General features: G+C 41.5%; 1 protein-coding gene across 1 annotated transcript; it reads left to right on the plus strand.

Moving 5' to 3' along the window:
* The first annotated feature begins 45,069 nt into the window (after nt 1–45,069).
* On the plus strand, nt 45,070–59,903 carry FABP12 (fatty acid binding protein 12). Its single transcript, XM_075550627.1, has 4 exons — nt 45,070–45,142; nt 51,757–51,929; nt 52,564–52,665; nt 59,853–59,903. The coding sequence occupies exons 1-4, from the start codon at nt 45,070–45,072 to the stop codon at nt 59,901–59,903; spliced, it is 399 nt and encodes a 132-aa protein (XP_075406742.1).
* Nucleotides 59,904–72,089: the final 12,186 nt, after the last annotated feature.

Raw genomic sequence — 72,089 nt, forward strand, 5'->3', positions numbered from 1 at the left:
ATCAACTTTATGACAATAGTTTTGGGATTTGATACTGGTTGAATGAGGACTGGGAAAAGAAGTAGAAGATACATTTAAATATATTAAATCCATTTCGGATCAGTCAATTCTTAACTCTTTAAGTAAAATCCTACTTGTTGGGGCAGAATATTTAATAATCATGATTCCTATTTAATAAGCCCTCCTGGTTCTTACCACCACTTGGTCTAAGCCAGAATGATCCATCAGGTCGCGTTGAGTTGGAAACAACCCTAATGTTGAAAGATATCCAGGTGGACCCTGGTTTTCATTCAGTTCAAATAACTGGATCTGCTCGTACTGCGAAACTCCTGCAAGAGCAGAGTCAAGCTTGAATTGTCTCTGGGCTGGTCAAAAACTGGCCATTGCCACCGACTCCACTTTCTGAAGTTGGCAGGAAGCTCACTTGAGCCTCTGCTCATTAATGTCTGTGCTAGCGGGCAGTTCCAGTTTGATCCTCCTGCTTGTTGAGCTAAGAGCAGATTTGTAAACCAGAGCACAATTCTTCATCAAGCATTCCCCCCTCCTCTCCCATTTGTGTGAATGGGAACATGGGAACACCCCTGACTACTTTTCAAACACGATCAAAGCGCCCACTGTAGAGAATTCTCAGGGATAATCAGACCAGGATCACCTGATATTTTAGAAATGTCATGCAAAGCATATGCAAGTTTAATATATTGTCTAATAGGAAATACTAGCAACACACAAATAGAAGTTGGTTGGTCCAACTGGTTCTAGTTGGTGCAAATGGTTAATGTGTCCATTTGCTAAGTGAAGACTGGACATTTGAGACCACCCAGAGGGAGAAAGGCTGGACATTTCTGAGTCCACTCCCAAAGCATCAATCCCTGGAAACCTATAGAGAACAGTTCAACTCTGGAACACACAAGATAGCTGTTAGCGGCAATGAACTTGACAGCAATTGATGCTGGCTGTTAGCAGTTTTATATTCCAGAGCAGGAGACAGTGAGTGCACAGGTAATTTGTAGACTTTAAAGACAGAGCTGGAGTTCTTCGGAACTTTTATTGCCTTCAATGAGCAGATATTTTGGAAATATATCCTGACAGGTTGCTAGAGGAAAAGAGAAACAAATATTTTAATTAGGAATATCCTGTAAAATCTGAAATGATTGCTTTTTGACATTAACTTGTTTTTTACATTAACCTATTGCCCTATTTTGGTTAGTTGTTTCCCTGCATACAAAACAATGGGTTTCCGTATATGTATATATGTTAGGTGCCATCGAGTTAGCTACATCCTATATCAAATCCACGCACAACAGAATGAAACCCTGCCCAGTCCTGCACCATCCTCACACTTGTTCCTGTGCCTGAGCCCACTGTTGCAGCCACAGCGTCAATCCATATCACTGAGGGCCTTCCTCTCCTTCACTGCCCCTCCACCTTCCCGGGCATGACTTACAGGCCCGGTAAAGCGGATTTACATGAGCACAGCATTCTGCTGATGAGGTCTAAGAAGACTGCAGTGCGGTGGCACTGGGTCCTGTCATTTCGCTGGGGCTTCATATACTTTATTTCAATCTTGTGATTCTGCTAGAATTCCTGAAAAATTAACGAATCCTTATTGTTTCCCTTTAAAAGTGAGAAATTAACCCACCTGTCTCTGAAGGATGAAACTCACCAATAATACCCGACGTTGAATGTGGACAAGCCCTTCCAAGCAGAGAGAGCAATCTGAGAATTAGACAGTTTGTCTCAAGCCCAGCCACATAAGGTTGTTGACTGCTCTAGAAAATTCCCTCTATCAGGATTATCGGCCTTTTCATGAACTGTGATTCTTACCTGAAACACACCCCCGCATTTCCCTTGCCTCTATACACACCCCTTAGCCTGTTGCTGTGAGATGCAGGTCTTGTCTGACAAGACCCATTCTGTCTCCTTGCATATTAGTAATATGCAAATACCTGTGCTCTCCCGTCCGCCCCTGTCTCATGAATTGGCTTGCTCATCACAGGCTGCCAGAATCACCTGTGTGGTGTGAACAAGAGGATAGAAAAAAGTGTATGATATTTTGAGGCAGATGGATTGGGTTCAAATGTAGCCTCGGTCAGTTACTAGCTACGTGACTGAGTGTCGCTAACATTTGGTTTATTCATGCATTGTAAGTATTTTGTCACCGTAAAGAAAATGCTGGTTTTACCCAGGAAATTTTTTCTGTGATTAATACATAGCTGCTGTCCTTTCTTAGAACACAAGACTCTGAACCTGCCTTGTGAGGCACAGGACACTGAGTGACTGTCCAGGCTGCCACCTCGGCTGTGGGGTTAGCACCTCCTTGTGTCGGGAGCCCCTCCAGCTTGGTTTCCTTACTCTTGTGGGATTTTTCAGGATAAAGAACTCTGCCTCCGGTTTCTTTTAATGCTAAATTATTATCAAAAGGAAATAAAGGCAGAAATTAAATCCTCCAGAAAATTGCTCAAAGATGTTTTATTTTCTCATTCAAATTCCAGCTCATTCAAATGGCCACACCCCTAAACCACACAATAAAAACCAAAATGTCAAAAAGCTGTTTGACAATCACCTTAGTTTCTACCAACAATCTCTTGGTAAGCCAATATCGCAGAGACCAATAATCTGTAGCGTCTTAATCAAAATACCAGCAAAAAACCACCAGACAAGCACCATGAATTTATACAATTTTATTGTTTGCCAATGGGAAGGGTGGGGGAATCATAACCAATACACTTATCCAACTTTTAAAATTTAAGCTTCTGTTGGATTACCGAGAAGCCCTGGCTAAGTGTTTAATTACTAGCTGAAAGGTGAGTAGTCTGGGCTCACCCATTTCTCCATAGGAGCAGTAATTGGCAGTCTGCTTCCATAAGGATGTGCCACTTTAAAAACCCTACGGAGCTGTTCTGCTCCATCCTTCAGTGTGTGACTGGGCATCAGAGCCAGCTTGATGGTAATGGATTTTGTTTCTGTGTTTCTCAACCACTAAATCCCCCGATCAGCAACGCATCCAATACATTGCATGCTGCAGTTGGCCACAGATGTCTTCCACACCACCTGTTCCTTTTGTGCACCTCGGGAGTTCTTAAGGGTGGCACAAGCAGTTTGTTTATCACAAGTGACCTGAGAATGTCAGGGAGCCTGCCATATTGCTTGCTGCTATTGGATCCACTTCCTCTACCATCACCAGCAAGTGGTCTTCTAGCCTCCTGCCCCCTGGTTTGTCTCTTGGCCTGGCCCCAGCAGCAGCCACATGAGACCCGGGGGGATTCCATCTTAGAATGTGGCCCAGGGATTTAAGCTGAACTGGACTTGCCCCTTTGGCTATGTGGCCCACTTTCTTGACATACATTTCTTTATTATACATGTATGAATGCCACTAGTTTTTGCATGTATACACACGCACAGCAGTCTAATCAGTCTCTGTGTGTACTTGATAGTCTGTGGGAGTGTGGGGGTGAATCTATGATCACAGTCATGCAGAGCAGGTGAGGGCAGGCTGGGTGGATGTGGCCCACTTTCTGTGAATGATCCAGAGGAGCAGGAGCTCACCTGGAAGGTGATGCCACAGGTGTGGTGATATGGCTGTGTGAGGTCACCATCTCCCAAAAGCTGGGGAGAGATAAAAATGGAAGTCATGGGACAGGGAAGCAAAAAGAAAGAGTAAAAAAGAGAGGAGATAGAGGAAAGAAAACTGTTGAAAAAGTAAAGAAGGGAAGGAAGAGATAAAAAGAAGACAGGATGGAAGGAAGGAGGAAAGGGAGACAAAGGAAAAAGAAAGAAAGAAAGAAAGAAAGAAAGAAAGAAAGAAAGAAAGAAAGAAAGAAAGAAAGAAAGAAAGAAAGAAATGCACCCTAGAGGCAGCAGTGCAAGCCATCTCCTCTAGTGGCGAAGGAAATTCAGCGCTCACGTCTTGTGACCATGAAACCTGTTGGATCAGGGACCGGGGCTGCAGAACATGCATGTGGTGGTGGGGGGGGAGGCCCAAGCTTCTCTCCTGCAGGATCAAAAAGTAGGCATAGAAAGGATAAAAGCAAGAGAGTGAAGAGGGAAGAAGAGAGAAGTAAGGAAAAAAGAAAAAGGAAGAAAGTGGGAAATAATGGGCCCAAGCATTAGCCAGCCAACATGAAGGCAGCAGAAATATGGGGTCCATTCCAGGCCACCCGTGCCGGCCTCCATGGGCAGGCCTGGGTGGGTGCGGCAGGCCACGGGGGTGGGAGAAGAATGGACACCAATGCCACAGGGTTAAAAACAAAGGTGGGGAACAGTAGAAATGGAAGAGGAAGAAAAAGAGTAAAACCAGGGGAGGGGATAGGGCACAGGGTAGAAGTGCGGGAAACTGCAGCAGAGCAGTGGAGAAGGGGGCAGCTGCCACCTGAACACCCGTGTGGTGGAACACTACTTGCTCACAACCCGGACACACTTTCCACTGGGGAGACATGGACGCCAGCGGTGCTGCTATCAGTGGGGCCATGAGGCCGGGATGCTGCGCCACAGTATCAAAACAAAATAAAAGACCAGGAAAAAATGGCGACCCAATATGACTCACCCGTCAGAGCACCAGCTGCCAGAAACGAAAATTGGGAGTAATCCTACATGGCACGTGTGGAACCCTACAGCAAAAGGGTACACCACCCTACTACCTTGAGGAAGAGTTGGAACTCCTCCAGCCGCACAGACAGGTGATCATCTCCCTTATCTCCTTACCTACTACTCGATTTCTTCTCCCTTTATCCACTGTCCCTTCTATCTTTCCCACCACGGTCAGTGTCAGTGAGCTCAGGTTTGTGTTGGAGTTTCTTTTCTCTTTCTTCTTTTTCCCTCTTTCTCCTCTTCTCTCCCACTCTCTCCTATCATATGCCACTACTGGCTTCCAGGTCACTACCCTCCGCTTAGGGCTAATTGACCCAAATGGCAGGAGGAACTCCAGCCTGCCCTCTGTGGGAGTGCTGTACACCACACAAGGCAGCTAGGGCAAACATTTACATTGCACTGCGCTGTTGAGGAAACCTCCGTCAGACCTCTAAGGAGATCTCATCAACTAGGGAAATTTCTGCCCAGCACCACTGGGTCCTTGCATTAAGAGGGCACACCAACCTGCCATTGTGGGGCAGGGCTAAACCCCTCTGGCCCCACATTCAAGCAATCAAGGATCAGCTATCTCTTTATTTCCTCCTTCTCTCTTTCCTCCCTCTTTACCATCACAGCCAATCTTAGTGAACATAGTGGGGTTTTCCCCTCCTTTCCCTTTCTTCTTCTTTTTCTTTCTTTCCGCTCTCTTTCTTTGTTCCCTTAGATCCTCTCTTGGCTTGTATGATTCTCACGTATCCCTCTCATTCCTTTTACATGCCACTGTTGGTTCCCAGACCACTACGCTCTGCCTAGGGCAACTCTGCCCACCCAATGGGCAGCCTGACCCTTAGACAGTGCCGCACTCAGGACGAGTCAGTGTTACACATAGCACAGCACAGGGTCAGCTATTTCTTTACCCATTAAAAAAAATTATCTCTCCTCCTTCTTTTTCTTTGTGTTCTCCTTTCACATTTTCTTCTTTTCTCCTCTTCTTCCTGCTCTTCTCTATTTCCTACCACAGCATCAGAAGATTCCGTTCTCCATTTTTGTTTTTTTTTTCTGTGTTCACTTTTGTTTACTCTGTGCGTTTTATTTTTTTGTGTGTGAGGGGTATCAGTTTACTTGGCATTGTTGCTCTTGTCTGTGTCTTCCTGTTTCTCTCTTTTCTTCTCCTTTCACTCTCTTTCCTGTCACAAGTCACTAGCAGCCCCCAGACCACTCCCCTCTGCCTAGGGCAACTCTGAAAGCCCAACTGGAGGAGCTCCCCCTACATTTATTGGCTTGGCAAGCAGCTGGGCAATTCATTCTGGTTCTCTTCCACACACTAAACATCATGGAGGACAAAAAGTGGGGACATCCACAGCCTAAATCCTGAAGCCCTACAAGTAACAGGAGAAAACTCCTGTCACCACTGGTGGGGCTCCACACTACTGTGAGAATATCCACCCACCTCCAAGGCGATCTCCCTGTTTACAATAACTTCTCTGCCAGCTACAGAGCTCTACACCAAGCTGGGTATACCCACACTCCCTCCTCAGCACTCCAGTTGCAGAGGAAAACAGCATAGGCCAGCCGAGGTGCTCCAAGTAACGATAAGCCAAATTTGAATAGTCCAGGGAAGAGACACCCTTGTGGGCCCACAACCCTACCAGTGGCACATGAGAGGAATATCCAACATACGTTCCAAGTAACGGAATACTGGATGGCTAGGATAAGAGTGAAACCACAGGATGATATAGCAATAGCCTGACCTCTCAGTACAGCTACCAAGAGGTACTTCATGGAAGTATTCATATGAATCCCCCGAGAGAGAGTCCAGGGCTCTTCGACTCAGGAAGATGGCTCTAGGCTCCTCTAAAACAGCACTTAAACAGTAACAAATTCTAACCGCTTCAATGAAAAAGCTGGAGAAACAGAAGACAATGCCGGAAGAAGTCATGAACCTAGCGATGGGCATGGCGGAAGCAGATATTGACCTGCCACAAAAGAAATTTTCACCATGCCGCTTGAGATCATAAAGGATATGAGGGAAGCAATGCAGAAAAAAGATGAAATGATAGAGGAGATAAAGGCAACGTGAGGGAAATACAAGAGCTAAGGGATGAAATAACAAAATCCAGTGACAAATTGACAGACCTTGAGGAGGCAGAGAATTGTACCAGTGACCTAGAGGATAACCAAGCAGACCTCAGCAAACGGGTTAAGCAGTCAAATAAGACAATCAAATTAGCTGAAGAAAGCTTGAGAGCCATGTCAGATGCTATGAAAAGAAACAATATTAGAATAATTGGACTACCGGAACAAGACAAAACAAAGAAGTCAACAGTGAAAATAGCAAGGGCATTCTTAGAGGAAACCTTCCCCAGCTTAATAAATAAAAATCAGGCAACCATTCCAGAGGCTGAAAAACACCAGCCAGACTGAATCCCAAGAAGAACTCACCAAGACACATAATTGTCAAAATATCCAACTATGATGGAAAGGAGAAGATCATAAAAGCAGCTGGGTAAAAGCCAATAGTCACGTATAAGAGTACCCAAATAAGAGTATATTCAGACATACCAGAAACTATGAAGAGGAAGGAATGGAGTAACATATTCCAAAAATTGAAGAAAAGCAACATAAACCCAAGAATACTTTACCCAGCCAAATTATCGATTGAGATAGATGGAGAAGTAAGAGTCTTCCCAGACAAGGCCAACTTCAAATAATACATAAAAATAAACCCAGCCTTATAAAAGATCCTTGCAGATCCAGTATGGGCAGAAGATCAACACCTGCAGAGGGAAAACAAAAGACCATCACATAGAACAACTCCACCCATAGGGCGACAAAGAGGAAGCAGCCCCCAGGATAGCATCAGCTCAACAGGGGAAGGAAGGCAAACATAAACCACACACACAACACAAGCGGATAAGATAGGTAGAAAATCTCCAACACGAAAGGTACAAGACAATATCACAAAGTCCGCAGATGGATAAAAAAGCACTCAAAATCAATAGCCTGAACTCAAGCATTAAAAGACAGAGGCTAACAGATTGGCTCAGGAAACATTACCCATAGATCTGCTACCTCCAGGAGACTCATCTCAAGCTTACAGACAAAAGCAGGTTGAGAATTGAAGGCTGGAGAAAAATATACGAAGTAAATGGTAATGCAAACAAAGCGGGGTTAGAGATCTTAATATCTGACTAAATTGATCTCAAGACACAAGCCATAACAAGAGACAAGGAGGGGCACTATATAATTCTCAAATGAACAATAGACCAAGAACCAGTTAGCATAATAAACATATATGCACCTAATGAGAGACCTGTTAAATTCTTAAATCAAACACTCCAAAAGATGAAAAAAGAGATCACAGGGTCAAAAATTATAGTTAGTGACTTTAATACACTACTCTCTGGAAAAGAAGGATCATTGGGAAAGAAACTCAACAAGGAGGCTACAGATCTAAACAGCACAATTTGATGACTCGACTTGATAGATATTTTCAGAGCTTTCCACCCACATGTAAACAAATAATTCACATTCTTTAAAAGCCCGCATGGCACATATTCGAAAATAGATCACATGCTGGGACACAAGTCGAATTTGAGTAAATTCAAGCACATGGAGGGTATACACACATCTCCCTCCAATCATTGAACCATAAAGCTGGAAATGAACAGAAGGATGGTGAGAAAATCTAGGGAAAACACTTGGAGGATGAACAATTTCCTATTACAAAAGGATGGGGTACTGACCTAGATCAGAGATGAAATCGGGAACTTTCTAGGAACCAATGAGAATGAAAATACGACATTCAAAAACCTGTGGGACACAGCAAACGCATTTATCAAAGGAAGGCTGATAACAATACATGCCCACATTAAAAAAGAAGAGAGACTCGTGGATGATATCCTGGCACAAAACTTACACCAATTAGAGCAGAGTTAACAGAACAACCCTACTAATAGCAAGAGAATAGATATAATAAATATCAGAGCAGAGATACAGGAGAGGGAAAACAAGAAAACTATGAAAAAAATAATGCCGCTAAAAGTTGGTTCTTTGAAAGAATTAACCGAATTGATAGACCATTGGCAAACCTAACCAAAGAAAGGAAGGAGCAAACGACATTTTCAAAGATGAGGGATGAAACAGGGGGCATTAAAACGGACCCCAGTGAAAACAAAAGGATAATTACACAGTGCTATGAAGGTCTATACCCTAACGAATTCAACAATTTGGAAGACATGGACCAATATTTGAAAACACAATCCCTCCCTAGACTATCCCAGATAGATGTCAACAACCTCAACAGACCCATAGCAATGGAAGGAACAGACAAGGTAGTCAAGGGATTACCAACAAAAAATCCTTCGGGCCAGATGGCTTCATAGGAGAATTCTACCAAGCATTCGGGGAAGAACTGACACCAATTCTATACAAACTCATCCAGAACATAGAAAAAGACAGAAAACTCCCAAACTCTTACTATGAAGCTAGTATAACTCTGATACCTAAAGCGGGCAATGATGCCCAAGAATCGAGAACTTCAGACCAATATCCCTAATGAACATTGATTCAAAAATCCTTAACAAACTACTGGCCCATAGAATACAAAAGCATATTAAAAAATAATTCACAATGACCAAGGGGGATTCATACCAGGGATGCAGGAAGGTTCAACATACAAAAGACCATTAGCATTATTTGCCACATTGGCAGGAAAAATGATAAGAACCAAATGATAAGATTGATAAATGGGGAAAAGCATTCGACAACATCCAATACGCATTCCTGTTTAAGACACTCAAGAAGATAGGAATAGAAGGAAAATTCCTCAATATTATACAAGCCATATATGAAAAACCGATAGCCAATGTGGTAGTTAACAGAGAAAAGAGGAAAACAATTCCACAGAAATGGGGGACCAGACAAGGATTCCCCTTGTCCCTACTCCTATTTAACATCGTACTGGAGCTCTTAGCTAACAACATAATACAAAGGAGATATTAAAGGTATTCAGCTGGGGAAGGAAGAGGCAAAATTATCATTATTCGCAGATGATATGATTCTATATATTGAAGAGCCCTTAAACTCCACAAACTGGGTGTTGGAAGCAATAGAGGAATATGGCAGAGTGGCAGGATACAAAATCAACAAACAGAAATCTATTGGACTGCTCTACACATCAGACAAGACCACAGAAGAGACGATTAAAAAGTTAGTACCCTTTACAATTGCCAAGCACAGGGATATACCTGACTAAAAACACAAAAGATTTGTATGAGGAAAATTATAAAACACTACTTCAAGAAATCAAGCGTGACCTCAACAAATGGAAGAATATCCCATGCTCGTGGATTGGCAGACTGATTATAGTAAAGATGTTAGTTCTGCCCAAGGCACTATATAAGTTCAATGCTATCCCGATACAAATACCACCATCCTTCTTCAAAGAATTGGGAAAAAACAGATTACCAACTTCATATGGAGAGGGAAGAAGTCCAGAATTAGCAGAGAACTCCTCAAGAAGAAGGACAAAGTTGGAGAGCTTGCTCTACCTGATTTCAGCACGTACTATACGGCCACAGTAGTCAAAACAGTGTGGTACTGGCATAATGACAGATATTCAGACCAATGGAAAAGAGTTGAAGACCCAGAAATAAAACTTCACAGACCGTGAGATAAAACCCCAAACAATTAGGGCCATCAATGAGGGAATAGGGACAAACCTGAGAACCTTGGCACAGGGATTACATAGGCTATCAGAAATAGGGAAGGATGCAAATACAGAGGAGACACAAATAGACAAGTGGGATATACTGAAGATAAGACACCTGTGTACATCGAAAGAATTCACCAAGAGAGTAATAAGAGAGTCCGCCGACTGGGAAAACATCATTAGCAATGACACATCAGACAAAGGTCTCATTACTAAAATCTACAATACTTTGCAAGCTTTCAATAAGAGAGAAACTAATTGTCCACTGAGGAGGTGGGCAAAGGACCTGACAGAAGTTTCACAGGGGCAGAAAACCGAATGGCCGATAAACATATGAGAAAATGTTCCCGTTCATTGGCCCTAAGAGAAATGCAAATCAAAACAACTATGAGATCCGACCTAACACCCTCAAATATAGCCCAATTCAAAAAATCAGAAAACAACAAGTGTTGGAGGGACTGTGGGACAAGGAACTCTTGTCCACTGCTGGTGGACCTGTAGGTATGTACAGTCACTATGGAAATTGATTTGGCAATTTAGCAAATAGATGGAAATTGAGTTACCATATGACCCAGCAATCCCCCTACTGGGCATATACCCAGAAGAGTCAAGAAACAAACCAAGGCCAGACATCTGTGCTCCAATATTCATTGTGGCACAGTTCACAATTGCAAGGAGTTGGAAACAATCCAAATTTCCAGCAATAGACGAATGGATTAAAAAAAACTATGGTACATACATACAATGGAGTACTATGCATCATTAAAAAGCAGTGATGAACACATGAAGCATATCAACTCATGGGAAGAACTGAAGGAAATCATGCTAAGTGAAGTAACCCAAGCACAAAAGGAGAAGAATAACATAAGTCCGCTGAGGTAAGATATATGTATATATATATGAAAGAACAGCAAGATAAATGCAAAGGGGGCACAGGGTAAAAGCTACTGTATACAAACATTCCAGGGGTGAGGTCCAGGTAGGATGGCAGGGGCCAGACCAAATCCAGGGGTACATATGGTAGCCAAATAAAAAGGGGGTCGAGGGATGAAAGGGGAAAGAAAAAAAAGATGTGTGATGGGGGAATAGGGCACTGATCCACCCAAGGGGAGGGTATTTTTTGTGGGACCAGATATAAAGCCAGTGCCAGATGAATGCAGTGTGCCGCCAAGGAGTGGGGAGCCAGTGGAGGAGCCCGAGGGCTCAGCCCCCATACCAGCTACGTGGACAATTGCTCCTCCCACCAGAAGAATTTACTTGAGAGGACAGCACTGAAGCTGCAGCTAGGGGAGAGGGGCATGTCTGATCAGAGAAAATGGGAGCATATAAATGGGGAGGAAGAGAGAGTGGAGCACATCTTGACCCACCAGGCCTGGAGGACAATATCCCCAGCTCTGAACAGCCAATTGACAGAGCGGACAGTATGGCTGATCCCACTTGCAGACACGCCATCCTTTGATGGCCCAGGGCCCTAAGGGGGACAACACTGGAGACTCAGTGCCGGAACTGGCCCAGACTGACCCTGTGACAATGAGGCAAACCACTAAAAGCGAGCTGCAGAGCAACCGTGGGAGCAGAGCAGGGAGCCCCTGAGGGAGTACAAAGGACAGACTCTGGGGCCAGAGCATGGTACCCCATCAGACCTGACTGAAGGACATGCCTAGTGATCAAAAATCAGACTTTGATCTATTTATAGGGTTTTCTTTCTTTTTAAAATATTTTTCTTTTAATTAATTTATTCTTCTATGAGTAATTGATTTCCTTTTTTGTTGTCATTGCTGTGTTCTCACTTACCACCTATCTTGCTATGGCTTGATTTTTGGTGCATATTATTATCTCTACAGATCTATCTAGATAAGATAGACTGGATGAATAGTCTTGAGGAGAAAACAACTGTACCAATGGTTCCGGGGGAACACGGGAGGCGGAGGCAGGGGGAAGGAGGTGGTGCTGACCAACCCAGGGACAGGGAGCAACAAGTGATCCAAAATCAGTGGCAAGGAGGGCGTGAGAGGCCTGGTAGGGTTTCAGCAAGGGCAATGTTACTGAGATAAATTACTGAAACCCAAATGAAGGCTGAGCATGATAGTGGGACAAGAGGAAAGTTAAAGGAAATAGAGGAAAGAACTAGGTGACAAAGGATATTTATTATAGAAGTCTAAAGACTGGAATGTACACATGTAAATATATTAATATATTTAGATAAGAGTGTGGGGAAACAGATCTATGTGAATATATTTATAGGTTTAGTATTAAGGCAGCAAATAGACACTGGGCCTCCACTCAATGTAAGAACACGTTGTTCTTTTAAATTGGCATTCCAGGATTCACACCTTTCCGACACAAATGATGAAGAAAAATATGTGCATAAGCAAATGGTGATGGTGCCTGGCTATCAAAAGATATAGTGTCTAGGGTCTTAAAGGCTTGGAGATAAATAAGCGGCCATCTAGCTGAGAAGCATCAAAGCCCACATGGAAGAAGCACACCAGCCTGTCTGACCACGAGATATAGAAAGGGCCAGTATTAAGACATCAAAGAACTAAAAATCATATCAGTGGGTGCCCAACTTCCTGATACGATCATTAAAGACAAACGTGTGCATAAGCAAATATGGTGAAGATAGTTGATGGTGCCTGACTATCAAACGATATAGCATCTGGGGTCCTAAAGGCTTGAAGATAAACAAGTGGCCATCTAATCCAGAAGCAACAAAGCCCACATGGAAGAAGCACACCAGCCTGTGTGACCACGAGCTGCTGAAGGGATTAGGTATCAAGCATCAAAGAACAAAAAAATCATATCCTTGTAAATGTGAGTGAGTGAAGAGTGGAGATTCAAAGCCCTTCGGTAGTCAACTGGACACCCCCTTACTGAAGGGTTCTGGGGAGGAGATGAACCAGACAGGGTTCAGGGTAGCAGCAATGAAACATATAACTTTCCTCTAGTTCTTAAATGCTTCCTCCCCTCACTATCATGATCCCAATTCTACCTTACAAATCTGGATAGACCAGAGGATGTACATTGGTACGGATAGCAACTGGAAACAGGGAATCCAGGACAGATGACTCCTTCAGGACCAGTGGTGAGAGTGGCAATGCCTGGAGGGTGGAGGGAAGGTGGGGTAGAAAGGGGGAACCAATTACAAGAATCTATGTATAGTCTCCTCCCTGGGGATGGACAGCAGAGAAGAGGGTGGGGGAGATGTCGGACATTGTAACATATGACAAAATAATAATAATTTATAAATTATGAAGGGTTCATGAGGTAGGGGGAGTGGGGAGGGAGGAGGAAATTGAGCAGCCTGTATTAAGGGCTCAAGTAGAAGGCAAATGTTTTGAGAATGATGATGACAACAAATGTACATATGTGCTCGACACAAGGGATGTATGTATGGATTGTGATAAGAAGTGTACGAGCCCCCAATAAAGTGATTTTTAAAAATGACCAAGACAGAAGCAAAAAGCAAGAACACAAATAAGAGGAACAAAAAGAGGAGCTAGAGAAGGACTAGGAAGAACGATAAACACAAAGAAAAACAGAAAGAAAGAAGCCATATAGTTTAGCGTGTGTGCGTGCGTGCATGCATGTGTGTGTTTGTGCATTGACTGGCTTTCAGGTGGGTGTTTTTCAGGAGGCTGCACCACCAGTCACTGCGAGATTAAGCAGGTGAGGACCCCGTGTCTCTGGTTAACAGTACCCAATTCGGGTGCTGACGTAGCTGTGGTTAGCAAATCAGGTGATCTAGCTCCTGCTCTAATCCGAACACTTTGCCATAAATCAGAATGGCCTTGCTGGGCTGGTTGGCAGTTCCCCCCTCCAAATGCCTCCTTGTTTCCAATTTCATCCGGTGGCTGCTTCTGACTGGCATTGGATCTACTTCCTTCTCCTTTCCTTAAAGCTCAGGGGTTCTAGATTATCCTCCAGATCAATTTCCCTTGGCTTCCGGAATCTTTGTTGTAAAGGGTACGCATGCCCTGCGTGCCCGCTTAGTTCACTCTGTCAGATCAGCCCTCGCTGCTTTAATTTACATAAGCTGAGGAAACCCCAGTGTTTCTGAGCAGGAACACTTTTTATGTACAGGAACAGGTTGGTGGATGCAAACTGGGAGAGGAAGATTCTAGGAAGGAGATTAAAGGAAGGTTTTGCAAGAACGTATCGGTACAGCCTTGGGAAGCTATTTCCCAGATGACTGTACAAAGGAAACAATGGGGTGCACGCGAGAGGCATTTAGAGCTCGGATCAGCAAGCTTGGTCGTTGGCTCTATGTCGGTGGTAAACAGAAAAGATGAGTCAAAAATTGTTCTCAGGTTTAAGCGCGAGGGACTTGGAGAACCTGAAACCTTGCAAAGTTTTTGGAGTTACGAGAATCCTTGGACCCATGTCACAACATGAACAGAATAACTGGTTTTGGCAATTGTCTTTGGGGCGAAAATGTACACACACTCAGTGTATTACATCTGTCTCAGAGAGAGGCTTTCTATGCTTACTTAGAATTAACCTTATAAATCTTTCTTCAGCCAAAATAAGAGTGGAAGAGTGGGAGGACAAGAGTGGAAGGATGCTCTCACCACACCATTCAATTAGGAGAATGCAAATCCATGGGACATAGTTTTCCTCATTTAAATTAAGAGCTCGTGGTTCTCTCTTGGGGTTCCCCAATATTTAGGAAACTGTCAGTTATACTGAAGACCTTTGAGAGGTGCATCCCAAACTATGGGAAATTCTGTCATCTTTCAAAAAAGAAGATCAATCATTTATTGTTTAAGTCACAGGGGTTACCTAAAATGAAAATGTACTGGGCAACTGAATTATTCTTTTCCCTTCTTATTATTCTAATACCTTTCAGGTAAAAAGGGGGAGAATTCCATTCCAACCAGTCCTTTCTCACTATAACTGTCCAGTTTTCTACTTGCTACCTTCGTCGTCATGGTCTCAGATGTTATCTGTGTAGCTACCATTCTAAATGCCATATATTCACTTAACACCTATTTAAGTATCTAATATGGATCCTGCATTATACTAGGTACTAAACACAGTTGAGAACAAAGCAAGCCTGGGCCCTTCAGTAACCAGTAGCACCAAACAAAAAAATCCAAACCCACGGCCAACTGAATCAACTCCAACTCAGTGCAACCCTATTTGGACTTTCCTAAACTGGAAATCTTTACAGAAGCAGACAGCCTCAATCTTTCGCCCTCAAGCAGTTGGTAAGTTTGAACCTTGTGGTTAGGAGACCAGCCCTCCGACCCCAGTGGCATCAGGGCTCCTTAATCAATAACCAATGTCTGTCCTGTCAACTGTGACTCGGGACAGCTCCATGAGAGTTAGCGTAGTACTGCGCTTCGCATGGTTTTCAGTGGCTGATTTTCCCTAAGATTGTCAGGCCTTTTTTTCAGAGGTACCTCTGAATGGTCTTGAACCTCTATTCTTTTGGTTAGCAGCCAAGCATGGTAACCCCTTGTGCCACAGTATGGAGCACAGACAAGCAGATAAGCACAAGCAGTCATCTGTGAAGAGCAGCAAGGATAGACCTGATGTGGGGCGTTAATGGAGCTCAACACAGGCACACTCAGCCAGTATATGTGGATTAGAAAGAAGTTCCCCTGAGAAAATGACATTTAAGCAGAACCCTGAAATTCATCCAGCATAAAGAAGTGTAGGGAATTAGTTTGCAGGCGGGGAGAATAAGGAGTGCAAGCACTGCATAGCTGGAGGAAGAGAGCAAGGTCCTTTGAGGCATCTAGAAGTTCAGGTTGAGAGGAATAAGCAGTGCCAAAGTGGGAAGTGTCACAATAAGAGTAAAGAAAAGACAGAAAGGGCAGGTCCCAGATTTGTTTTAAATGAGATTAAGTAATATCCCAGGGCAATTGGAAGTTATTTAGAAGATTTCGACAGAGTATGATTTGATCATAGGTGGATCTTAGTAAATTCACTCAGGTTACTGTGTGGAGAGTGGATTAGAGGCTACATGAAAGGGGACATATTGGAAGGTTGTTGAAAGAATCAAGAAAGGATAATTCCTGGAACTAAGATGCTGAAACTGAGGCTAAAACAAACAAATAAAAACGTAGCTGGTTGGATAAGGAAGAAAGTTGAAAGGATCGGTTGCTGCTTGATTTAAGCTCCACAGAGAACAGTGGCTTTGTCGTTGTCTTGTTTGTGGGTGCACGACAGACACCCATCATGAATAGTTGTAGATTAATCGATTGCATCGAGTACGTGAATCAGAAGAATGGTATAAAAATATCAGTTGCCCTCACTTGAAATGCTTAATGACTTCACGAGTTTCAGAGTATAACTGGTATTGTTTGGAGATCTCAATGTGCCTTGTCATCAAACATCTGAGTCTATGAGGTTCTCCGCACGGGGACACAAGGTTCAAAGGACACACTCCACTCTCAGTTCTTTCTTCACAGTGCTAAGGTTCATCCATGTCAGCTAGGACATAAAAGGATTACATCACAAAATAATCACTTAATCTTTTTTTTTAATCTTAGAAGAGATTTTCTCAAGATACAACCTCATCTGTTTATCCTCTTTGCTCATTTTTAGATTGCATTGTCTTTTTCTTGTTGGGGTGTTGCAGTTTTTTTGTAAATAATAGAAATTAGTCTCTGCTCCAATTTGACATTGCCAACTTTTTTCCCCAGTCTGTGTGTTTTCTTCATATTCTTTTGGTGAAATATAGATGCACATAAGTGTCTAATTCTTAGGAGATTCCGACCATCTAGTTTGATGGAACCAACTCAAAGCTATTCTGTGTGGAAAGCCCTGTACTGGGTGACTTGCATGCTTAATCTCATTTTCATCTTCACAAAAAGCTGAGAGGTAGAGGAACCAAGAAATATGAATCCATGGAATCTTTCCTAAGGGGACACAGTACGTAAATGACAGAGTCAATATTTGAACCCCTCTTTGTCTCTCTCCATTATGATACACTGCTGAACAAGACCTATTTATTTCTCAGAACATTTATCAGTTTTCTTAATTTATTTATTATTACAGTTTTATTGGCATTTCTTCCACATATCATGCAATTCCATAGTTCAATCATATCAAGAAGAGTTGTACAGTCATTACCATAATTAATTTTATTATATTTTCTTCTTAGTTGTACTCATTATTAGTGTAATTATTTTTTTCAGTGGTAGCAAAAATACACACAACAAAACATTCTCTCACTCAACACTTTCTACATGTATTTTTCAGGGCTATTGATTTTATGTACTTTGAAAACTCCTCCCAGTGGAGCTTTACCCCCCATTTTGGGGTTATACCCTCATACTCTAGTATGCAACCATTGTTGATATCTTTCTTCCCCAAATTATTCCAGCGTCATTAACATAAATGTGACCCCCCCCCCACCTTAGCAAAAACTTTCCCTCCTTCACCCATGGTAGCCATTGGTCAACTTTGGGTTTTCTTGATAGAAAAATCCACTTCCATTATTAAGTAACTTTTTAAAGCAGTTGTATATACTCATCTTAATCAGATTTAGCACTCCCTCCCCCCTCCTACATTCATTGTTTTCTCCCTGTACCCCTCATCCTCCCCAACCCCTCTCCGATAAAATACCGCTTCCATTATTGCTTCTATTTATCCATTCCTTCTGTGTTTCATAAAGTGGGAAACCTAACATGCATAATAAAAAACAAAATGAAGCAGAAAGTAATAATAATAATATAAAGATAATAATAAAAACAAAAAGAACAAAAGAAAACACCACCAGAAATATTTTAAAAACCAGAGAAGAAATTTATGTCATGGAAGAAATGAGACATATTTAAGTCTTGAGCAAATTTAGGTTGGGTCAAGAGGGAGGTCGACTGGCCAAGTATTATATCATAGTTTAATCCACCATAATCAAGTTTACAGTCATCTCTGCTGATAGTAAAGCTCCCCTGTGGACAGAAGGCATCTGGGAGAGGTTTAAGCTCACTAGATACTCTGCAGAAGGATTTGCCCTCGACAGACTTCAACAAATTGGGTGTTCACAATTCAAGCTCTGATACTTTGCCCTATTGTCACACAGACTGGTGTGCTTCTTCTGTGTGGACTTACTGAATATACTCGTGCATAAGCCAAGTTTTTCAGCACAAAAAATGTGCTGAAAAACTGGGGTTCGGCTTATACACGGGTGAGTGTTTCCCAGTGAGGTGTAACATCTCACGGGTGATTGCCTTTCCTCTGCTGTTCATTCAAAGCCCCGCTGACACTGCAGGGCTTTGAATGTTTGTTTACTCACTTCTAACCAATCAGAGCCATCCTATGACGTGGACGGCTCCAATTCGCAGAAGCACTTGTAGTGATTCACTTACGCCAGCAGCTGAACTGGTAAGGACGTGTCTGTGGCTGCGCTCAGTCTCTCCCCTCTGGTGTTAATTCACATCCTGCATTTCCCACCCTAGGCTTATACTCAAGTCCATCCGTTTTTCTGGTTTCCCAGGTAATAATTAGGTACCTCGGCTTATACTCGGGTCGGCTTATATTCTAGTATATACGGTAGTTGATGCCTCACTTAGATGGCTGCTTGTTTGAATACAAACCCTCAAGATCCCAGACACTGCTCCACTGCATAGCCAGGCACCATCTTTCTTCACCACACTTTTCTGTAGCATCCCTATCTGCTTTGATCTCTTCCTTAAGGCGAGTGCCGAGGAGGGTCATGTTTTAAGAACTAACTGTTCTTGTATTGGGCCTAGAATTAAGTGGGATCCCAGAATCCATCGGTTATCCAAAAGATATAAACAACTCTGGTTTACTTTGGTGGTCATATTATAGCATAAAATAAAAATAAATAAAAGCAAAACCCAACAAGAACAAGATCAACAACCAAAGAAAACCAAAACAAACAAAAGAAAAGGGAGAAAAAGAGAAATAAAAAAAACCCAACAACTCCCAAACAAATAAAGACAAAAACCAAAACACACAAAGGACAAAAACATTGCCAATCTTCCCCCGGGGGTATAAGGCGATTAAACCGGTAGCATCAATAATGTATCCAATGTCATACAGTTTAGATACTGTGATATGAAGAGATTATTTGAGTATAGTCCAACTGTTAGCTGCACACGATGTGACATTGCTTTGTACAGAATGATTTCTTAATTGATTAAGCCCTGTTTACATTGAACATGGAGGTTGCTGCTAGGAGAAACATTCCTGTTAAATTTCTTACAACGGAAAGTCCTGGTCTATCAGATTATGCAGGAGATCTCTTTAATGTGTTGAAAATTAAGGGTGTTACTTTAAAGACTACGGTGTACCAGACCCAAGCCATGGCATTTTCAATTGCCTTATGTGCATGTGAAAATAGGACATTAGATAAGGAAGGCTGGAGAAGAATAGATGCTTTTAAATTATGGTGTGGGTGAAGGATATTGAAAATACCATTGTGAGAGCCAGGTTTTTTGGGGGCCAACATGGCTCCCGTAGGAACATGTGGGCAGAGTTTAGGCTGTCAATCAGGTTTCAGCTTGATTGGCGGGTGATGGAGATAAATGGCTCTCTGAGGCCACACTCTTCCTCTTTTTCTCCCTGGGGATGGGCCAGACTCTCTCTGCTTCGCTTACTCTTGAAAAGGCACGTGGATCCACACTGAGACCTGCAAGAGCCTTGGAGATGCTTCTACCACCACTGGATCCACTTTGCACCCACTGGCTTGTGATCATCCTGCACTTTGCATCATTTCATGTGCTGTGTGAATCTGAAGAGAGACTTATGGACCAGTATCACTTATGGGTTAATATTGGATTTATGGACTTGATCTGGACCTGGCTGGGATGTTTTCTTAATGTACAATTACTCTGTGATATAAAGCTCTTCATTATACATATGAGTGTCTCTGGATTTGTTTCTCTAGTCAGCCCAGTCTAACCCAACCATGCACTGCCAAAAGCACAAATAAATCGATCTTAGAAGAATTATATCCAGGATGCTCTTTAGAGACAAGGATTGTGAGACTTCACCTCACATACTTCGGACATGTTGTCATGAGACCAGTCGCTGGAAAAGGACATCATGCTTGGTAAAGTGGAGAGGCAGTGAAAAAGAGGAAGGTCCTTGACAAGATGGATTGACTCACTGGCTGCAACTATGATTTCACACCTAAGAGGCGTGAGGATGGCATGGGACCCAGCAGTGTTTCTTTCTGGTGTGCACAGGGTCACCATGAGTAAGAAACAACCAGGCTGCACTAACCACCAGAGGGTCGTGATACACTGGGGGGAGATTTTATGTTTATCTTTCAGGAGTAGGATGGCACGTCACTTTTCCACACGGCCACTTCCTGTCATACAAGGTTGGTAAAGTAGCCCATTTGCCCTGCCTTGCTGACCATTTGCCATCTTCAAGCACTCTTGCCAGCAAATCTTCTGAGCCTCAGAGGAAAAGCCCATTTTGAGTTACCATTTCAGAAAAGTACTCCCAACCCAGCTCCCTGCCCAGAGCTACAATCCAATCATCTTGGAATGAGACCAGGGCAAACATATTCTTGCTTTCTTGTTATGAATTGCTTAGAGGACATATTCTCTTTCAAAATATTTTTTAAAAAGTAATGAAGCAAATTACTACCTTGGGCTTAATTCTAATAAAAGAAAATTGGTGCCCCAAGAAGTCATGTGCTCCTTGGGAAAGAATATCACGTGGTCTTATTTTTTTTAAATACTTTTATTGGGGGCTCTTACATTTTTTATCACAATCCATACATTCCTCCAATGTGTGAAGTACATTTGCACATAGGCCACCATCATCATTTTCAAAGCATTCTCTTTCCACTTGAGCCCCTGATATCAGCTCCCCATTTCTTCTCCCTCCTTCCCTCGCTCGCCTTCCCTCATGAACCCTTGATAAGTTATAGATTATTTTTTCCATAGCTTTCATCATCCTCCATTGCCCCTCACCCACTTTTCTGTTGTTATCGATCCCTCTGGGAGGGGGTTCTAGATTGATCCGTGTTAAAAATTCCTCCTTTCTCCCCTCACCCTCCTTTAATCCTCCTGGTATCCCTACTCTCCTTGTTGGCCCTGAGGGGTTTGTCTATCCTGGATTCCCTGTGTTGGGAGCTCTTATCTGTAGCAGTGTGCATATTGTGGTCTAATTCAATTTGTAAGGTAGAATTGAGATTGTGATAGTGGGGGTGAAGGAAGCACCAAAGAGCTAGAGGAAAGGTTGTCAGAGATTATAATCATGAATCAGTTAGTCCACGTGTGTGCATTTATTCCCTAAGGCACCTATAGTCTCAGATGTCCCCTCAAAAAGCTAACATCCTAATACATGAGGGAGTAGAATAGTAAAGGGATTCGAATGCCTGTGGATGTGGGACAGTAAAGGGATTCAAATGCCTGTGGGTGTAGGACAGTAAAGGGATTCGAATGCATGTGGGTGTGGGACAGTAAAGAGATTCTAATGCATGTGGGTGTAGGACAGTAAAGAGATTCTAATGCCTGCGGGTGTAGGACAGTACAGGGATTCGAGTGCCTGTGGGTGTAGGACAGTAAAGGGATTCGAGTGCCTGTGGGTGTAGGACAGTAAAGGGATTCGAATGCCTGTGGGTGTAGGACAGTAAAGGGAGTCGAATGCCTATGGGTGTAGGACAGTAAAGGGATTCGAATGCCTGTGGGTGTAGGACAGGAAAGGGATTCGAATGCCTGTGGGTGTAGGACAGGAAAGGGATTCGAATGCCTGTGGGTGTAGGAAAGTAAAGGGATTCGAATGCCTGTGGGTGTGGGACAGTAAAGGGATTCGAGTGCCTGTGGGTGTGGGACAGTAAAGGGATTCGAGTGCCTGTGGGTATAGGACAGTAAAGGGATTCGAGTGCCTGTGGGTGTAGGACAGTCGATAAATATATTCCAATGGGTGGCGGAGTAGTGCAGAAACCCACATGTTGTGGCATTGACTCTAACTTCCCACGAGGCCCGTGTGTCAGCACAGAACTGTGCCTACTGGATTTTCAATAGCTGGTTTTTTTTAAGGTAGATCTCTAAGATTTTCTTTCAAAATGCCCTTGAGTGAACTTGAACTACCAACCTTTCACTTACATTTGCAAATTTAGCAAGTTAACCAACTGTACCATGCAAAGACAATAAGCATAAGACTTGGAAATACCCTAGAATGTCCTTAGCGGAAAGAATGGCGATATTCCTTCTCACATTCTTTGGACATGTTCTCAGGAGAGACCAGTGCCTGGAAAAGGACATCATGCTTGAGAAAGTGGAGGGGCAGCGGGAAAAGGGAGAGCCCTTGGAGAGATATAGTGACACGGTGGCTTCAATAATGGGTTCAAATTTAAGGACAAATGTGGATATCACAAGACCAGGCTGTGTTTTGTTCTATTTTACAAATAATTGCTGTAAGTTCGAACTCATTGGATGGCAGGTAACTACAAAAACAACATATCTATGAATTATATTTATATAATTTCTTGAAATTTTGAATGTTTTTCAAATATCTTAATATTATTAAATGGTTCAGATGTTATATAAATATTGCATTTTCATCTTTGTTTTTTAAGATTAGCACTCACCGATCCACTGCTATCAAGTTGATTCCAACTTACAGTAACTCTGTAGGGCAGCGTTTGATCTGTTTGTTTGTGGTTAATGAGGCTTCTCTTTCTCCTGTGGAGCAGCTGCTGGTCTGACCTACTAATTTTGCAGTTAGCAGTCCCACGTATAACTAACTACATCATCAGGGATCCTTAAAAAGTAGCAATATAATACTTTGAAAATGAAAACCTGGTAGTACAGTGGTTACCTGTTGGGCTGCTCACCACAAGGTCAGCAGTTCAAAGCTACCACCTGCTCGAATGGAGAAAGATAAAGCTTTCTCCTTCCATAAAGAGTGACAGGTTCAGAAACCCACAGGGGGCAGTTCTACCCTGTCCTACAGGATTGTTATGAGTTGACATTGACTTGGTGACAGTGAGCAAGAGATTTAAAATGAAATACTTATTTGGCGACCACTAGAACATCCATGGGAACAAGGGAAAGAATAGTGACGTAAAATAACTTCCCAATTTGAAATTACATTTTTTCAGAGTGTATGTTTAGGGAGTTGATCACAATTGTAATTTTTTATATTCCTCACTACTTAGTGTCAATTCAATTGCAACAATATCATATGCTCTAGTTAAAACATAGATATTTTATAAATTCTAGTTTGGAATACATTTTAAAGTGTATTCTTAATAACATTTTTTTAAGGAAAGACCATGGAACAAAGTTAAAAAATTTTTGGAAAAAATTACTGGCAACATCAGAGGAGAAAGGTAGCCCTAAAATGACCCAAAACCCTAGGGTTGTAAGTTCAGAGGTGGAGGGCGGGGGTGGGGGGGGAAAGAATGATAGTTACAAATGGATGGGAAGAAGTTTTAGGTGTTGAAATGTATAAAGGACATTTTCAAGACAATCAAAAAGTATGGACAGAAAGACTAAGCTTGCAATTAGTTAAAGCTTCCAAGAAAATATACTAGAATAAAGTGGGTAATGATGAATGGTTTAAGGTTGATTGGGGAAGAAAGGATGAATATATTTATAACATGTTTTCAATTTTTCTTTCAAGAACAAATGGTCTTCCCCAAGGGTCAACCATTATTCTAAGTCAAAGAGGAGAATATAGGTCGCAGGAAAACTCGAATGCTCAAAGCTACAGCCAGAACACACTTAAAGAGAATTCTGACACACTGTGAAAAATGTATGAATGTCACTGGACAATTTGTATAGAAATTGTCAAATGGGAGTCTAATTTACTGTGTAAATGTTCACCCAAAATTTAATAGCGTAGTAAATTCACTGAGGAAGAACCCTTAAAATAAAAAAAGTAAAATATACTTCCAACTGGAGAAGACTGGAGAAATATGGTTTTTTTTCACCCAAAACACAAAAATATTCATTGCCATTGAGTCTATACTGACTCACAGAAATGCAGTAATACAGCCGTCCTCTTCAAGTGCAAGGATCTTCAGTAACATCCGAACAAATAGCCATCGGGTCTTTTGGCTTTGCTGCATTATTTTACTTGTTGTGTCAACCTCAATGCTGATACCAGTGCCTGGCACTCAGTGGTCATCTAAAAAAAATTTGTTGATTCATGAATGGCTTTCATGGGGAGACACACCTTTCTAGGGAGTCTACTTCAGTTTCTGAGGATACCAGTTGTTGGAATGATCTACTTTACATTCAGTCAAATCGGTTTTTCTGTAACTCATTAAATATAATTATACTCTCTCTTTTAAAAAATTCAGTGTTTTTAAAGTGATTGTTAATAGGGAGTTCGTACATACGTCATTTCATTCCAGAGTTCAATCAGGTCAAGCAGAACTGTACAATTGCCACACAATTTCCAGATATTCTTTCCTGGACTCTGACATTGCCTCCCTCTTACCAATGCACTCTGGTAATCACTCTCCCCCATCCCTCAATTATAAATAGAAAGAGTTCACGGAAGAGTATTTCCATGAAGTTCCTCCAAAAGTCGCCCATCACCTTCTGCAAACTGGATTCTCACAATTTAGGCTCTGATACTAATCACTCCTTCGACTTTGGGTTATGCGACCTACAAGTCTACTCTCTTGATTTAAGCAAAATAAATCGAGTTACCATCTAATTATTTTAATACAATTATCTTCTCCAGATAGAATGTAGCTAATTTATTGTGCTTTCTTCATATATCATAGTTTCTTGCCCCTGAATTATTCTCAGCCCTGTGCTCTGAATATGCCTCTGGCTTCCAAAGATTTCTTTAAAATGGCACACCCTGAATTAAATCTCCAGACAGAACTAGATCTGAAAACCATACCACATTGCTGTGAGATATTAGCTTTCTAAAAGACAGTGATACAGAAAACAATGAACTCAGTTGAGCTTAAAATCAATTAAAATCTTTGTTTTCCTAAGCACTAGCAAGTCCTGTTGACATCTGGGTGAAACATCTAAAAATAGTTGTCCCCTCCAAATAAGGTTATATTTCACATTGTGTATATTACAACAGGTCTTTTATATTAGTAGGCAAACAATAAAAGAGGGTGTTTATTTCAGAGAACTGGATATGTTCTAAAATCATTTAAGTTTGGTTTTATAGTCTCCTACAGGTTTTTTGTGCCTAGTCCTGCACACTGAAAGCTGCACCCTGTTACTCATGGCCTAGCACCTCCCTGGGCAGGAAGCCGGCGGGGCTCTAGGTAACCCTGGGAGTGGGGTGTGGGGGAGCTCTGTGAGAAAAGCCTGAGAAGCCAGCTGTGTGAGAAGCCACTGGAGCACACTAGAACATGATTGCTCAAGTTCCTCTAGGGCAACTGGATGTCGGGATGGCATGACATTTCTACCGGCAAATACAGGGAAGCGTGCCTGTGACATGACTCTGGCTATTCTACTCCATGCTCTGGAATAAGGAAGCATGCTATATTCTTCCCCAGAAGGAAAAGAAGAAGAAGAAATGTCCAAAAGGCACATTAGAAAATGCCCCTCTCAGCCCTCCTCACACTCAGTAGTTGGATTAGAATTTAAGACAGAGGGGACTCTTTCCCACATAAGTTCTTCCTCCACTCCTTGGACTCGAGCTACTTACAGCTCTAGGGAGGGTCACAGTAGACACTGGGAAGACCCACTCCACATTTCCACGAATCCTGTCCTCTCCCTGCCCACGCAAACTGACAGGCTGGCCCTTTCCATTAGCCTGCTCAGATGAAGGTAGCCATGACAACCAAGACTCATCTGTCCTCTGAAACCACATGCCCACAGTCGTCTTGGCATTTTTGTGGACAGGTTTGTTAAGTACTTCTGGGGGACTGCAGAGAGGAAATACCACAGTTGACACCCATTCTACAAAGACTCTAAACTTGCACAGCCCACTCAGCAAAACAAATGCATTGAACCCTTCCTCCTCAGAAGGCAGGTTAGCCACAATATCTACCGTATATACTCGAATATAAGCTGACCCGAGTATAAGCCGATGCACCTAATTATTACCTGGGAAACCAGAAAAACTGATTGACTCGAGTATAAGCCTAGGGTGGAAAATGCAGAAGCTATTGGTGAGTTTCAATAATCAAAACAAATGAAAATAAAATTACTAAACATTGAGACATCAGTGGGGTAATGTATTTAAATATTTGTTTTAAATAAAAAACATAAATAAAAGGACAAGTCATTTAACATTAGTAACCCAGCACAGCAAGTGGAAAATAGGTTCAACAAAAACAATAAGGTTTCAACAATGATACCTTAAGAGTACTATACCCTGAGCTCAATCAGCAACCAAGCTAAAATGTAAAGAGTTAAAATCCTTCAAAACTGGATTCCTTATCATCATCCGTATCCCAATGCAGAGCTTCAGCTGGTGTGAAGTCATCATAGATGCTGTCCTCAGTGAGATTGCCATCATCACCATCACTGCTGTCATTTTCATACAAAGCACAGTCTTCACTGCCATCCATAGCATTACTAATACTACATTTCTGGAAGGCACGTCACACCATGTCTTCTGGAATGTCTTCCCATGCATCTCGAACCCACTTTGCTATTCACTCTATGTCAGGCTTCATGAGACTTCCTCCTTTTGTTAGTCAGCCTTGACCAGATGACATCCATTCATACCACATCCTTCGTACATGGTCTTTAAAAGGCTTAATCAAAGATATATCCAGAGGTTGCAGTACAGATATAAGCCCACCTGGAATAATGGCTAAAGTACCTTTACTAAATTTTGCCAATTTTTTTTATATCATCCGATAGGTGGGCTCTGAACACATCCCAAACAAGTAATGATGGCTTTTTCTTTAAGGCTGCTCCTGGTCGTCGGTTTCAAATTTCTTCCAGCCATTTTTTTGTACTACCTTCGTCCATCCAGTCTTTAACATGTGCATGTACAGTAATTCTTGGTGGGAAATTGATTTTTTTAGGCAAGGTCTTTCTTTTAAAAATAATGACAGGATGCAGCTTAGTTCCATTGTCCAAACATGATAGAACAACTGTAAAGTGTTTTTTTTTCATTTCCCGTGGTTTTGACAAAAATGTTTTTTTCTCCTAAACTTGCCACAGTTCTGTTGCTTAGAAGATGAAAAGTCATGGCAGTTTCATCTAAATTCCCATTGTCTGCAAGGTCATAATTATAAATCATTCTTTGTTTTATAATAAATACTCAAATAACATAATTTTTTCTTCAAGGTCTTGTGGCAATTTCTGGGAAATCTTTGTTCTTTGTCTCAAACATGGTAGGCCAAACCTACTCATGAAGCGGGTACACCATCCTGCTGATGCAGCAAATTTTTCAATGCCTGGTGCTTTATGTTTGTCATCTTTAGCCATTTGTAGAGCATGTATGCGGATCCCCATGCGTGTTGCACAGTAATCATCTTGACGACGCTCCATAACCCATTTATGCAATTCACTCTCTAGAGCCCCATAAAAAGACACTAAACCACGATGAGCTTTTTGAATCTGTTGCAAGTCAGCCTTCATTTTCCACCACTCCCTCACTTTCTTTTCATCAACATAGGATTCCCTACTTGTAATACTGTTATTGCTCTCTTCTGCTCTTGACACAACCTTCATTATGAAACCAGCCTCATATGACCGATGTTTTTGTTTGGTCAAAGAGTATCCATTTCTAATAGGATAAAAAAAACAAGACTTTGAAAAAGAATTTTCATGGTAATCCACCCTCACCAAACATGTTAGCTGGTAAAGGGGGTGGGAGTCCGTGCAGGTCGGGGATGCAGGATGTGAATTAACATAGAGACCAGAGGGGAGAGATGGAGCACAGACACATCCTTACCAGTTCAGCTGCCGGCATAAGTGAATCACTACGGGTGTTTCTGTGAAATGGAGCCGTCCATGTCATAGGACGGCTCTGATTGGTTAGAGGTGAGTAAACAAACATTCAAAGCCCTGCAGTGTCAGTGGGGCTTTGAATGAACAGCGGGGAAACGGCAATCACCCGCGAGATAACGGGCACTCATTCTGTTACCTTGGGGAGTGGAGGCCTAGTGAGATGTTAGACCTCAAGGGGGTACCACTGACCCGTGTATAAGCCGAACCCCAGTTTTTCAGCACATTTTTTGTACTGAAAAACTCGGCTTATACACGAGTATATACGGTAGTTCTTTGATCACTTCCCTGTCTAGAGTCTTCTGCTTCCTCCTCCTTCTCCTATTTCAAGCAATTTTATCAAAGTCCTTTTTCCAACATTTCACAGTACTCTCCTGGGAAGGAATTCCAGTGACACTCCCAGGAATATTTTAAGCCCCCTTTAAAGCTATGTCTTAGGAAACACTATGTTGAATTGATAATTCAAACATGGAATCCGCCATGAATAGAGTTGTATTTTCTTGTTTCCCTGTGTAGGTCTAAAACACACTCCCTTTTCCTTGACCACCAGGATAGAGTTTGATGTTGATGGGGCCAATAGAAATAAACTTAGAAGGATTTATTTTGTCATCTATGTTTTTATGTCTTCTTTTTCTTCTCATGCACTTTAGTTTCTACAACTCCAGTAAGGTGAGGTGGTGACACAGGAGATGTGTTATCTACCTTTTCTGAGACACAAAACAATAAGCCTTGCCTACATGATACAGGCTAACCTCTTTGTGTAGAAATTTCCATATCTGATGCGCTTTCCCTGGGAATTCCAGAAAGGCCTAGGTTCGTTATTGCAATCCTAGGGCCCCTTAGACTATAGAGAAGATCAAGCCATTGGATAGTGACTCTGAATGGTCATTACTTGTCTGCAGGCTGAGGGGACCAATCTCTATAATCTAATCCAAGAGAAGACAATTAAAGTTCTGAACTACTGAACCAAAATTCACAAGCAGAAAGGGCTTCCCAGTAATATAAACAATTTTTTGTTGGAATGTAAGATAAAAGAATGATATGCACTGTTTATTTATCCATGTTATCCTTCCATTCCCATCCTGAGCCAAACCACAATCTTTCCTCTTAGCTTTATATTGAGGAGAAAGTCAAGAAAAATATTTTTCCAACAAAATCTTCTCTTACCACACCCTCAGCTATGTTTATCTATTGCTTCCACAGTGGTCTCCTCTTACCATGAGATAAAGATTTAGGATAATGGGTTACCAAATAAAACAATGTAGGAACAATTAAATTGGCACAGTTCCCTCGGGCCCCAATGAAAGGTTTTCACTCCTATCCTCTACCTCTCTTATGCCTCTTATACGGAGGTTTTAAGGTTCAGAAAGACTAAACATACCTCCTAACATAGATGCTACATGAAGTCACAAACTAACAAATTGGGATAAAATGATAAATTCAATGCCTCTTCTCAAACACAGGCAGGGGGCTATTCATTTCTGGATACAATGGCAGTTTAAGAACATCACTCTGCCTCTATTCAGTTAAAACCCAAGAAAGGAAATGAAACACATGCAGATGACAACCCTGGAATGCTGAGAATCAAATGAAAGGACACATCAGACTGAAGAAGGTAGTAGAATTCTTCAATTTTTTTCATCATTGGCTTTAGCACTTGGTGCATAAATTAGAAAAAGAATCATATGAACTGATCTTCCTGTAGGCACATAGAGAGCTTTGTACTTCAAGACATATCTTAACACAGACATTGATTCCACTTCCATTTGTCATCCTTGGCAAAATAACCATATTATCAGTCTTTTTCAAAAGGTTAATGGCCGTCCATTGCAGCTCACTCATGCCAAGGACAGGAGCTCTGGTGTCATATTGGGTAAATGTTGGGTTGCTCACATCAAGGAACCCACCAGCCGCCTCATGGGGGAAAAGAACCCTTTGTACGCCCTTACAGAGTCACAGTCTCAGAAACCCATGGGGGCAGTTCCACCTTGTCCTATAGAGTTGCTGTGAGTCAGAATGAACTCAGTGGCAGTGAGTTTGAGTTTTAACCTGCTAAACCCCTAAAAGAGAACATTTTAGACTCAATAAACACAAAACCAACAGCAACAGAGGAAATTAAAAGAATAGACCATGGGATTTCAAAATGCACATGGAAAAAACCCATTATCGTTCACTCCTATTTTTCTAAAGAGCTTCTGCAATCTCTGCATACATAAATAAAAATAATTAAATACAATAAAATTATATGGAAGAACAACAGCAAATCATTAGTACCCCCAAAAAAAGCAAAAGAAAAAAAGCAAAGAAATAAAAAACAAGACCAAAATGACAGCAGTAAATTCATAGCTATCAATAATTATATTGAATATAAGTGGATTAAGGGTACCAGTCAAGAGGCAGAGAGTACCAGATGGATAAGAAAATAGGGTCAATGAGAATAAAAAATCATGTCAGGGTGAATGTTGTGGGCAGTGCGGAGTGGAGACCCAAAGTGAATCTGTAGATAATTGCACATCCACTTACAGAAGGGTCACGGGGAGAAGACGGGCCGGTCAGGGTGCAGTATAGCACTGATGAAACATGTGGTTCTTTAATGCTTCCTCACCCCACTATCATGACCCCAATTCTACCTTATAAATCTGGCTAGTCCAGAGCATGTATATGGGTACAGATAAGAGCTGGAAACACAGGGAATACAGGGCAGATAAATTCCTCGGGACCAATATTGAGAGTAGCCTTGCCAAGAGTGTAAGGGGTAGGTGGAGGGAAGTAGAGGGAATGGATCACAATGACCTACCTATAACCTCCTCCCAGGGAGAAGGACAACAGATAATGGAGTAAAGGAGACATTGGACAATACAAGATATGGGAAAAATAATAATTTATAATTTATCAAGGGTTCATGAGGGAGGGAGAGGGACGGGGGGAAATGAGGAGCTGATATCAAGGGCTCAAGTAGTAGGGAAATGTTTTGAAAATGATGATGGCAACAAATGTACAAATGTGCTTGACAATGGATAGATATACGGATTGTGATAAGAGTTGTATGACCCCCCCCCAATAAAACTATTTTTAAAAAACAGAAAAGAAAGAAAATAGGGTCAAAAGGCTATCTCTAAAAGCACACCTTGAACACAAAGGTAAAAATAAGCTAAAAATTAAAGGATAGAAGCAAATCTGTCTTTGTCTCGAACATTTGTACCCTGAGAATCCTTAAGAATGACATTTAAGGTCAGGCCAGGTCTGAGAAAGTGTGGGTGATAGTTAGGAGAACAGGGATTTGAGACTCCAGATCCCGGTGCCTGGAGACTCACAGCCATCGCTTCCCTTCAGAGCCATTCTGAGAAACTCAGTGAAATCAAACCGTGAGCATCTCTGGAACATGTCAGCTTCTTGGGTTGTTCTAATGAGAATCACTTCTTCAGACCAAACAACAAACACAGGAGATGGCTAAGCAGCAACAATGTGGACTTTGACATTCAGAAACACAATTTGAATGTTGTTACAGCAGGGAGTGCTTTGATTTTATTATTTTTACCCAGTGGGTGATCCATTTTCAACTCAGACACTACCCATTTGAGATAAAGTTTATTGTGCCAAGCTGGCTGATAAACACATGTGGGGTTAATGGAAGGGTGGAGAGATAAGTGAGTTGGTGAGCCTCACCTTTCTAGTTCTCAGGTCTCTTGCTTTCTGATTGTCGGACCAGGGTGCAGCTGCCTTAGCCAATTCCCTGCTTCAAATGGCAAAGGCTCACTGCCTGCAGGACATCCCTGAGGAGAAGCCACATGGACCTACCCTGATGCAGCCCTGGGTGCTGGAGCAGCCGTGTGGAGAGCCCTGCCAGTCTTGAGATGCTTACACATTCACGACTCAGCTTTCCTCCTGCAGTCGACATCATTGAGTCTGTTTTGTGAGATGGAGGAGGACTTTGTGCATTGGTGTTGGACATATGGGTTAATGGTGGAATTGTGGGTTTCGGCAGCACTGGGTCGGGATGTTTTCTTGATGTGCACTTAACCTTTATATAAAACTCACTCTTATACATGAGTTTCTGTAGATTTGTTTCTCTAAAGCACCCAGACTAAGCTGTTATGGTACCATGGGAGCAGGGTGCTGGAGAAACAAATCATAAGAGAGTAGGTATTTATTTGACCTCTCCCTCATGGTAGCTTTTCTTTGACTAGCCAAAACTCAGATAAAGCCACACTATTCGGTTGTTTTCTGAGAAAAATATGGGAAGTAGGAAAATAGAAAGTTTGTAAACCCACTTGCTTTGAGACATTAAAATTTGATCTTTAGATGGGTTTAGGCCATGCTTGCAAAGAAAGCTATGCAGAGAAAGATATGCCCCACCCAGTGCTTTGAAGTACTCAGGAACCGGTCTTTGTCAGAAGCTGGGAAAAAAAAACCTGGAGCCATGAAGAAAGCTCCTCTCTGAATGTTAAAGGTAACCTGAGAACAGACTGAAATGCTTGCTAGGTGACCACCTGGATCTACTTGTTGAGTGGAAGTGGGGGAAATGCAGCAATAAAGAGACGGGTTGAGTTTGGCCACTGACACCTGTGGACTTGGTTTACAGGGAAAACAGGAGAAAATGAGAGCGGGTTGACTGGTCTAAAGTTTATGACCTAGGACGAGGGGGCTAGGCTTGTTGGGTATTGGTGAGAGCCCATGGTCTAAAGGCAAGGCGACCAATGGGCACCCTGTGGAGGCTGAGTGAGGCAACCCACATTGAGTTGACCAGAACCCGACCAGATGGAACTGTTGCATATTGTTGCTGACTTCATGGATTCCCTGTCCAGATTTGACTTTTACTATGGAGGCAAACTTTACAAGTTTCCAACTGGAATGAAGACTATGTCGAAAAATATGATTGTCTTCTCAGAGAACTGGGTCGATGTAAGTAGGCAATATATAAATTGGATACTCAAAATTGGGGGGATAAAGGTATGAAGTGGTTCGCTTGTAAACTTTCATAGGTGGGGGAACATATTCACAGTATAGGATTAAGGTGTAGTTGTTACTTAATTGCAATTGTGAAGCTAAAGAATGATGTACAGGTGCTAGGTTGGCAAGGGGTGGATTGATTTAGTTTATTGTGCCAACTTGGCTAATAAACTCATGTGGGGTTAATTGAAGGGTAGAGGGATAAATGGCTTGGTGAGCCTCGCCTTTCTAGTTCTCACATCTCTTGCTTTCTGATGGTCGGACCAGGGTGCAGCTGCCTTAGCCAGTTCCCTGCTTCAGCTGGCAAAGCTCACTTCCTGCAAGACAACCCTGAGAAAAAACCGCATGGACTTACTTGGATGCAGTCATGGGTGCTGGAGCAGCCGTGTGGAGACCCCTGCCAGCGCTGAGATGCTTACACATCCACTGACTCAGCTTTCCTCCTGCAGTCGGTATCATTGCGTCTGTTTTGTGAGATGGAGGAAGACTGCGCACTGGTGTTGGACATGTGGGTTAATGTTGAATTTGTGGGCTTGGGCAGCACCAGGCTGGGATGCCTTCTTGATGTGCACTTACCCTTTATATAAAACTCTCTCTTACACACTTTTCGGTGGATTTGTTTCCCTAGTTCACCCAGACTCACACACCCTTCAAAAGGAAGGTTATCTGTCCTCCTGTCAGATACTAGAGACGTGTGGCCACGCATAAAGAAATGGACCCTAAGTCCATGGGGCATAAAAAGCATAGCTTTTGCTTCTGAAGTGTACCGAATGAACCGAGCAACTCCATGAACTGAACTTGATAATTTTCTGTATGTAGAAAAAACTGCTTACACTTGTTGCCTTCTTAATTCCCCAAGCTAAGGGAAATCCTTTTTCTCATTCTGGTATGCTTTGAACTTCTTTTCATTTATTAGAGTTAGAATTTATGTTTGCGTGAGTGTGTCTCTCTAAGATTAATTCCCCTCTCTCTTGCCTGCGAAACAGTAAGCCTTTGGTGTGCAAAGGCTGTTTTTAAGTGCTCATGGCCACACCCCGCCTTGTTCACTGCAGGTATTCGGTCATCCTTGTTAGAGGACGGCAGAAAAGGCGAGCAAACTGAATAGAGAGGAAAGCCTTAAATTATTTTTCACTGTATATCTCCTAGAAGAGTATATTATGACTCTTAGAATCTCCACTCATGAAGGTTCTACTCCATGTAATCGCTAGACATTGCGCATCCACAAGGGAAACCCACCCAAGCATTTGCAGAGCCATTGCAATACCATCAGGTTCTGGGTCCGTATCTTTTGGGATATTTCTCCATGTCTATTATTTCAGTTTTGAGAATTCATTCTAAGATACTGCAGGATTATACTTGAAATCAATATTGTGTCCTTTGTCTTGTCCAACACTGTATTTCCAACACCTAGCAGAGTTTTGGGCTTCGGGTAAGTAATTAATGTCATTGTGTGTCAGTGAGTTAGTTCAAACTCATAGCGATGCTGTGAGACAGAGTAGAAGCAGTCCAATTGTTTTTCTGGGCTGAGATCTTCATGAGAACAGATCACTGGATCTTGCTCTCCTGTGGCACAACTGGTTAAGAACAGAGCATGTGGCTATTTCTCTGCTAGGACTTCTTAGGTACTCAATATCTGTTTATTTAATGGTGTTGAGTGGGATGCATGGCTACAGAAATGAATGGTGTAGCATGCTAACACAGACTAGTATCTAACACTGAAAAGTGAACTGTAAGATTCTGGACACAATCTCGATAGTCTACAACAGAGAAAATGTATTTCACTGTGTTGCTATGAAAAAGGTATAATAACCACAGATCAGTTCAACCCTTCTTTTTAAACGAATGTCTGTCAACGTCTGTCCCCTTCTTTCTGATGGCATTAGGGACACAAGATGTTTGTGAGCAAAAATCCTTGAAACCAAGTCAAAACTGTAGTTTATACAGTTCCTAGTGTCCTTGAATCCCTTGAAGTCTAATGTGATTTATGTCCGTTCTAAAAGCTCCAAGCAAACGTAGGTGATTACTACACCTCATGCAATGACAGCACTGTGTGGGCTTGGCTGCCTGGGTCAAGGATTTGAAATTCACAGCCTCGTGTTTTTATTACCCCATTTCAATTCTCCTCTGACATTGTCCCTGTAATATATTGGCACTATTTTGCAAAACAATAAAATTCAGGATTTAGAAACTTTTTAATCTTGTTCTAACAAGTTCCGTGCTTCCAAATATATGCTTTTCTTTCTGCTCGGGTTTAAAGTGGGAAGAATAATAGGGCTTAGCCCATGCTGCGCGCTGGTGAGTGCCAAAGCAAAACATACTCCGCAGACTCACTTGGAGTCCCCTGAAAACTCCGGTGGTTCCAATCCGGTAAAAGCAAGCTCTTTAGCTTGCCCATCAAAGCCTTTCTTCAATGTGCCCTGTCATCTTTCTCTCTCAGTTATGTACCTTTCCTCGGCAGCATCACCTTAGCCCACATGCATGCCATACTGACTCTAGCCTCTCTTTGTTCCCCCAAAAGTCATAATCACCATTTCACCTATTAAGAAAAAAACCAAAATCCCAACACAAAACACTGCTCTGGATTCTGATTCACAGTAATCCCATGTGTTGTAGAGTGCGACTGTTTCCAAGAGTTTTCTTAACTGTACTACTTACAGGCGTGTCTTCAAGGTTAGTAGGGGTCAGCAAGGGGAGCCCTGGTGGTGCTGCGGGTTCGGAGTTGGGCTGTGTGGTAGTTACATAACCTATTGTCAATTTGAGACTTATGAGTGAAGGGAGTATGTGGGGTGGAGTTTGGCTTGTCAATCAGGTCACAGCTTGATGACCTCATTTGGAGGCGCTAAGGAGATACATATCTTATTGGAGGCAGGACACAGCTCTGTCCTTGTGAGACATTTTTGTTGACAAGTCATATGGAGGCAGGCTGATGGCAGCCAGAGCCTCAGAGCTGGAGTCAGTTCCAACCCCTAGCAACCATATGCACAACAGAATGAAACACCGCAGGGCCCTGCACCATCTTCACGACAATGCTTGAGCCTATTGTTGTAGCCACTGTGTCCATCCATCTCATTGCGGCCTTTCCTTTCATTCCTCCTCCACTTCGCCAAGCATGATGTCCTTCTCCAGGGGCTGGTCTCTACTGACCATATGTCCAAAGTATGTAAGGCAAGTCTTGCCATCCTTGCCTGTGAGGAGCACTCTGGCGGTATTTTTTCCGTGCCAGATCAGGGTCTTTCAGTAGTCCATGGTACTTTCATAGTGAAGTAGGCGCTCAATAAATATTTGATGGAATGGATCTTGTTTTCATTATAGTCTAGCTAGCTGAACTCTCAGAAAATTCTTTTGCTTCTCCACGCCATGGTTCCTATTTTAACATGGAGATAACATGTATACCTGGGGGTGGTTTTCAGAACTAACAAGATAGCAAAGTAAATGATTTGGCACATACCTACCTTCCTTTCCAAAATCTGAGTGAAGATAACATCAGGAATGTCTCAGGTGCACCAACTTATGAGCCTATGATTTATGTATTCAACGAATGAGTGAGTTTTAGAAAATTATTTTAGTGATTTAAACTGATGCTAAGAAGTGATAATGTATCATTTTAATGGTTGACTTTGTTGATTCCTTTTCCCCATTCTGGGCCAAATGCGAAGACGCAACAGTAAATGTTAATCACAGGATCTGTTGCAATTACTTAGGCTATCCTACGGCCACTACCTCTTAGATGAAAAATAACAGCCATTGTAAATTTTGTGCAATCGCTCTCATTAAAATAAATATGCAGCAATTAAAAAATCCTGGAATATAATCAAATGAACCCATCTGGTCCTAAATCCTACTTGAAATAACATGTCTAATTCTCAATGAATCACAGAGACCTGAAAGGTCAGGGTGAAGTGCTTATAATCTAAAGGAGGGAGGTGGAGACAAGTACACCTTTTAATTTTCCCTTGTCTGTGGTGTGTGTGCGTGCGTGTGCGTGTGTGTGTGCTCCCGTGTGTCTGTGCAGAAGCTTACACACATGTGTTTTGAGAACATTCTATTAGGAGACATTCATGGTGTCCAAATAAACCTGGTTCCGTGGTCAAACCTTGATGCTGTGAAACGTCTATCTCTGTTCCCAAAGTGCTACTGTTAGCTCAACGCCTGTTCTCCTCTCCTTAACTACGACGCCTGGGAATCATCCTGGAGGTTTCCTATGTCTCTTTCTTCTCTTACTCAAGAAATAAATGCAACAGAAGCAAGTTAATTTTCCGAGAATTCTCTCCTATCTGTCCACACATGTGGAAAGAGCCTGAGGGGAAAACGCTGTACTCCCAGGGCCCAGCTTCACATGAACACCGGAGCTTCAGTGACTCAGGGAAGTCGGGCAGGCAAAGACACGCAGTTGTCCACGGCGGACTGCTTTTCCTTGAGAATTGTAAGACGCGGAAACAGGACTCACAGATGACAAAATACGGAACTATTACCTGTTGGCATTATCTCACAAAAATCTGCTTTGGCACAAATGATAGCTGTCTGTAAAAAAGGATTGATTTGGCTAATATTTTGTTCTGTATACTTACACACCATGAAAAAAAAACCATATTCATTGCTGCTACATTTGTTGAACTTTCAGTGTTAGCTTTCCTGTGGAATTAGTTTAAAATGCATTTTTGTTCATTAGGAGTCCCTGTTATAGGATTTCTATGCGGCAGAATTGAGTCCATGACAATAGGCTTGGGTTGGCTTGCTGGTACCAATGGTTAACATACTTGGCTACTAACCAAAAGCCAACAGTTCAAATCCACCCAGACATGCTACAGCAAAACTTTCTGACATCTCTGTTTCAATAACTGTTTTCTTCATGACTTTTTGTTTCATCTTGGAGTCTTTGTACCTGGCCATCTTGTTTTACACTCCAACCTCGAGTGACCTCATTCACTCCACATTTCCAAATCTTTATTTCTCACTCGGTTCTTTATTTCTTGTGTCCTGTGATGGATATCCAACTTCTTGCTTGGTACTTTAAGCTGACTCTTCTGCAAACACTGAATACTCAAATGAAACTTGTATCTTCCTGTTTCCTACAAACTGTTCTCCTTCCTGTATTTCCTACCCTATTTACTACCTATTACCAAAAGCAAGAGTGTGTTTGAGACATATTTCAGACCTGAAATCCTACATGCTACCAGTTTCTTGTTGAATACACATTATGTTCTGAAATGGAAGGTATTCTATGAAATAACAACCATTTTGGATAAATTGAAATGATCAAAAAGCAGGAAAAAATAAGAAACGTACCCATATCCCTACCATCTAAGACAATAACCATGAATTCTCTTGTCCGTTTCATTCCAGTTATTTTAATATGCATTTTATTCATTCTTATAAGAATTATGTAATTTCATATACACAAAGATGAATGAATGAGTAAATCCCCTTGCTTTCAGCACTGTGCATGTTTGTGCTTAGGTGTTCTGGAAAGAGAATTCCTCATCTGCTACCCCTATATTAACTTCAAGATAGAGCTTGTTGTCATCTTTATGTTAACTTGAACCAGAGCCCAGCCACTAAATTCTTCCCCCACCCCTCATGGGCTTCTCTCATGTTCTTCAAAGAGCCATCTTCTTTGGAATGGTGTGGAGTGATATATTCTCTTATGACAGTTCATCTACATTGTCTGGACCTGCTGAAGAGTTACCCAAGCAATTGTTCCTGGAACACCATCTTCCACTACGGATCTCACGGTTGACGTTAATGCAAGAAGAATAAATTATTCACCTTCTTTGTAGATTACTGATAATGAATTTGACCACAAAGCTAAAGACGAAAATGTTCTGCCATCTATAGCAGTGTCTTTCATTGCTAGATATTTTTTGTAATTAATATTTAGATTCTAAAGTGTTTAACTTTTAAACTGTAGTATCTTAAATTGGAGGTAATGTCAGATTGCTCCATATGCCTTTGGATAGAATAGTGGATTTTAATTACTCCCCAGTGTGGAAATTGATCCTTTTGGGAGCAATCTGCTTTCTTGCACTAACAGGAAGCCCCACCAAGCTGTTCCCCACATGCCCGCTGACAGGTTTTGTTCCCTGCCTGAACAGCTCCCCTTTCCTCCAAGTGTCGCAACTGCTTTATTAACTGACACTTGAAAGGATATTAATCTTTTATCTACCCTGATAAAAATGTGAGAAAATTCACTCTCAGTTCACCATCTCAGTTCACCATCAGCATCTTTCAAAAGATGCTGAAAGAAGGTGAAAAGAAATGAGACAGAAATGTGAACAATGGTGTGCTAGTAGACTGTAAAAGCCACACTGGCCCAAATGCACATCTCCAAGTGTGTGTAGTTTGAGCACTCTCCGTGTACTGTAGACCTGTGGGAACACCCAACCTCGCCCAGAGCAGCTCTTGGTTCAGACAGGTGTGGGATCCCATTAGTTTCTCCCCACCCCTCATGTTCCAGCTGGGTTCTAACTCTGTCCCTGAAGAGTTGCCTCATCTGCTCCCAAATCATCTGGGTACTGGTGTTTGTGTTGCCTGGCAAATCCATGTGCCAGAGACCAATTCAGATCCTATGACCAGAAGATACCAATTGCTACTAATTCCCAGCAGGGGTGCCTCAGTGTTACCTCACAGAAAACAAAAAGCCCCAGGATCCCTTATGGAAGATAGAGCTTGGCACATTTTCTTTCTTTTCTTTGTTTTTGAATAATAGTTTTACTGAGATAGCATACTCATTTCAATATATCCCTTCCTTTTGCATACAGTTCTCTTGTTCAATTTCATCACATGGGCTTATACACTCATCAATGCTATCAACTCCTCTCTCCCTGTTTTCTTCCTCCTCATCACCCTGCCCCCTCACTTCCCAAACCCTCAGGGAGCCCTTACACCTGTCAGTGTCTCTGACGCGGTCTCTGTCTTGACTACCATGGGCCGAGCAGCATAAATGCACACATGAACATACACAGTCTAACATAACCAATGAGGTATCTCACACATGGACCATAATAGTAAGGGGGAGGAAATATTAAAAGACTAGAGGGTAGTCATGTGCTTTATTAGTGCCGTACCACACCCTGAATTTATCTTCCATTCCATGAGGCCATTCAAAGAGGGACTGTCCAATTGTCTTACTGGTAGACTTTGGGTCTCCACTACATCCAGTCCCCTTCAGAGCAATTTGGATGTTTGTGTGTGTGATTTTAACTTCTGATACCTCTTCTCATCAACTCCTCCTGATCACTTGGAAAACCTGGCGTGCTTCCCATGTGGGCTTTGCTGCTTCTCTGTTACATGGCCAATTCTTGAACTACACGCCTTTAAGACCCCAGACACTATAGCTTTTGATAACCAGGCACCATCAGCTTTTTTCACCACATTGCTCATGTCCAGACATCCCGCTTTTGGTGGGACAGTTCCAATTTTTAAGAATTTTCCCAAGTCCCACGGCATTTTTTAAAAGTCCTGATTTTTGGAAAGAATGCACGACAAGCTAGGGTATACGGTTTTCAGCCACCATGTGGCTATTTCGCCAGGATATGAGTTTTATCAATGGTGTCCCGCTTTACCAACGTTAAAATCTGGTCACCTCAGGTACCCATTTTGTCTTTAGCGATTGGGTCAGGGAAGTGGGTGTCACACAGTGCTACATTATTAGAACAAACTATTCTTGTACAGAGGTAAGATTTGATCCTAGAGGATCAAAGTCCATCTGCTTCCTTGTTACATTTACATATATAGACAAATATACACATATTCATATATATTTATATATAAAAGCTCACATATTTATAGATTGGGTATTTTTTTCCTCCTACCCCACTATTAAGCTTGCCTGTTGCTCACTGCTCAGTGATTCCTCTCAGATACAATTCAGGTGCTCTCTGGTCACAGTGAATTTTTTCGTAAAAGCAGTTTCCCTCAAACCTCATTTTGTGTGATGGCCAATTTCAGAGAACAGGACGTGGCTGTGAAATTTTGTTTCCTGCTTGAGAAAAATGCTACAGAAACTGTTGTAATGTTGAACACAGCTTACAAGGACAGTGTTATGGGGGAAAGTTGTATACTCATTTCAAAAAGGTGAAATGTTGATTGATGACAAACCTCATTCTGGACATGTCAACTTCCCAAATGGATGAAAATGTTGACTCACAGTACATTTGGAACATGTTCCATCAGGTCAGACTGTTAATCAAGCTTTCTATTTAGAGGTTCTGAAAAGATTGTGTAAACAAGTGTGACAAAAAGGCCTGATTTGTGGCAGACAGGGGATTGGTTTTCCCCCCAACAACAGTGTACCTGCTCACATAGCCATCTCAGTGCACCACACAGCATGCCTCTCTTGCCCGACCCATCTGACTCATCTGATCTCTCTCTGTAAGACTTCTTTTTGTTTCCAAGAATTCAGAAGGGCATGAAAGGATGGCGATGTGACAATGTAGAAGAGTAAAGTTCAAAAGTTTTTATTTTACTTGCATCCACAATCAACATGCTAGGAAACAGCAGTCAAGAATCAAATGCGTTGAACAAAGCTCCTGCAAAAGGCACTTTAAAAATGTTAGAAAGCAAAGATGTGACTTTGAGGACTAAGGTGTTCTGGGCCAAGCCATCTTCTTGTCAAGTGCTTCATGTGTATGCCAAGTCCCAGATAAGGAAGATGAGAAAAGAGTCGATGTGAAGAGAATTGAATATGCCTTAGAATACCTGAAGAACAAGTAACGGTAGTACTCCCCATCATGACGTTGTTGTCTGGTGCCTTAGCTGTGAAACCTTAACTCATCCTGCACCGTCCGCACAATGGTGTTACACTTAGTCCACTGTCGCAGCCACGGTGTGAGGGGTCTTCATTATTAGTTCCGTTGGGATTCCAGATGGATGCAGAAACTGTGGGAAACAGAAGGATCTCTCCCAAGCTGTCTCCCCCAAATATATGCCAAACTTAGCTGCTTGCGAATGACTGTACACTTGGAGGTCATCAGAAGTAGGTCAGGGGGGAGCGGGGAGGGAGGGGAAAAATGAGGACCTGATGCCAGGGGTTTAAGTGGAGAGCAAATGTTTTGAGAATGATGAGGGCAATGAATGTACAAATGTGCTTTACACAATAGATGTATGTATGGGTTGTGATAAGAGCTGTATGAGCCCCTAATAAAATATTTTTTAAAAGAAGAAAGACAATGTTTTGAAAATGGTGATGGCAACATATATACAAGTTCACTTCATATAATTGATTTATGGATGGTTATAATATCTGTAAGAGCCCCCAATGAAGTGATTAAAAAAAGTAGGTCAGGATTATTCTCCCTAAAGGTTATCAGCCATCTAGACCAAGCAGACACAACTGTTTATTCCACAACAAACAGAGCCCATTCCCTTCTGATAAGGATGGTAGTTGTCTGTTTCCTTGTAGGAGACCCCAGAGAGGTCAAACCCACCCAAGGGTGATCAAGGTTAGGCTGCCATCATGATTCTAGGGTCCGCCCATCTTGTCACATGTACACCCCTAGACCTTCCCATTCCTATGTGCACACAACTAGCTCATCCCCTTCCTGTCACGCTTGGCTTGTGCCTATCATATCCCCCTTCCTAAGATGTGTAGGCCTATTGTACTGCCCTTTCCTGTGACATGTGGTTACCTATAATCATGCCCCCTTAAGGACATGTAACCCTTGGTTAGCAATAAAGTTGGAGCTCTCTCCTGCTCTCACAACTGGGCTCCCCCCACAAGTACCACCAAGCGGGGCTGAGGTGAGCATGCCACCATGAATTGTGTCTGACTCCATTATTCAAATCTCTTCTCTACCTCTCATGCCCTCTATGACTTTACTATAATCTTTACTTATTATTGCTGTACAATTGCGCCTGTGATGATATGTTGGGGACCCTCCTCACCCCACAGAAACCAAATGAATCCTGAGATTCACACATAGCATGTGAATATTTTTACATGAATGTTAGCAGACACCAGGAAGCATTAGCCATGGAAAAGGAGCAGCCAAGTAGACAAAATGGTCAGGTCAGTTGACTTGAGCAAACCTTCAAACTGACACATTGGAAAGCTGAACAAGTGACCACAGAGGCAGAGATGGTGGATGTTTGTGGACTCAGCAACATGGATTCCCACACATTTAAGCAGATTAACCGCTGTGGCCCCTGAAACTCCATTCTGTCAGCAACCAAGATCAATGCTAAGTTCTTCGTATGACACCTTCTCCAAAGAGGTGATTCTCAAGAAATGATTTTCCTTATTTTTGAAGATCAATGTGTAGCCAATATATAGAGATATACTCAATATTTTTTTTGAGAAAATGGAATAATTTTAGTACCTTCAGTGCTAAATCATTTCTTGTCTTCAGGAAATGCCCATTGCACTCATTCCTATTGCACTATTGACTGTTCATAACCAAAACCATATTGAATCACCTTAATGCAGAAATAAATTATGTTAAAGTGGATATTCAAAAGAGAGCAAATGAAGAAACCAACTCTTGAATTGGACCATACCAGAGGCATTAAATGAGTATGCAAAATTGTTTTGCCTCATACCAGGTATATAATACTAGTTGCTCTCAAATGTTGGTTGAATAATTATCAGAAAGACCTTTGACTTTGAATAATTATCAGAAAGACCTTTGACTTTGATAAGTGCCTTTTACAGATATTGGAGCCTGAAAATGTAACATTGCTATGTGACTTATTATAAGTTATTTTAGCTCACATTTTGTCCCATGAAGAGGATGTTATCATTTCAGTCTCTCTTACTAACTCTGTGATAGCAGATGGCCATCAAGCATTAGCCAGCATCAACCCTGATGTGCTCAGAGCTGATGGCATGCAGAGGCATGTTGGCCTGTAACTTAATCTTTGGGATCTCCTCTCCTCTGGCTGTGCTATTTGCTACGACATCCTGATTACTTACAGGATATCAGTGGTTAGATGAGCATGGCGATCAAAGTCCAGAAGAACAAAAGGGGGCAGGGAGGGCTTACTCAAAAGATATTTGGTGCTCTTGTGACAAAGGTGACGTTCTAAGTTTCGGGAAAATTGAGCTGTTACCTGTAAAAATGCTCATCACAAGTGTGTGTGTGTGTGTGTGTGTGTGTGTGTGTGTGTGAGAGAGAGAGAGAGAGAGAGAGAGAGAGAGAGGAGAGAGAGATCTTTTCCTCCCCTCTTTATGTCTACCTGGGAGTCTTGCTTATTTATCAGTATGTTTTAAAATGTCTACTTTAACGTTGGATAAAGTTTTAATTTCAATGTAAAATGTCATCCATGATGTCTCTCTGTCTTTCAGTTCAAATGATTTTTTTTTAAGGGAATAGCAAAACATCTCTAAAAGTCATTACTGGTTACACTATTGGGGCTGCTAACTGTAAGGTCTGCAGTTCAAAAACACCAGCCTCTCCTTGGGAAAAAGGAGGGGCTTTCTACTCCCATAAAATCATTACGGTCTCAGCAATGTACCAGAGACCAGTCTACCCTGTCTAAGAGTGTTATTATGAGTCAGCTTCGACTCAATGGCAGTGAGTGGAAAATCAATAAATTGTCTCCCCGCAACCCATGCATTTTTTTCCTTTCACACTTGGTCAGAGAATGAGGAAGAAAGACATGAAGCATGGGAGTTCTGTAGCGTAATCACATTTGCCTAGATCTGCAACACCTGGTATCTGTGTGGCAGTTCCTAGTGAGAGAATCGGAAACAACATGGTCGTTTCCAGAATTGATTCTACACTAGAGATGGAACGATATATCTAGTCTTGCTAAAAACCCCACTGTGCCTTTATGTTCATCATGAATTATTCACACTGAAGAGAGCTTTTCAACCATCAATGGTACAAGGGGGAAAAGGCTGGACTTGAACTTCCCATGACTCCCCGCCACCACTACTCCTGCTGACTTGTTCAGGGCATTTCCCTCCTAGAACTGTGAGAAAAGAGATCCCAAGACAACTTCGGGGAACAGTGCGAGGCACAGCTCTGTGACGGATTTCTTCTCCTTTTAAAGGATCAACTTCTCTCAGACACTATGGTTGACCAGCTGCAAGGTACATGGAAATCCACGTCTTGTGAACATTTTGAAGAATACATGAAGGAACTAGGTGAGCCCTGCTTCCATGAACAACACCTTCCACAGACAGGAGTGCTGACAGCCCAGAATTTGGTCTGTATGATTAGTTTTGAACTCCCTGATTTGTCTTCTCAAAAGCAATACATATTGATCCAGAATATATGTTGAATACTATTGTATGCAGGTCTTTATTGGGATGGAAATAATGTTTGCTTTCAAGTAATTTACCACAGACTTACATAGATAGAACATTCATGTACTAACCAGCAAATTAATTTAATTGAAGATTTAAACCAAAAGACACAATTTTATTTTCAGAAAAGATGATTTTACAAGTATCCACTCTAAGTGCTTTGAGGATCTGCAGAATAGATCTTATTTCCTAGCTTCTGGAGGCCTTTCTTAGTTTGAGGTTTCAACACCCCGATCTCTATTCTTACTGCCATACCAGCCCATGTGGACAATCCAAGATAATCTTATTTCAAGACCTTCTCTATATTCCGCATCTCAAACTCACGTTTGCCCTCATAGTCACATCGGTCCCAGGGAATAGCATGTGAGCATTTTTAGTTCCCATTTTTTCAAATTATAGCATTTTGTGATCATGTTTCACAGCACTGAGAGCAAAAGCAATTTTTTTTTCTGTTGGGTTTTGGATTTGGTACTCATAATTGCTATTATGTGTAATGGGGATGTTTATGCTGTTTTTGTATCACTTTTACACTTTGGAAACAGATAACTTGTGTTTGGATTTCACAGGTTCAGAGGTGAAAAGAAATTTGGACTCAGGATCTCAAGTTTCACACCTATCCTTAATGTACTTGATTCAAAAAATGAGATTTTTGAATTCTAGAGTTGGAATAAGATTTTTGGGGGTGATCTGATAGGATAAATGATTAGCACATGGGAAGGACATGAATTTGCAAGGTGGAATAGTGAGGATTTGTGGATTAGTTCCTCAAACACATGTGTTATGAGTCCTTTCTCCTATACATGTGGATTTTTGTTAATGAGGAAGGTCAGTGTAGGATGTGTCTTAAGACAATCACTTCTGAGATATAAATTAAGATGTATGTAAGAATAAGGAAATTTTTTTCTGAAAAAGCTATAACATATAATTTTGAAGCAATAGCAACAGAAATATATGTGGATACATATGTAGTTTTGTATGTACATGTGGCAGTTATATACTCTGTCAACTTGAGGAAGGCCTGTCGTTTGGAGGTGCTAAGGAGATCAATAGCTTGCTGGAGGTGGGACAAACCCTCACTCCCTGAGAGACGTTTCTGTGGACAAGACAAATAGAGCTGTGCTAGAGCCCTGGAGCTGGAGGAGCCACGTGGAGAGACCCCTGCCAGCACTGAGATGCTTCCACCGCCCCTGGATCCACAAGACATTGCACCCACTGGCCTGTGATCTTCCTGTATTTGGCATTATTGCATGTGTATCATGAAGAGGAATTTATAGATTGGTAGCAGAGATATGGATTAATATCAGATTTATGGACTTGATCTGGACTGGGCTGGGAAGTTTTCTCAATATACAATTGCTCTTTTATATAAAGTTTTCTCTTACACACATATGAGCATCTATGATTTTTTTTCTCTAGTCTCCCCAGACTAACACATTATATATATGTGTAAACCCACTACCATAGAGTCAATTCTGATGCATAGCAGACTATATAGTGTTTCTGTGACTATGAATCTTTATAAGAATAGGTGGCCTCAATGGAGATCCCCTCATAGAGGGGTTTAGGAGAGGAGATGGGTTAATTAGGGTGCGAGGTTGTACCGATGAAGAACACAGCTTTCCCCCAGATCCTGGATGCTTCCTCCCCCCAACTACCATGATCCGAATTCTACCTTGCAGGCCTGGATAGGACAGAGGCTGTTCACTGGTACATATGAGGGCTGGAGGTACAGGGAATCCAGGGTGGATGATACCTTCAGGACCAAGGGTGTGAGGGACGATGCTGGGAGAGTGGAGGGTGAGTGGGTTGGAAAGGGGGAACTGATTACAAGGATCCACATGTGACCTCTTCCCTGGGAGAGGGACAGCAGAGAAGGGGGGGAAGGGAGACTCCGGATAGGGCAAGATATGACAAAATAACGATGTATAAATTAACAAGGGCACATGAGGGAGGGGGGAAAGGGGAAGGAGGGGAAAAAAAAAAAGAGGACCTGATGCGAGGGGCTTAAGTGGAGAGCAAATTCCTTGAGAATGATTGGGGCAGGGAATGTATGGATGTGCTTTATACAATTGATATATATGTATGGATGGTGATAAGAGTTGTATGAGTCCCTAATAAAATGTAAAAAAAGAAAAGAGGAGAAAAAAATGATTAGGGCAAAGACTGTACAGATGTGCTTTATACAAGTGATGTATGTATATGTATGAACTGTGATAAGAATTGTATGAGCCCCAATAAATTGTTAAAAAAAAAAAAAGAATAGGTGGCCTCAGCTTTCTCCCTCAGAGCGACTGGTGGGTTTGAACTGCAGTCCTTACTGATCCTTTATGTTGGTATGTCTGTGTCTGTGTGTACACACATGCATACATATACATATATGTGTGTACATGTATGACCCATTACCATTTAATTATAATTCTACAGGACAGAGTAGAACTCTATCTTTGGTTTTCAGACTGTAAATCTTTGCAGGAGGAGTCAGTCTTATCCTGCTACAGAGAAGCTGGTTGGATCTAAACTTTGACCTTGTGGTTAGCAGCCCTGTTGTGCCACCCATTAATTCAACAGGGCTCCTTGTGTGCCTGTATAGTGGTATCTGTGTTAATATATACAAATGTATGTGTATGGATGCATATATCTATCTTCACATATGTAAAAAAAGCACATAGTAGGAAAAGCTACAGATATTTCTTAAACATAGCCAAATACATCTCAGTGACTATTTAGTTTGAAGATTCAGAGCCAGAGTCTTGTAGGAAAAATCGGTCAATTGACATAATCTAGTACATAAAGTTCAGTGAGTGGTACCTGGGGTATTAAAAGCTTGCAAGCGACCATTTAAGATAGAACTCCTCTGGAGCAAAATAGAAAGAAAGAAAACAAAGACTCAGAGAAGAAATAAATCTACAGGAATAATCACCTACCTGTTCTCCATCCTTAATTACCTGAGACCAGAAAAACTAGATGCTTGCCAAGCACCACTACCAACTGTCTGATCACGGCCACAATAGATATATCCCTGTAGAATGGGAGAAACATTCTTCGACCAGAACTCAATCTTTTAAAAATTCCAGACATCTTGAAACAGTTGAGATCACAGGCCCCCAAGACCCTTGCTCTGAGACATATCTTACAACTTTTAAACAGAGGTCCATTAAATAACAAAATGGCTTGTGATATCAAGAAGACCACCTGTGAACACAGCGTGCCTTTAAAAAGTCATCTATTGATGATGGCAGCAAATGTGCAAACATGCTCGACACAATGGCTGTCAGGAAGGGTTGTGAAAAGAGTTGTACGAGCCCCCAATGAAATGATTTTTAAAAATAAATAAAAAGTCATCTATTTGAGAGCAACTCATCAGCATTTATCCTAAAGGAAACATGATACAGTGGGGGTAGAGAGCAGGGCTGCTATATTACTGGAAATGGACTAACCAAAATGGATAGAATGAGAACATCGAACATTTGTAAACAAACGTAACCAATGTTACTGAATGATTTGTATAGAAATTATTGAATGGGAACCTAATTTTTGGTGTAAACTTCCACAGAATAATTTTTTTTCGGTAAAGGCATCTCAGGCACAGAAAGAGCAAGCCCAAAGGAAGACAGACTAATGCCACATGCTGGTTCATTGACGGACCACGGAATGGAAGCTGGAAGAGAAAAGTCTCTTCTCCCAGAGCCTAAGCAGAGGGAAAGCCTTCCTCTAAGCCATCACCCGAAGTCAGAAATCTAGTTTCCCAAATCACGAGAGTGTATTCATGCTTGCAGCATTTCTGTCATAGTAATGCTGAGACACAGCTACAGTGTGTCTAGTCTTGATTCCATAGAGCAGAAAACCAGCTGAGATGTACATGTGTGTAATTGCCATTGTTCAGTGCTGTGGCGTCAGTTCTGACTCTGAGCAGCTCTGTGTACAAAACAGCACCCAGTCCTGCAACAGCCTCACAACTGTTCTTATGTTTGAGCCCATTTTTGCAGCCACTCTGTCAATCCATCTTGTTGAGTCTTCCTCTTGGTTTGCTGCCCATCTATTTTACGAAGCACACTGTTCTTCTCCAGGGACTGGTCGCACCTGATATTGTCCAAATGAAGGTTTGCTATCTTTACTTCTAAGGAGCATTCTGGCTGTACTTCTTCCAGGACAGTGTTGTTTGGACTTTTATGGTTCCTGGTACTTTCAGTATTCTTCACCAGCACATGAATGTATGAGTGGGCTTCAAAAGTTCACGGGAAAATGAACTTAAAAGATACTGAATTTCCCCACACAAACTTTTTAAAGGCCCCTCTATTTCCATGAATCACAGCAAAGTGTTTCCTCAATTTATCTCCTCTGGGAGGTTTGATGAGGGAATTGCTGTGTATGTAATGCTATTTCTGCAGAAAATATTCTTGCATGTACTTCACAAAAGATGTGTGTGTCAGCCAGAGTAGACTAGAGAAATGAATTCATAGACACTCGTGTGTGAGAACTTTACATATAAGAGCATTTGAATATTGAGAAAACATCCCAGCCCTGTCCAGATCAAGTCCATAAGTCTGATATTAATCCATATGTCTGAAACCAATCTATAAATTCCTCTTCAGACTCATGCAATGCATGTAATGACACTGAATGCAGGAAGATCACAGGCCAGTGGGTGGAAGATCTTGTGGATCCAGTGGCAGTAGAAGCATCTTAGTGCTGGCAGGAGTCTCCACATGGCTTCTTCAGCTCCAGGGCTCTAGCATAGCTCCATGTATCTGGTCCACAGCAATATCTTACAGGGAGTGAGCATGCGTCCTGCCAACAGTGAGCTATTTATCTCCTTAGCACCTCCAAAAGAGGTAATATCAAGTTGTGACCTGATTGACAGGCTAAACTCCACCCCTTCATTCTCAATGCTCTCAAATTGACACCAGATTACGTAACTACAACAATGTGTGAGCAAAGATATTCACAAAAGCACACTTTGTAATAAAAATAGACTAAGTGCTTACCAATAGTGGGGAAGATAAATAAATTGGTGTATGTATCTTTGGAAATTTGGACATATATAATTTATGGACTATTATGTAGCTATGGAAAAATAGAGATCTATATGTACTGACATGGCTGTTGATATTTCTGGTAAGTCTCCAAAACATAGAGCTAAGAGGGCAAAACAAATGAGTATTATAAATATAAAATCCCATTGCTGTCGAGTCAATTACAACTCTCTAGGACAGAGTAGACCTGCCCATAAGGTTTCCAATCCTGTAATCTTTATGGAAACAGACTGCCACCTCTTTCTTCTGCACAGTGAGTGGTGGGTTCAAGCTCACAACCTTGCAGATAGAAACTGAGCATTTTACCACGGCACCACCAGGGTTCCTGAACACACGTGTATGTATAATCTATGATGTAATAAAATATAACTCTGTCCTTTAAACCATAGACATGTATATACATGAAATTCTAAGTAAAGCCATAAAGATCTGGAAGAGTCCTGTCACACTTGGCATTTCGCTGGCCTATGAATTGGTATGTTTTTTCTCTTTTTTTTTGGGGGGGGGGATATTCTTTTTTTTTTTTGTATTTCTTTTTTTTAACAATTTATTGGGGCTGATACAATTCTTTTCACAGTTCATACATATACATGCATCAATTGTATAAAGCACATCTGTACAGTCTTTGCCCTAATCATTTTTTTCTCTTTTCTTCTTTTACATTTTATTAGGGACTCAAACAACTCTTACCACAATCCATACATATACATACATCAATTGTATAAAGCACATCCATACATTCCCTGCCCCAATCATTCTCAAGGCATTTGCTCTCCACTTAAGCCCCTTGCATCAGGTCCTCTTTCCCCCCCCTCCCTCCCCATTCCCCCCTCCCTCATATGCCCTTGGTAATTTATACATCGTTATTTTGTCATATCTTGCCCTGTCTGGAGTCTCCCTTCCCCCCTTCTCTGCTGTCCCTCTCCCAGGGAAGAGGTCACATGTGGATCCTTGTAATCAGTTCCCCCTTTCCAAGCCACTCACCCTCCACTCTCCCAGCATCGTCCCTCACACCCTTGGTCCTGAAGGTATCATCCACCCTGGATTCCCTGTACCTCCAACCCTCATATGTACCAGTGTACAGCCTCTGTCCTATGCTTCCTTCCCCCAACTACCATGATCTGAATTCTACCTTGCAGAATTGGTATGTTTTTAAAATAAAGGCTGATTCTTAGCTTTGCTTTGTTTTCCAAGAAGTCCGTGAACCAACAATGTTAGTCACTGTGGGACCAGAGACACATGATAGGACAACTGTTCGACAAAGCCGGTGGGACCACTTGCTTTAGATATTTGAATTCTTGGAGCATTTGATTTTATTAATTTACAAACCTTCTGGTTACCAAAGAATTATATGACTCATGGGAAGACTTGTAGCCAACAACAGATTTAACTAGTGTGTCTCTTTATCCGATTTTTCAGGAATAGGAAGAGTAAGCAGGAGACTGGTCTCTTTGGCAAAGCCTACTGTGACTCTCAGCGTAAATGGAGACATTATCACCATAAAAACCAAAAGCATTTTTACACACAGTGAGATTTCCTTTAAACTGGGAGAAGCGTTTGAGGAAACCACGCCAGATGGCCATAAAACCAAGGTAAGGCTGGCAATCTTTCAGACAGCTTTTATAAGGAAAAAAAAAAAAAAGAAAAGAATGTTGGTTGGAAATCATTCTAAATAAGAAAGCGTGTTACATATATTTAAAGTTCCTGTTAGATACATTTTGGATAAGACTGGCTGTTGTTAGCTGCCTTTAGGTGTGCTACAACTCATATCCCCCCTATGCACAACCGAAGCTCCTGCTCCGTCTCACAATTGTTCTTGTGTTTTGTCCATGGGGCAGCCATTGCATCAATCCAGTTTGTTAAAGGACCTCTTTTGTTCTGCCGCCTCTGTGTTGTTAAGCATGTTGTTCTTTTCCAGGGAGTGGTCTCATCTGATAACAATATGTCCAAAGTGCATGAGACAGTCTCACCATCCTTGTTTCTAAGGAGCATTCTGACCGTACTTCTTCCAAGACATATTTGTGTGTTCTTTTGGCAAGCCATGGCACTTTCAGTATTCTTCACCAGTATCAAAACTCAAAAGCATGGCTTCTAAATATTACAGCCTAGGAAACTATTCATCAGTTCTGCTCTGTACTATAGAGTTACTGAACATCTGAATTAGAAAAATTTAAGCACTCAACTATGATCATCTCCACTGAATTTGGTGTTTTCTATCTTTTACAGAGTACAATAATCTTAGATAATGACTCCTTGATGCAGACGCAAGACTGGAATGGAAAGGAGATCACAATAACGAGAAAGTTGGTGGATGGGAAAATGGTGGTGGTGAGTGAGCTCTGTATGCTTGCTTTATTTGTTTATGTTCGTTGTTCAGTGTCATCACATCGGTTCTGACTCGTAGCAAACCTATGTACAACAGAATGAAACACTGCCTAGCCCTGTACCATCTCCGCAACGGTTCTTATGTTTGAGCCCATTGTTGTCAAAGGACTTCCTCTTCATTGCTGCCTCTCTAGTTTACCAAGCATGATGTTCTTCTCCAGGGACTTCTCTCTCCTGACAACATGCCCGAAGTACGTGAGATAAAGTCTCACCATCCTTGTCTCTAAGGAGCATTCTGGCTCTACTTCTTCCAAGACAAATTCGCTTGTTCCTTTGGCAGTCCATAGGACTTTCAATATTCTTCACCAGGACGGTAATTCAAATGCATTGATTCTTCTTCAGTCTTCCTTAATCAATGTCCAACTTTCATATACATATAAGGTGACTAAAAATTCCCAGATATCCGTCGGGCTCACCTTAATCCCCAAAGTAGTAGCCTTCCTTTTTATCACTCTACAGAGGTCTTGGGCAGCAGACGTACCTAATGCACCTTTGTACTCTTGAATGCTGCTGCCATGGCCATTGATTGTGGATCCAAACAAGACAAAATTATTGACAATGTCAATATTTTCTCCATTTATTATGGTGTTATCTATTGGTGCAGTGTGATAAAAGTATTTTGATCTTCTTTACACTGAGCTTCGTCCATACTGAATGCTATAATTATTGATCATCATCAGAAAGTGCTTCAAGTCTTCTTCACTTTCAGCAAGAAACGTGTCATATACATATCACAGGTTGTGATTAAGCCTTTCTCCAATCCTGATGTTGCATTATTCTCCATATGATCCACCTTCTTTGATTATTTGCATATCAGACAGATTGAATAGTTATAATGAGAGGATATATCTTTGCTGATTTTAAAGCATGCGGTATGACCATTTTCTGTTTGCACAACTGCCTCTTTGTCCATGTACAGGTTTCACATGAACACAATTACGTTTTCCGGAATTTCCATTCTTCTAAAGGCCAGTGAGTTTATTGTGCTCCATACATTTGGTGTCTTTGCATAATCAATAAAACACAAGCAGCCATCTTCTTTTCTGCTTTGAGCCAAGATTCATCTTATTTCATTAATTACAGGTCTTTTTCCACATCCTCTTCTAAATCTGGCCTGAACCTCTGTCACCTGACTTTCAATGTGGTGCTTCAACAGTTTTGGATGCTCTTTAGCAGAATTTTACTTCTAGGATATTGTTCTATAATTGGAGCCTTCTGCTGAGCTCCTTTACAACGGGTAACAATATGGATCTCTTCCAGTCGGTTGGTCAAGTAGCTGTCTCTCAAAAATCTTGGAACAGAGGAGTGAGTGCTTCCAGTGCATCATCAGCTTGTTGAAATATTTCCACTGGAATTCCCTCAATTCCAGGAGCCTAGTTTTTGGCTAATGACTTCAGTGCAGCTTGGACTTCTTCCTTCCAATCCACTGATTCCTAAGCATATGCTGCTTTTTGAATGTCCACTAGTTCTTTTCATAAAGTAATTCTGCATATTCTTTCTATCCTCTTTCGATGCATCCTGAATCATTCAATATTTCCCCCATACTTTATTTCAATAGTGAAACTCGAAGCTTGAATTCTTCATTTAGTTCTTTCATTTTAAGATACACTAAGCTTGTTCTTTGTTTTCGGTTTGCTAACTCCAGAGATATTTGCATAGTTCAGTATAAATTTTTACTTTGCCTTCTTAAGCTGACCTTTGACATTTTCTGTTCAGTTTTATGAATTCATCATTTATTCCTTTTTTTTAAGCTACTGTATGGTTAAAAGCAAGCTTCAGGGTGCAAGCTTCAGGGTCTCTTCTGACATCTACTTGGATCTTTTCTTTCTTACCTGTTTAAAAAATATATATCTTATTACGGTATTTCCTGTTTTTTAAATGACCATTTGCTTTATTTTTTTACAGAATGATGTTCTTGATGTTATTCCTCAGCTCATCAGGTTTTCTGTCATTAGTGCTGAATTGACCAAATCTTCTCTTGAGATGTTCTCCAAATTCGGGTGGGATAACCTCAAGGCCATATTTTGCCTCTTGAGAACTTGTTTCAATTTTCCTCAGCTTTAGCCTGAACTTACATGTGGACAGTTAATGGTCCTTTGTTTGTACAGTTGACCCTGGGCCAGGTTTGGCGGTTGATATTGAGTTCCTTTATTGTCTCTTTACACAGATGTAGTCAATTTGATTTCTGTGTATTCTAGCTGGAAAAGACCACAGATCTACTGTCTGGATTTCCGTGTATGCTGATAGATATTTTCCTATTAAAGACAGCATTGTACTTCAAGACAGATCTTCAAATGTCCTTTTTGATGATTAATGGGATTCTGTTCCTCTTGACTGTGAGCAATCGCTGAAAGTTTTCTGACCATCGTTTATCTGTTAGTTTGTCATACTGTGGGGGCTTGTGTGTCACTGTGATTCCGAAATGTATACCATTGCTATTTCAAATGCCAGAAAGTTTCCCAAAGTGAGTAGGTTTCAGCAAAGCTTCCTGACGGAAAACAACAATGAAGGAAAAATCAGCTGCCATGTCATAAGAAGTAGACACTAAAACCTTATGCATAGCTTTGAAACATTGTCAGATAATGAAGGCCTAATGAGTGGAAGCAGAACTTTGTCAGAGAGAGTGCCAGAGGATGGGCCCTTCAGGTTGGAAGGCATTCAGAATATGACTAAGAAGGAGCTGTTGTCTAGGAGTGGAGTTGACCATAGTGAGATGAATAGAGCAATACCTGTGGGACTGAAGACTTCAGGAACTTCATTGGCTAATGGGGTATACCCCAAGTTAAAGAGCTGTAAAAATCTACTAATGTTTAGGTCTTGGAATATATGAAGTATGAATGGAGCAAAATTGGAAATTGTCAAAAATGAAATGTATATCTTAGGCATTAGTGGAAAGAAATGAACTGATATGGATCATTTTGAATCAGAAAACCTCATGATTTACTATGTCAGGAATAACACAATCAAGAGGAATGGCATTGCATTTATTATCAAAAAAGACATTTCAATATTGGTCTTGAAGTACAATGCTGTCTATGATAGGATTATATATATCCACCATCAAGGGATTCAAGCAATACAACTATTATTCAAATTTATGCACCAACCACTAATCTAGTGGTGAAGAAATTACGGAATACTACCAATTACTTCAGTCAGAAATTGATCTAACATGGAGTCAAGATGCATTGATAATTATTGGTGATTGGAATTCAAAAGTTGGGAACAAAAAGGAAGGAAAAGTAGTTGGAAAATATGGACTTGGTGATAGAAGTGAAGCTGGAGAGCACATGATAGAATTTTTGAAAAACCAACAACTTGTTCATAGCAAATACCTGTCTCACCAACCAAAAATGGCAGCTATACACATGGATCGTTCCAGGGATACACAGATATCAAATGGACTACATCTGTGGGAAGAGACCATGGAGAAGCTCACTGCCAGCAGCCAAAACCAAGCCACAGGCTGACTGTGGAACAGACCATCAGTTACTCAAATATGAGTTCAGGTTGAAGCTGAGGAAAATTAAAATAAATCCATGAGAGTCAAAATATGACCTTGAATCTATCCCACCTGAATTTTGAGAACATCTCAAGAATGGATTTAATGCCTTAGACACTCATGACAGAAGACCTGAGGAACTATGGGATGACATTAAGAACATCATGCATGAGGAAAGCAAAAGGTCATTAAAAAGACAAGAAAGACAAGAAAGAAAGAAATATTGAAAGTGGATATTAGAAAAGGATCTGAAACTCACTCTCCATCGTAAAATAACTAAGGAAAATGAAATAAATAATGAAGTCTTAAAACTGAGCAGAAAATTTCAAAGGGAAGTTCTAAAAGACACAGTAAAATATGGTATTGAAATGTGCAAAGACTTAGAGTTAGTTGAAGAACATACTCAGAATATGTTAAATGGAAAGAATTTTTTTAAATTGCAAGCCCGATGTTGCAGTATTGGAAGGTTCGATGGGGAAAATGTTGAATGGCATTGGAAGCATCCAATGAAGATGCAAAGAATACAAGAGCCACTGTATCAAAAATAACTAGTGGACATCCAACCATTGTAGGAGGGACCACATGAGCAAGAACCAATATTGCTTAAGGAAAACATGCACACTTCACTGAAAACATCAGCCCCAAACAAGGCTCCAGGGATTGATGGAATGCCAATTGAAATGTTTTAACAAGCTGATGAAGCACTGATAAAGCACTTATCTATGCCCAGAAATTTGGAAGACCATTACTTGACCAATTGACAGAAATAGATTTATATTTGTACCCATTCCAAAGAAAGGTGACCCAATAGAATGCTGAAATTATAGAACAATATCATTGATATCAACAGTAAGCAAGATTTTGCTGAAGACTATCCAACAATAGTTTTAGCACTGTATTGACAGACAGTGACCAGAGGCTCAGGCTGGAATCAGAAGAGAATATGGAACAAGGAATGTCACATGGATCTTGGTGGAAAGTAGAGAATACCAGAAAGATGTTTCCAGGGGTTTCATTGAATGTACAAAGGTGTTCAAGTGTGGATCAGAATTAAACTATAGAGAGCCTTTAGAGAATGGGAATTCTAGAACACTTAATTGTGTTCGTGTGAAACCTGGATCAAGAGGCAACTGTGCAAACAGAACAAGGCCACATTGCATGGCTTAAAATTAGGAAAGCTGTGTGTCGAGGTTGTATCATCTCCATATACTTATTCAATCTGTGTGCTGAGAAAATCATCGAGAAGCAGGCTGGATGGTGGCTGTTGTCAGGTGCCATCAAGTTGGCTCCAACTCACAGTGGCCCTAAGCACAACAGAATGAAATACTGTCCAGGTCTGCACCATCCTCATGATTTGTCCTTATGCTTTAGCCCATCGTTGCAAACACTATGGCAACCCATCTTGTCAAGAGCCGTCTTCTTTTTTGCTGCCCTTCTGTATTACCAAGCATGATGTTTTCGCTAGGTCTCTTCTGCCAATGTGTTTAATATGTGTGAGATGAAATCTCACTATTCTTGCCTCTAATGAGCATTCTGGCTATATTTTCAAGACTGATTTGAGGGTTTTGGTAGTGCATGATACTTTCAATATTCTTCACCAACACCATAATTCAAAGGCATCTATTCTTCTTAAGTCCTTCTTATTTCATATCTAGTGTTCACATGCATATAAGGTGATTGAATCTACCATGACTTGGGTCATGTACAACTTAATCTTCAAACTAAATCTTTCAAGACACTAAAGAGGTCTTGGCAGCAGATGCACTCAAGGCAAAGCATAGTTTGATCTCTGATTGTTGCTTCCATTAGCACTGATTGGGAACCAAGCGAGATGGAATCCTTGACAACATCGATCTTTTCTCCATTTATCATGATGTTGTCAGTTGGTTCCATTGTGACCAAAGGATTCTGATCTTCTTTACATTGATTCATAATCCATATTGAAAGTTGCAGTCCTTTATCTTCTTCAGCAAGTGCTTCAAGTCCTCCTTACTTCAAGCAAACAGGGTGTGTCATCTGTATATCCTGAAATCCTTATGCTGAATTATTATTCACGTGATCAAGGTTTTCTGATTATTTTCTCAGCATACAGATTACAGAGGTAGGTTGACAGGAACAACTGCAGCGTCTTTCTGATTCAAAACCATTTAGTATGCCCTTGTTCTGTTCCCACAATGGCCTCTTGATCCTTGTACAAGTTCTGCATGAACAAAATGAAGTATTCTGGAATTCCAATTCTTCTCAAGCCAATCTATTTGTTGTTTTTTTTAAATGATCCACATAGTTGAATCCCTTGGCATATTAAAACACAGTAAAAATCTCATTTGTATTTTCTGCTTTCAGCCAAGATCCATGTGACATCATTTATAATATCCCTTGCATCAAGATTAAAAATCACTGCCATCGTGTTGACGCTGACTCATTAGGACACTATACAACAGGGAAGAACCGCCCCTTCGTGTTTCTAAGAGTGTAACTCTTCCTGGGAGCAGAAGACACTGTCTTCTCCCTTGGAGTCTCTGGCAGTTTCAAACTGCTGACTTTGCAGTTAGACATCCACTGTGTAACCACCACACCACCACCACCCCCTCAGGACTGGAAGAAGACTTTTAAACCATCTTCAATATGCAGATGATACACGCTTGCTTGCTGAACGTGAGGAGGACTTGAAACATCCATTGATGAAGATCAATAATTGCAGTGTTCAGTGTGGATTACAACTCAATGTAAAGAAGGGGGGGGGCAATCCTCACAAGTAGACCAATTGGTAACATCATAATACAGGAAAAATTTGAGTTGTCTATGATTTCATCTTGCTTGAATCTACACTCAATGCTCATGACAGCAACCGTCAAGCAATCCAGCAATACACTGCATTAGGTCAATCTGCTGCACAAGACCTCTTTAGAGTGTCTAAAAGCAAAGATATTACTTTGAGCATGTGAACGTTGGCCATTGAATAAGGAAGACTGAAGAAGAGTCAGTGCATCTGAATTATGGTGCCGGTGAAGAATGTGGAATGTACCATGGACTGTCAAAATAACAAACAACTGTGGAGGAAGTACGGCCAGAATGGTGCTCAGAGGCAAGAACAGCCCTACTACTTCTTGTCCTTTGGACGTGCTCAGGATAGAGCAGGCCCTGGGAAAGGACATCAGGTTTAGTAGCAGGGAGGAGCAGCAAAAAGAATCATCGTGAGGATGGTGAAGGATCGGGTAGTGTTGCATTCTGTTGTACACAGCGTTGCTATAGACTGGAAATGACGCAACAGCATCTAAAACAACAGTAACAACAACTATTTAATATAGGTTTTTCATGAGTATTCCTCCAATCCCAATGCTGTGTTTTCCCTAATATATTTTTTGGATTATTTTCTCAGGTTAAATAAGTATGGTGAAATATCTGAAACTAAATTTACCTAATTTTAAACCGTGAGCTATTCCCAGATTCTGTCTGAAAGACCGGTTCTTGGCTTATGTACAACCATGGAGGCCCTAGTCTGCTCTATTGGTTAACCATGAGTTAAAATGGACTTGACCGCAAACAGTAACCACATGTACAGTGCACTTTTCTAAATGTCAATTTTACCAGCCATACTGACACACTTCGCCCTTCTTTTGGCTTCTAGGACAGTGCTGTGAACAATGTTACCTGTACTCGGACATATGAGAGAATGTGAACAAATTGCATTTCAACCTGGTAAGCACTCTCAACGTGTCATCCAAACTGCCAAGACTGTTTCAATAAAAATTCTAAGCAAAACATCTTGTCTGTTAATATGTAAGCGTTTTGTGATGCATGAGCTCTGAGCATCTAGGATGGTCTTTGTTTTACACGAGCAGCAAACAAACCAAAACAACAACAGCCTCCTTGCCAGTCCAGCTGACTTACAACTGCTAAAGAGACAGAGTAGAGTTCACTGAGAAGGTTCCCGTGGCCATGTCAAATATGCATCTATCACGTGGTGGTATTGGCAGTACAGAGAAATCAGGATGGTTTAGCCTATTCAAGGCAAGGTGAATAAATGATTCAGGGGCACTCACTAGTCATAAAGTGTCAGTTCTTTAAATTCATTATAATCTACATGTAGAAAGGAAAGGAGCTTAAAGTCACTCTATCAGCCTAAAAAAAACAGATTTTTCTCAAAGCTATGTATCTGATTTTTAAAATCATTTTATTGGGGCTCGTACAATTCTTATCTCAATCCATACATACATCCATTGTGTCAAGAACATATGTACATTTGTTGCCACCATCATTCTCAAAACATTTGCCTTCTAATTGAGCCTTTAATATCGGCTGCTCATTTTCCCCCTCACTCCCCACTCCCCCCTACCTCATGAACCCTTCATCATTCATAAATTATTATTTTGTCATATATTATGCTGTCTGACGTCTCCCCCCACCTTCTTTTCTGCTGTCCATCCCACAGGGAGGAGGCTATACATAGATTCTTATAATCAGTTCCCCTTTTTTACCCCACATTCTCTCTGCCCTCCAGGCATCGCCACTCTCACCACTGGTTCTGAAGGAGTCATCTGTCCTGGATTCCCTGTGTTTCCAGTTGTTATCTGTATCTATGTACATCCTCTGGTCTAGCCAGATTTGTAAGGCAGAATTTGTATCATGATTGTGGGAGGCGGGGGGAGGAAGCATTTAAGAACTAGAGGAAAGTTACATGTTTCATCATTGCTATCCTGCACCCTGACTGGCTCATGGTATATGGTTGGCTACCAATGGGCTTGGCGTCTCCACTATGCACTCACCCACATTTTCAATGATATGATTTTTTGTTTCTTGATGCTTGATACCTGATCCCTTCAAGAGCTTATGGTCACACAGGCAGGTGTGTGTCTTCCATGTGGATTTTGTTGCTTCTGAACTAGATGGCCATTTGTTTATCTTTGAGCCTTTAAGACCCCAGACGCTATATCTTTTGACAGGTGGGCACCATCAGCTTTCTTCACCACATTTGCTTATGCACACGTTTGTCTTCATTGATTGTATCAGGAAGGTGGGCACCCACTGATATGATTTTTAGTTCTGTGATGTCTGATAACTGGTCCTTTCTACACCTTGTGGTCAGAAAGACTGGTGTGCATCTTCCACGTGGGCTTTGATGCTTCTCAGCTAGATGGCCGCTTGTTTATCTTCAAGCCTTTAACACCCCAGATGCTCTATCTTTGATATCCGGGCACCATCAGCTTTCTTCACCACATTTGCTTATGCACACATTTGTCTTCAGCAATCATGTCAGGAAGGTGTGCATCCTGGAATGCCAATTTAATAGAACAAAGTGTTTTTGCATTGAGTAAGTGCTTGAGTGGAGGCCCAATGTCCATCTGCTGCCTTAGTACTAAACCTATAAATATATGCATATAGATCTGTTTCCCTACACTCATATAAATATATTTACACGTGCACATTCCAGTCTTTAGACCTCTATAATTACCCTTTGTCACCTAGTTCTTTCCTCTATTTCCTTTAACTTTCCTCTTGTCCCACTATCATGCTCAGCCTTCATTTGGGTTTCAGTGATTTCTCTCAGTTGCTTTGCTCTTGCTGAATCCCTACCAGGCCACTCACACCCTCCTTGCTACTGGTTTTGGATCACTTACTGCTCCCCTGTCCCTGGGCTGATCAGTATCACCTCCTTGCCCCCGCCTCCCCCTCTCCTGGGTCCCCAGAACCATTGATCCCATTGTTTTCTCCTTGAGATGATTCATCCAGTCTATCTTATCTAGATAGATCTGTAGAGATAACAATATGCACCAAAAATCAAGTCATAGCAAGATAGGTGATGAGTGAGAGCAGAGCGACAACATCAAAAATGGAAACCAATTACACATAGAAGTGTAAATTAAAAGAAAAAAATTTAAAAGGAAAGAAAAACCTGAAAATAGATCTAGGTCTGATTTTTTATCTCTAGGAGTTTCCTTCAGTCAGGTCCAATGGGGTACCATGCTTTGGCCCCAGAGTCTGTCCTTTGTTACCTCAACGGACTAATGTTGTACTTGTCCTTTTGTGCTTGGCATACTTCACTTAGCATAATTTCCTCCAGTTCTTCCCATGCGTCAATATGCTTCATGCATTCATCACTGTTTTCTAACAGTACATAGCACTCCATTGTTTGTATGTACCACAGTTTTGAAATCCATTCGTCTGTTGTTGGAAATTTTGGTTGTTTCCAACTCCTTGCGATAGTGAATTGTGCCGCAATGAACATTGGAGCACAGATGTCTGGCCTTGTTTTGTTTCTTGCCTCTTCTGGGTATATGCCCAGTAGGGGTGTTGCTGGGTCATATGGTAACTCAATTTCCATCTGTTTGAGAAATCGCCAAATCGAGTTCCATAGCGGTTGTACATACCTACAGGTACTCCAGCAGTGGATGAGAGTTCCTATCTCACTACAGCTCCTCCAACACTTGTTGCTTTCTGATTTTTTTGAATTGGGCTATCTGTGAGGGTGTTAGGTAGTATCTCATAGTTGTTTTGATTTGCATTTCTTTTATGGCTAATGATTGGGAACATTTTCTCATGTTTATTGGCCATTCAGATTTTAGACTCTGTGAAACTTCTGTGCAGGTCCTTTGCCCACCTCCTCAGTGGACAATTGGTTTTTCTCTTATTGTAAGCTTGCAAAGTATTGTAGATTTTAGTAATAAGGCCTTTATCTGATGTGTCATTGCTAAAGATGTTTTCCCAGTCGGTGGACTCTCTTATTACTCTCTTGGTGAATTCTTTCGATGTACACAGGTGTCTTATCTTCAGTATATCCCACTTGTCTATTTGTGGCTCCTCTGTATTTGTATCCTTCCCTATTTCTTGTAGCCTATGTAACCCCTGTGCCAAGGTTCTCAGGTTTGTCCCAATTCCCTCATTGATGGCCCTAATTGTTTGGGGTTCTATCTCAAGGTCTGTGATCCACCTTGAGTTTATTCTTGTGCATGGAGTGAGGTAAGGGTCTTGTTTCATTTTTCTGCAGGTAGATATCCATTTTTTCCAGCACCATTTCTTGAAGATGTCATCTGCTTCCCATTTAATATTTTTGGGCCCTTATCAAAGATCAGTTGCCTGTACGTTGATGCTTTTATTTCTGTGTCTTCAGCTCTTATCCATTGGTCTGAATATCTGTCATTATGCCAATACCACACTGTGTTAACAACTGTGGCCGTATAGTATGTGCTAAAATCAGATAGAGCAAGTCCTCCCACTTTGTCCTTCTTCTTGAGGAGTTCTCTACTAATTCTGGGTTTCTTTCCTCTCCATATGAAGTTGGTAATCTTTTTTCCAATTTTTTGAAGAAGGATGGTGGTATTTGTATCAGGATAGCATTGAACTTACATAGTGACTCGGGCAGAACTAGCATCTTTACTATATTCAGTCTGCCAATCCACAAGCAAGGGATATTCTTCCATTTGTTGAGGTCACGCTTGATTTCTTGAAGTAGTGTTTTATAATTTTCCTCATACAACTCTTTCGGTTTTTTGTCAAGTATATCTGAGGTATTTCAATTTGTGCTTGGCTATTGTAAAGGGTACTCCCCTTTTAATCGTCTCTTCTGTGATCTTGTCAGATGTGTAGAGCAGTCCAATAGACTTCTGTTTGTTTATTTTGTATCGTGCCACTCTGCCATATTCCTCTATTGCTTCCAGCACTCTGCTTGTGGAGTTTAAGGAATCTTCAATCTATAGAATCATATGATCTGCAAATAATGATAATTTCGCCTCTTCCTTCCCCAGCTGAATGCCTTTAATATCTTTCCTTTGTCTTATGATGTTAGCTATGACCTCCAGTACAATGTTAAATAGGAGTGCGGAAAAGGGGCATCCTTGCCTGGTCCACTTTTTCAGTGAAATTGTTTTAGTCTTTTCTCCGTTAACTGCAACATTAGGTGTTGGTTTTTCATATATGGCTTGTATAATATTGAGGATTTTCCCTTCTATTCCTATCTTCTTAAGTGTCTTAAACAGGAATGTATGTTAGATGTTGTTGAATGCTTTTCCCATGTCTATTGATATTATCATGTAGTTCTTATTATTTTACCTGCCTATGTGGTGAATAATGCTGATGGTCTTTCCTATGTTGAACCATCCCTGCATCCCTGGTCTGAATCCCACTTGGTCGTGGCGACTTATTTTTAATATGCTTTTGTGTTCTATTGGCCAGTATTTTGTTAAGGATTTTTGCATCGATGTTCATTAGGAATATTGGTCTATGGTTCTCAATTCTTGTGGCCTCTTTGTCTACCTTAGGTATCAAAGTATCAAAGTTATACTAGCTTTATAGTAAGAGTTGGGAGTTTTCCGTCTTTTTCTATGTTCTGTAAGGGTTTATATAGGATTGGTGTCAGTTCATCCCTGAATTCTTGGTAGAATTCTCCTGTGAAGCTATCTGGCCCAGGGGAATTTTTTTTGGTAATCCCTTTATTACCTTGTCAATTTCTTCCGTTGATATGGCTCTGTTGAGGTTGAGACTATCCATCTGGGATAGTCTAGGGAGGGCTTGTGTTTCCAAATATTTGTCCATGTCTTCCAAATTGTTGAATTCGATAGAATACAGACCTTCATAGTACTGTGTAACTATCCTTTTGATTTCATTAGGGTCCGTTGTAATGTCCCCTGTTTTATCCCTCATCCTTGCAAATGTCGTTTGCTCCTTCCTTTCTTTGGTTAGGTTTGCCAGAGGTCTATTAATTCTGTTAATTCTTTCAAAGAACCAACTTTTAGTGGAATTAATTTTTCCATAGTTTTCTTGTTTTCCTTCTCTTGTATCTCAGCTCTGATTTTTATTATATCTATCCTCTTGCTATTCCTAGGGTTGTTCTGTTGACTCTGCTCTAATTTGTGTAGGTTTTGTGTCAGCATGTCTTCCACAAGTCTCTCTTCTTTTTTAATGTATGCGCTTATTGTTATCAACCTTCCTCTGATAAATGCCTTTGCTGTATCCCACAGGTTTTGGTACATTGTATTTTTGTTCTCATTGGTTTCTAGAAACTTCCTGATTTCATCTCTGATCTGGGTCAATACCCACTCCTTTTGCAATTGGAGATTGTTCGTCCTCCAAATGTTTGTCCTTATTTTCTTCACCATCCTTCTGTTAATTTCCAGCTTTATGGCACAATGATTGGAGAGAGATGTCTGTATAATCTCCATGTGCTTGAATTTACTCGTTTGACTTCTATCCCAGCATGTGGTCTATTTTTGAATATGTGCCATGTAGACTTGAAAAGAATGCGAATTTATTTGCATGTTGTGGAAAACTCTGAAAATATCTATCAAGCCAAGTCGTTCAATTGTGCTATTTAGATCTGTAACCTCCTTGTTGAGTTTCTTTCCCAATGATCTGTCTTTTTCAGAGAGTCATGTATTAAAGTCATCAACTATAGTAGCTGAGCCTACGATTTCTTTTTTCATCTTTTGTAGTGTTTGATTTATGAATTTCACAGGTGTCTCGTTAGATGCATATATGTTTATTATGCTCTCTGGTTCTTGGTCTATTGTTCCCTTGAGCATTCTATAGTGCCCCTCCTTGTCTCTTTTTATGGCCTGTATCTTGAGGTTAATTTGGTTTGATATTACGATCACTACCCCTGCTTTTTTTGCATTATCATTTGCTAGGTATAGTTTCCTCCAGCCTTTAATTCTCATACTGTTTTTGTCTGTACACTTGAGATGAGTCTCCAGGAGAAACCAGATTGATGGGTTATGTTTCCTGAGCCAGTCTGTGAGACTCTGCCTTTTAATGCCTGAGTTCAAGCCATTGTTATTCAGTGTTGTGATAGCTATCTGTGGGCACTGTGATGTCATATTATACCTTTTGTGGTGGATATATTCCTCTCTACCTATCTTATCTGCTTGTTATGTGCGTGGTTTATGTTTGCCTTCTTTCCACTATTGAGCTGATGCTATCCTGGGGGCTGTTTCCTCTTTGTCGCCCTATGGGTGGAGTCGTTTTTTGTGATGGCCTCTTATTTTCCCTCGGTGAGTGTTGATCTTCTGGGAATACTGGATCGGCAAGGGTCTTTTGTAGGTTTGGATTTCCTTTTATGTATTCTTTGAGGTTGAGTCTGGGAAGACCCTTACTATCTATCTTAATCTATCTATCTTACTTACTAGCTTAATAGATAATTTGACTATGTAAAGTAGTCTTGGGTTTGCATTGTTTTCCTTCAATTTTTGGAATATGTTAATCCATTCCCTCCTCTCCTTCATCGTTTCAGCTGATAGATCTGAAATACTCTTATTGGGGTACCTTTATATGTGACTGCTTGCTTTTCCATAGCTGCTTTTATAATCTTCTCAATTTCCTCATGGTTGGAAAGTTTGACAATTATGTGTCTTGGTGATTTCTTCTTGGGATTCGGTCTGGCTGGTGTTCTTTTCAGCCACTTGTAAGGTTGCTTGATTTTCATTTATTAAGCTGGGGAAGTTTTCCTCTAAGAATTCCCTTACTATTTTCGCTGTTGACTTCTTTGTTGTGTCTTGTTCTGGTAGTCCAATTATTCTAACATTGTTTCTTTTCATAGCATCTGACATGGCTCTCAAGTTTTCTTCAGCTTCTTTGATTGTTTTTCCCGTTTGCTGAGGTCTGCTTGGTTGTCCTCTAGGACACTGGTGCCATTCTCTGCCTCCTCAAGCCTATTCGCAAGGTCTGTCAATTTGTCACTGGATTCTGTTATTTCATCCCTTAACTCTTGTATTTCCCTTTGGTGTTTTGCCTTTAGCTCCTCTATCATTTTATCTTTTCTCTGCATTGCTTCCCTCATATCCTTTATGACTTTAATCAGCATCTTGAAAATTTCCTTTTGTGGCAGGTCAGTGTCTGCATCTTCTATGCACATCATTAGGTTCATGACTTTGTCCGTCATTGGTTTCTGTTTTTCCTGCTTTTTTGTTGAAGCTGTTAGAACTGGTTGCTGTTTACATGTTGTTTTAGAGGAGCCTGGAGCCATCTTCCTGTGTAAAAATCCCTAGGCTTTCTCTTAGGGGATTTGTAGGAGTACATCTATGAACTACCTGCTGGTAGCTGTTCTGAGGGGTCAGGCTATTGCTATATCTTCCTGTGGTTTCACTCTTATCCTAGCTTCCAGAATTCCATTACTTGGAACTTGTGTTGGATATTCCTTTCACGTGACACTGGTTGAGTTCTTGTAGCCAACGATAGTGTCGCTTCCCTGGCCCATCTCTCATTTGGCTTCACAGTTATTGGAGCACCTTGGCTGTCCTGTGTAGTTTTTCTCCTCAACTGTAGTGCTGAGGAACATGTGTGGATATACCCTCCTTGGTGTGGAGCTCTGTAGGTGGCAGGGGAATTACCATAGACCGAGAGATCACCTTGGAGGTTGGGTGAATATTACCGTAGTAGCATGGAGCCCCAGAAATGGTGGTCAGGCATTTCCCTCAGTCACTTGCAGGGCCTCATGATTTAGGCTGGGGAATGCCCCCACTTTTTGTAGGGGAGAACCCCCTGATGCTTGGTGTGTGGGAGAGGACCGGCGTGAATTCCCCAGCTGATTGCAAAGCCAATAAATTCGGGTGGGAGGTCCCCAAATGGGCCTTCAGAGTTTTCCTAGGCAGAGGGGAGTGGCCGGGAGGCCACTAGTGTCTTGTGATAGGAGAGAGAGTGGAAGGAGATGAAAAAGAGAGAACGAGGAAGACACAGACTTGGCCAATAATGCCAAGAAAACTGACACCCATTTACCCATGCACAACTAAAATGCACAGAGTAAACAATGGTGCAAACAGTAAAAAAGAAAGAAAGAAAAGATGACTAAGAAGAAGAACTAAGTCTGTTGAGGCTGTGGTAAGAAATAGAGAATAGCTTGAAAGAGTGAAGAAAATGTGTAAGAGCGCAATGAAAGCAAAAAGAGAAAAGGAAGGAGGAGGAAAGAAATTTTTAAAAATAGTTAAAGAAACAGTTGACCCCGTGCTGTGCTGTGTGTAGCACTGACTTGTCTGTGTGCAGCACTGTCTTTGGGGTCAGGCTGCCCCCTGGGAGGACAGGGTTGCCCTAGGCAGGGTGTAGGGGTCTGGGAACCAGCAGTGGCCTGTGATAGGAATGAGAGGGATCAGAGAGAATCATACAAGCAGAGAGAGAGGCGAAGAGAGCAAGGACAGAAAGAGGGGAGCAAGAAAAAGAGAATAAAGAGAAAGAAGGAAATAAACCCCACTGAGTTCACTAAGGTTGGCTGTGATGGTAAAGAGGGAGGAGAGAGAGAAGGAGGAAAGAGAGAGAGGAGGAAATAAAAATAAAGAGAGAGCTGATCCTTGATTGCTTGGATGTGGAGCCAAAGGGGTTTAGACCCTGCCCCCAAATGGCGGGCTCATGTGCCCTTTTAATGCCGGAACCCAGTGGTGCTGGGCAGAATTGCCCTAGTTGACGAGATCGCCTTAGAGGTCTGACGGAGGTTTCCTCAGCAGCGCAGCACGGTGTAGGTGTTTGTCCCAGCTGCCCTGTGTGGTGTATAGCACTCCCACAGAGGGCAGACTGGAGTTCCTCCTGCTATTTGGGTTGATTTTCCCTAAGCGGAGGGTAGTGACCTGGAAGCCAGTAGTGGCATATGATAGGAGAGTGTGGGAGAGAAGAGGAGAAAGAGGGGGAAAAAGAGGGATATAGGAGAAAGAGAGAAAATAAAACCCTAACACAAACCTGAGCTCGTTGAGGCTGAGTGCAGTGGGAAAGTTAGAAGGGCCAGTAAATAAGGGAGAAGAAATAGAGTAGTAGGTAAGGAGATAACTGAGATTGATCACCGGTCTGTGAGGCTGGAGGAGTTCCAACTCTTCCTCTAGGTAGCGGGTGGTGTTCCTGTTAGATGTAGGGTTCCACAGATGCTGTGTGGGATTACTTCAAAAGCAAGATCATGCCCATGGCCAGAGGTCACTTGGGTGCTGGAGTTCTATTTTTTTTAACCCAAAAAACTTATGATCTTTAAAGTATTCCCCATTATACTTCAAACATTCGTCAAATCCATGATTCCATTCTTGGAAACATTTTTCAAACTCATAGCTTTGGATGACTGATAGCACCTCCCTCATTTTCTTTCTTTCTTTCACCTCTTCTACATGGTCCAATCACTGTCCTTTCATGTCCCTCTGCGTTCACAAGAACAAAATGAAGTCACATGGAGCAAGGTCAGGTATAGGTGCAGGGGGCAAAAGGGGTATACTGGTTTTTGCCAAAAGCGGGTGCGCTGAGATGGCTGTGTGAGCATGTGCATTGTTGTGGTGGCAAAACCAGCCCACCATCTGCTACAAATCAGGCCTGTTTTGTTATGCAATCTTTTCAGAATCTCTAAATAGAAAACTTGATTAGCAGTCTGACCTGGTGGAGCGAACTCCAAATGCACTATAAGTCGACATTTTCGTCCATCTTGGAAGTTGATGAAGGTTCAGAATGAGGTTTGTCAACAATCGACATTTCACTTTTTTTAAAAACAAGAAAACCTCTCGTGTACCTTTTCCCATAGTGCTGTTCTTGTAAGTTGTGTTCAGCATCGCAACAGTTTCTGCGGCATTGTTCGGGAGCAGGAAACAAAATTCACAGTGGCACGTTGTTCTCTTAAATCAGCCATCACACACACACACACACACACACACACACACACACACACACACAAACGAGGTTCAAGAAAACTGCTTTCATGAAAAAAATTTCACTGTGACCAGAGAGAACCCTCCCAGGTGAAGTCACTAGGTGCACTAACTCAGAGCGAATTGCACACTACAAAAACTCAGGGGTACCCCTCATATATCCCAACTCTTACTAGCTCTCACTATTCCCACTGCAAGCCCCTGTCATGGTCGTGATACAAGCTCAAAATTGATGCACTTGCTTTTGACCTCCTCCACCCACCCTTGCTCAGGTTTAAACCTCCCTGGGGTTCGGGGTGGGCTGGGTGGACATCGGCGGCTGCCACCCAAGCATTGGTTGAGGTGGAGCACACAAGTGTCAGCAGGGCACTCTTGGCCATTAGAAGGATGTGTTTCAGTCCCCAAAGTAGATAAGGCCACAGTATCTTCCCCATATTTACACAAACACTCAAAGAATTGCCTGAGAGGAGTCATAAATACACCCTGACTTAAATGCCTTCTAGAAAGCTTATTTAAAAAGGAGAACTCATAATGATCTTTCTTTGTCTTCAATAGTAAAGACTTCCTTTAAATTCTTAGGACTTTTTTTTTCCAAAGTGAATATGATGACAGTGACTTTTAAAACAACAAATCAATTTAATTGGATAGATAAATGCTAAGAGAACAGGAATTTCGTTGCTTCTGGTTCATCCAGAGCATCTAGAACAGTGGTTCTCAACCTTCCTAATGCCTCAACCCTTTAATACAGTTCCTCATGCTGTGGTGACCCCCAACCATAAAATTATTTTCGTTGCTACTTCATCACTGTAATTTTGCTACTGTTATGAACCGGGCAACCCAGTGAAAGAGTCGTTTGACCCCACACGTTTAGAAACGCTGCTCTAGAACAATGTTTCACGTGCTTGAAAAAACGACAGTGAAAAGCAAACCACTGCCAGCCAGAGTTACTGTCAGGGGCAGAGTGCATTTCACTCAGAGGGTGTCTGCTTCTTTGAGGAAGCAGACTGGTACAGCTTTCTCTTGAGCAGCCACTGGTGGCTTTTACACTGTCAACGTTTTGTTTAGCAACTGAGCACCCAACTAGGGCACCAGGGAACTCTTGGGATGCCTGGAAGGGTTCGTAAATATTGGATAAATAAATCAATAAATGAATTGGGCTTGATTAAACAGGAACTCTAGGCAAATTTGGCTGTTTAAACCTGCCAGTTACCCTGAGGGAGAAGGAAGGAGCACTGTGCTTTCATGAGGATTGACAGCCTCAGAAACCGTACGTACATCTCTACTCTACCCTGTAGGGTCGCTATGAGTTGGAACTGACGCAATGACAGTGGTTTATTTTGAATATAGAAATATGAACTAGTATTTCCTATTCTTTTCCTCAAGGTGGAGCTGTATACAGTATAAAGTGTCTTTTAAGAAATGTGATTACTTTTAAATCTAGCCTAGAGATCTGATCAATTTGCTTTCATTATATAAGTCCTCTTCTCTCCCCCCCCCCCCCCCCCTTTAAACCTTGCCACCTTTCTAACTTGCCCATCTCTGAACTCTACAGTATTTCCTAGAAAAGGCTCACGGATTTTCAGCAGCATTAGCTTTCTTGCCTTCCTCTCTAGAAAATTGTGATGATTTGCTGTTAGCTGCCATCAAGGTAGCCCCAACCCATGGGGACCCCATATAGCAACAGCACGAAACCTCGCCCAGGACTACACCATCCCATGACTGATTTTGGATCAAACTGCTGTGATCCACAGAATTTTTACTGGCTGATTTTTGGAAGTAGATTTCCAGGCCCTCCCTCCCTCCCTCCCTCCCTTCCTTCCTTCCTTCCTTCCTCCCTTCCTTCCTCCCTTCCTTTCTTCCTTCCTTCCTTCCTTCCTTCCTTTGGAATCCGCAAGCTTTGCTGAAACTTGCTCAGCAGTATAGGCACACACAAGCTTCCATTCGCAGATGGTGCTTGCTTGAGGTCAACACAGGTCTCCCACATGGAAAGGAGAATTCTAACCACTAAAACTATTAGCCTCTAGTCAATTCCAGCTCAGGACAGAGTAGAAGTACGTGAGAGAATTCCCACAGATGGAATATTTATGGAAGCAGAATTCCACGTCTTCCTCTAGTGGAGTAGATGGTGAGTTTGCACAGCTCTAAGTTTAAACTGCTGACCTTTCACCTAGCTGCTGAATGCTTTAACCACTGTGCCACCAGGTCTCCTGATTGAACCATCACTGCCCCTAATCTTTAAATTAGATTCTCCTTTGAACACTTTCCTAAAAAGA

This window comes from Tenrec ecaudatus, chromosome 5 (assembly GCF_050624435.1).
Source record: "Tenrec ecaudatus isolate mTenEca1 chromosome 5, mTenEca1.hap1, whole genome shotgun sequence".
Taxonomy (NCBI): Eukaryota; Metazoa; Chordata; class Mammalia; order Afrosoricida; family Tenrecidae; genus Tenrec; species Tenrec ecaudatus.

Excerpts from the sequence above, each read along its gene's own strand:
- FABP12 (XM_075550627.1), top strand. The coding sequence starts at position 45,070 with ATGGTTGACCAGCTGCAAGGTACATGGAAATCCACGTCTTGTGAACAT. Across the intron at positions 51,930-52,563 it reads CAGATGGCCATAAAACCAAG|AGTACAATAATCTTAGATAA; the intron begins GTAAGGCTGGCA and ends TATCTTTTACAG. Across the intron at positions 52,666-59,852 it reads TGGATGGGAAAATGGTGGTG|GACAGTGCTGTGAACAATGT; the intron begins GTGAGTGAGCTC and ends TTTGGCTTCTAG.